Source organism: Leuciscus leuciscus, assembly GCF_965113295.1.
Source record: "Leuciscus leuciscus genome assembly, contig: HAP1_SCAFFOLD_448, whole genome shotgun sequence".
In the NCBI taxonomy this organism is placed as follows: Eukaryota; Metazoa; Chordata; class Actinopteri; order Cypriniformes; family Leuciscidae; genus Leuciscus; species Leuciscus leuciscus.
Genome location: NW_028118291.1, coordinates 1 through 53,003, shown reverse-complemented (window position 1 = coordinate 53,003; position 53,003 = coordinate 1). Strand labels below are relative to the sequence as shown.

Sequence of the window (53,003 nt, the reverse complement as noted above, 5' to 3'; positions counted from 1 at the left end):
AGTAGTACTGCAATAGTTCAGCAAAATGTGGTAGCTGTGTGACATTTCTAAGCATCACCTTTCTTTTCATCTGTTAGACGCAATATCTGTAAGTTTACAGTGTTAAATTTATTGTGTGATACATTTGAGAAGGTTATTTGATATTAAGATGTATATTTTCTTAGTTTAATTATCCTTGCGTTATTGTCAATCTGTAATTTTCCAATTTCATATTTAATGATTGTATCTTTTGTATATTTTTTACAGATTCACAGTTGAATCATAAACTTCAGAAACGACTTGAGGTGTCCAGCGAGGTTTTTGAGTCACTGTTTAACTTACTGGATTGTTAGATGCCAGAGAAATCTAATAAGGCCAGTACAGTGAAAATACATCAATACAACAGACTGAGAAAGACGCTCAAGAACTGTATGGAATCAAGATTTAAACATTCCAAAGTCTCTATCACATCAATCAGATTTTTCTGCATATGATTAAGTCTCATATAAGCATGGCAGAAGGTCAGACAGACTCAGCAGATCTTAAAGGCACAGTTGAAGATGTGCACTCTGTCAGCGCACATTCCTCAAAAGCATCCAGTCGTTCTTCAAGGGCATCCAGTCGCCACTCAAGCGCCAGCATAGCGATTTTCAAAGCAAGAGCAAAAGCGGAAGCCGCGCAAGCCAGAGCAGCATATGCTAAAAGAGAAATAGAATTGAAAGTTGAACAGACACGACTTCAAGCAACTTCAGGCTTTGCAAGAGGAAAAAGAAAAGGGTGCTGCTTTGGTAGAAGCTCAGGTACTGGAGTAAACATTGTTAGAAACAGAACGTAGCGCAGCCAGCAGAGTATCAGTTCCTGTTCCCATCGAGGACAGTCGAATCAGAACAGTAGATTAGGTGAAAACACAATCTAAAGTCAGTAGTGGTATACTGCCATCTAGTGGAGGACAAGAAACTCAACCACCACTTCAAGCTTCTCACTTTGTAAGCCCAATTAAAAGTGAGTCAGATTTAAAAAATGTACCAATTAGTTCACAAACCTTGGACTTTGGAGCAGACATGAATCAAAATGCCACTAAAATGCAGTACCCTCCTTATCACTACCAAATGCAGAGTAGAGTAGAGTAGACTTCCTGATAATGGAGACATTACATATGACCTCGCAAAGTATCTAGCTCGTACGCAACTTGTGACAGCAGGGCTTACTTACTTTGATGACAAGCCCATTAATTACTGGGCATGGAAATCATCTTTCCAAGGTGCTATTTCTGGTCTGGGTCTTTCCCCAGCAGAAGAGCTTGATCTCTTAATCAAATACCTGGGTAGAGAATCTTCTGTACATGCACAGAGACTGAAAGCGGTTCACATCAGGAATCCGTCAGGTGCGCTGATAATGACATGGCAGAGGCTTGAAGAAGATATATGGTTCTCCAGAAGCAATTGAACATGCTCTTTTTGCCAAACTAGAAGACTTCCCCAGAGTGACAAACAAAGATCCACAAAAGCTTCAAGATTTAGGAGACATCCTCTCAGAACTAGAAGCTGCTAAGCTTGAAGGATACTTACCAGGTCTGGCATACTTGGACACTTCTAAGGGGGTGAATCCTATTCACCCCCTTAGAAAAAAAAAATTCATTATAACATTCAAGAAAAGTGGATGTCATTTGGATCCAAATATAAGCAAGAACATCATGTTGCTTTTCCACCTTTCTCAGTGTTTGCAAAGTTTGTTCGTTCAGAAGCAAAAGCACGTACAGATCCTAGTTTCAGTACGTTTCCTCATGTGAAATACGAGAAAGGAGAAAGGTTTGAGAGACAAAGACAAATGCCAATATCTGTTCACAAGACTCAAATTAATCCTTCAACTAAAATACAATCTGAACAGGAAAAGTGATCAGTTAGCCCGAACAAAAGCTGTCCAATACATGGGAAACCTCATCCTTTGAGAAGATGCAGAGGGTTCAGAGAGAAATCTCTACAAGATAGAATGCAGTTCCTGATAGAGCGGTCTGTCTGTTACCATTGCTGTTCTTCTACAGACCATCTTGCCAAAAACTGCACTGTAGAAGTTCAGTGCAAAGAGTGCGGTAGTGATCGCCATCCTTCGGCCCTTCATCCAGGTCCTGCCCCCTGGAAATCTCAGTCATCTACCCCTACCTCAGAGCATGGCGGGGAGAAACACAAATCAGATAGTCATGAGGTTACATCTGAGTGCACGGAAGTCTGCGGAGAAGGTCTGAGTGCACAGTCTTGTTCGAAAATGTGTCTAGTTTCTGTCTATCCAGTTGGACACAAAGAGAAAGCAAAGAGGATGTATGCTATCTTAGATGAGCAAAGCAACCGCTCTTTGGTGAGAAAAGATTTCTTTGACATCTTTAACATCAAAACAACTCCATTGCCCTACACACTGAAAACATGTGCAGGCCTTTTAGAGACAGCGGGGAGAAGAATTTCTGATTTCATTGTGGAGTCCATTGATGGAAAGATAAGTCTACCTCTCCCTACTCTTCTAGAATGTAATCAGATTCCAAACATTCGTACAGAAATTCCAACTCCTGGTGCAGCGTTCCATCACAGCCACTTGAGACACATAGCACAAGAAATACCACCTCTCGACTCTGATGCTGAGATTCTTCTTTTACTGGGCAGAGACATCCTGCAAGTACACAAAGTACGCAAACAAATTAATGGTCCAAATAATGCCCCTTTTGCTCAAAAACTGGATTTGGGCTGGGTTGTCGTTGGGGATGTGTGTCTCAGAAGAGCTCATAGGCCATCTTCAGTTCATACTTTCAAGACTTTCATCTTAGATAATGGCCGTCACAGCTTTCTGAGTCCATGCTATAGTCAAATCAAGGTAAAAGAGAAGTTGGATGTTAATCCACAATGGCAACAACCTCTAGAAACCATATCTAAGGACTCCATTCTGTTAGTGCCGGATGGTGAAAGTGTTGGTTATTCAGTTTTCACCTACACTGCAAATGATCATAAGATTGCTCCATCTTTGGAAGACACTAGGTTTCTTCAGATCATGGACAAAGAGTTTTTTCAAGACAGCTGCAACAGTTGGGTTGCTCCGCTTCCCTTTCGTGAGCCCAGACAAAGTCTACCCAACAACAGAGACTATTAGGGTTGGGTATCGAGAACCGGTTCCATTTTAGAACCGGTAACAAATTTCCAAAAAACTGGGTATTCGATAAGACACACGCATTACGATTCCTCTTATCGATTCCTGACTATCCGTTATTTCAAATGTAGGCGCGCGGCAAGCACGTTCATAATAGAAGCGCCGTGGGCGCGACCATAGGACCATGAAAACATCTCAACTTTTCAGAATGGTGCAAGCGGTGCGCAGGTCAAGTGACAAAAAACAACCGACCTTTTTGTAACATCAAAAGCTCGGCTGAACAGCTGATCATAGCTGAATAGGGCGGGTTTTTATTTCTCATCTCCATAAATATATCTAGTAGTAGCCTAGTAAATGGTTGGTTGCATAGCAACGACAGACGCCACGGGAGCGCAAGTGCTTGTGGAAAGAAGGAGAAAACGGCGCGGCCGTGCTTTTCCATGCATTTTTAGATGCGATATGTGAACGGTCCCTAATTCAGGAATCTATGTGGCATAAAATCATTTTTGTTTTGTTTAAAATGGAGATCACGATTACATACATCAGACAACTACTCAGAATAACATGTTTAGTATAATAGTCTTTTTTTTTTAACTAGTTTGAATAATTAATTCAAACACTAATTAATTCAGTGTCTCATAAATACTTGTTTAATGAATGAATGATTCACCGTTTTTGAACGAATCTCTCGAGTCTTCTTCAATAAATAATTCAATAAAAAAAAAAAACAGTCGATTTTTGCCACCTACTGCTGGAGTAATAATGTAATCAACACCTTTATATGAAGAGACTCCTTTCACTTTAGCCATTTTATTGGTTATTACTTAAAATTGGCAAGAATAAAAGGTAGAAATATTTATTCTTCAATTATTCGCCCTTTTTTCTCCCTCCAAAAAATATTGGAATCGGAAACAAGAATCGTTAATAACCGGATTCGATAAGCAGAATCGGAATCGGAATCGCTAAAAATGAAACGATACCCAACCCTAGAGACTATGCATTCAAACGTCTTCTCGTGCTGCGACACACTCTGAACAAACGATCACAGATGAAAGCACACTTCCTGGATTTTATGGATAACTTGCTCAAAAATGAGCATGCAGAAATTGCACCACCTCTTCAGCAAGGTCAGGAAGTGTGGTACTTGCCGCTGTTTGGGGTGTACCACCCTAAGAAACCTGGCAAAATTCGAGTTGTCTTTGATTCAAGTGCGCCATATGAGGGAGTTTCACAGAACAATGTACTTCTCACAGGCCCTGATTTGAATAACAGCCTGCTAGGGGTCCTTATGAGATTCCATAAAGAGCCTGTGGCTATTACTGCTGACATACAGCACATGTTCCATTACTGTTTTCTGGTTAGGGAGTATCATAGGGATTATCTTAGGTTCCTGTGGTACAGAAACAATGACCTTGACAATGAAATTGTGGATCACAGAATGCATGTGCATGTTTTTGGGAATAGCCCATCACCAGCAGTGGCTATTTATGGCCTACGGAGAGCAGCCAAAGAACATGAAGAGAGGTTCGGCAGTGACACCAGAAAGCTGGTGGAGAAGGAGTTCTATGTTGATGACATGCTGAAATCATGTGCTACACAGGCAGAGGCGATCGACCTTCTCAAACGTACAAAAGAAATGCTTGCAGTGTCTAACCTTAGACTGCACAAGATTATCTCTAACTGTCCAAATGTGATTGAAGCCTTTCCTTTGGAAGATCGTGCTGAGGGCATTAAAGATCTGCAACTTTTCTCAAATGGCCTTCCCATCTTACGTAGTCTTGGTGTGTCCTGGAATGTTGCAACAGACTCTTTCATGTTTCATGTTTCAGACGATGACAAGCCTTTCACTCGGAGAGGCGTCCTATCTACCGTGAATGGCTTGTATGACCCTCTTGGATTCCTTGATCCTGTCACTATACAAGGAAGGTTACTGTTGAGGGAATTTACCAAACAAGGTGAGGGCTGGGATTCCCCTTTGCCTGAGGACATGGAGGCAGAGTGGAAAAAATTGAAAAAATCTCTTCAAGAATTGAAAGAGCTGCAAATACCACGTGTTTGTATACCCATTCCTCTGTACGATGTTCAGAGTAAAGAGCTTTGTGTTTTCGCTGATGCGTCAGTCAAAGCCATTGCTGCTGTAGGATACCTGAAGGTGACAGATCATCATGGTCACACAAATGTTAACTTCTTATTTGGGAAATCCAAATTAGCACCACAGCCAGACATTACTGTCCCAAGACTGGAGTTATGTGCTGCTGTATTAGCAGTGGAGATTGCAGAGTTGATTGTGGGAGAGATGGACATGACTTTTGATCATATCTGGTACTATACTGACAGCAAGGTAGTACTAGGCTACATTTATAATCAAACACGGAGGTTCTATGTCTACGTGAACAACAGGATTCAACGTATACATAAATCCAGTTCGCCTGCACAATGGCGATATGTTCCCACAGAGCTTAACCCAGCAGACCACGGATCCAGATCTGTACCTGCAGCATCGCTAGTTTCCAGTTCATGGCTCACAGGCCCACACTTCTTGCATAATTCTCAGCTTCGGTCTGAATCACAAAAGTCATTTGTGCTTGTGGATCCAACCTCAGATTCTGAAATACGCCCACATGTGGTTTCAAACCTTACTGAAGTTCCCAAGGTCACATCGAATTTTGAGAGATTTAGCAGATTCTCTAACTTTAACACTCTCATCAGAGCAATAGCACGTCTGATTCACATTGCCAGATCTTTCTCCAAATGCTCGCAAGATGATAGTTGCAGAGGATGGCATATCTGCTGCAAAGGTCCTTCTGAAGAAGAGCTGGAGAAGGCAAAAATCCTTGTGTTGGAGAATGCTCAATACGAGAGTTATCCAACAGAGATTAAAAGCATCACTGCAACTCACAACCTTCCTCATAAGATTGTGTTGAGGAAACTATCTCCTGTCCTTGACAGTGATGGCTTACTTCGAGTAGGGGGTCGTATTGTGAGGTCTGGGGCTCGTTCTTCGTACGTTGCTTATTACATCCGAGATCAAATGACACATCCAAGATGATATCATCGTGCTAATCATGATCTGGCTAACTCGGTTCTTCGAACACACCTGCCGGATATGATTAGTATCGCTGGATTGAGTTATCTGAGATAATTGCGCGTTCATGCGCTGGTTTAAAAGGGGATATGTATCGATAGTAGAAACATTGATCAGCAACGCTGCTATTGGCTGTTCAGCGTGGCCAAAGAGCGGGCTCAGTTTTTCTCCTCAGCAGAGCAAGAACTAATAGTCGAAGTTTATTCGGAATTTTAATGTTTAATCAAAATGCAAGGGAACACCTCAAAGTCTGCAAAAGCCAGGAGAAAGGGCTGGCAAAAAGTAGCAGACAATTTAAATCCGTTAGAAGTGGCCATGTTAGATATTTTTTATCACTTATTAGCCTATATTTTTGTATTTTAATAATTGCATAATTACTTTGTTCATTGTAATGTCAGAGTCACCACACTAGAACATGGGAACAAACAAAAGTAAAGTACAAAAATATTCTACATAATGGTAATTTTTAATTATATTATAGTCTCTTTTATAAAAGACACTGTTAAATAAATGGTTGTCTGTTTATAAAAGCAACCAAGAAAAGGCTGAGAAAAAAAAGAAGAAAAGATCTTAGTAGCCTACACTGTAAAATAATTTTTGCTGCATTAAATTAAGGCTGTAACTGTTAAATCTTGAGTAATGATGAATTGCTTTGACTTGTGAAAGTGAAAACTGATAAACTTATATTAATGTAAAAATATTTTTCCCGAGTGTAGTTCATTGTAATGACATTGTGTTTTCCTCTATTGTGCACTTGTACATAATACACCAACACTTGTATCTGTTCCCAAGAAAGCGGTGGCTGAAATATGTGCAGTAAGTGGACATTTTCTAACTTTCCAAAGGAAAGAAAGTATAAGACTTTGTAATGTCCATTTGTTTCCATTGCACCGGACAGTGAATAAACCCTCTCAGATAACTGTCATATGGAGGAACTAGCCTACCTGCAAGTGCATAAAGAACTTTACTTAATTTATACTTGTATGCTTTATGGCTGCAATATAAGTTGCAGGATTCCACATCTACAGAAAGGCCTACAGAAGAGTCTGCACAGACAGAGGAGACATAGGCCTACATGTGGGCAGTGTATAGCCAACTTTTCCTTTTTATTTGTTGCATGAGGCATGTGTCTAATATCTGTTGTTGCAGGCACTTGACCACTGGCTTTTCTTTACAAAGAACAATTGAAATAAAACTCAAGGAATTAAGCATATTTGTCTTTTATTAAACATATAATGAAAAGTGTTTTGTTTTTTTGGCAATGTTGTGTAATATGGCACATGCAACAATGTCACAGGCCCTGTCAGGTGTGCAACCCTCAGACTTTTCAGACACTGAAATCTTCCCTTTAGTTAGCCAAAGTTCATTTCATTGTGTGCCCTTGTCCTGGCTAGAGCTGCATAACTGGTTTGGGTCAGGGAATGGGGTCATAAAACACCTGTCTGCAGGCAGGAACATGTCAGTTCTGTTAGGATCAGCATAAGTGTATGTAATACAGTGAGCTTGATATTTAATTGTGGAACTTTCCTTACCACTTTCAAATAATGTGCATAAATGTGAATCTCTGAAAATTCTTAAGTCATGCACAGATCCTGGCCATTTTGCTTTCACATTTGTGATATGGAAGATTTTAGTCAACTGCCTTTTTTTATTTGATATAATATTACTAATCTGGAATAGGCCTATTAAGAATCACAATAGTAACTTGGCTGCACATTTACATTGTGAACCCCCTTTCTGTTCACATAATCCCCTTCAATGAGGCCTATGGTCTAGCATAGTCTATGGTACCAATCACGTTAGTGAAGCCTGAGTGACATATACTGTAATCGGCATGGTCATGATTGTATGATCTTCATAAAAAATTATGATAGCAAAAAAAAAAAAAAAAAAAAAAAACCTGCTTTACAACATTGGGTCTTAAAAACCTAAAACTGTTTTTTAAACCTAAAAGCGCCAGGTAAACTCCGAATGACACGACAGACAGCACTTTCCATCAAGTTCTCCACATCTCCAATAGTGTAAAGGAAAGAGCCACTCGCAAATAATCTTAGGGCAATGCAAACAGTTTGTGCTGTAGTTAAAGCCTGACTCCGACAAGTCGAAAATAAATGTGCGTTTCCAACAAATTATTAATGTAAACGACAATCTCACGAGTCACGAGAAAAAATATATATCTCAGAAAGTGCACTATCGCGCTGCTCTGGACTTCCCGTATCAGCTCCGCTTATGAAGCCGCTGTCTAATCCTGTTAACATGAAATAAGCCTGCTCCCGAGCAGGTTCAAGTTTGCGCACCTGTTGCTATGACAGCAAGTCCAGGATGAGCGTCGAAGAACCAAACAATCCAAGATCATGCCAAATCGCCAACAATCAAATCCAGCTAACTGAGTTAGCGACGTACGAAGAACGAGCCCCAGGTCTGGAAACTTGTGAAGTTAACCCTATTATCATCCCGGGTAAACATCATGTGGCAAAACTGATTGTGCGACATTATCATGAGTCTGTGGAACATCAGGGCAGACACTTTACAGAAGGTGCTGTCAGAGCTGTCGGATTTTGGCTTGTAGGAGGTAAGAAGTGCATACGCAGTTTGCTTTTCAAGTGTGTAATCTGCAAGAAACTGCGAGGGAAGACAGAGCATCAGCAGATGTCTGATTTGCCAGTGGAACGGTTGACAGTAGCTCCACCCTTTACCTATGTGGGTGTTGATGTTTTCGGACCATGGGAAGTGACTGCCCGTAAGACCAGAGGAGGTCAAGCTAATTCCAAGAGGTGGGCAGTTATGTTTTCATGTATGTGCTCAAGAGCTGTCCACATTGAAGTAATCAAGGCAATGAGCTCTAGTAGTTTCATCAATGCCATAAGGAGATTTTTTGCAATCAGAGGGCCAGTTAAACAACTGCATTCAGATTGAGGTACAAATTTCGTTGGAGCTTCCCGTGAACTCAAAATGGATGAATCTTGTGTCAGCTCAGATAATGTGCAGAAATATCTGAAAGAACACAATTACAGCTGGATATTCAATCCACCTCATGCCTCTCATATGGTTGGTCACTGGGAGAGAATGATCGGGATTGCACGTCGCATTCTTGATTGCATGCTACTTAAAGAGAAGTCTTCCCGTCTCACACATGAGGTCTTGACGACGTTCATGGCGGAAGTTACTGCAGTGATGAATTCACGGCCTTTAATCCCAGTGTCCTCTGACCCAGAATTTCCCTTTATTCTCACCCCTGCAACTCTTTTGACACAAAAGACAGGTGCAACACTTCCCCCACCTGGAGACTTCAGGAATAATGAGTTGCTTAAGGAAGAATGGAAACAAGTGCAAAGGTTAGCAGATGTCTTCTGGACAAGATGGAAAAAAGAATACCTTAGTACCAACACCGATGAAAGAATTTGAAAAAAGGGGATATTGTCTTGGTAAAGAACATTCAAGTCAACAGGAATGAGTGGCCAATGGCAATCAATGTGAAAACATCACCAAGCAAAGATGGATTGGTGAGGAAAGCTGATGTTAAAGTGACTAAGGATGGCATTCAGAAGATCCTGTCACATCCTGTCTCTGAACTTGTCCTTCTTCTGTCACCCAATGATAAGCTATAAGTTGATTTGGGATTCTAAAAATCCCAGGCGGGGAGTGTTCAGGACTGAATTTATTTAGATTTTTCAGTGGATTTATCATTTTGTAAATGTGTATTCTAGTGAGGACTTTAATTTTGAAAGCACAGACAACCTCTTAGTTCAGGAAGCAGGAAGTACTAGTAGTACTGCAATAGTTCAGCAAAATGTGGTAGCTGTGTGACATCTCTAAGCATCACCTTTCTTCTCATCTGTTAGACGCAATGTCTGTAAGTATACAGTGTTAAATTTATTGTGTGATACATTTGAGAAGGTTATTTGATATTAAGATGTATATTTTCTTAGTTTAATTATCCTTGCGTTATTGTCAATCTGTAATTTTCCAATTTCATATTTAGTGATTGTATCTTTTGTATATTTTTACAGTTTCACAGTTGAATCATAAACTTCAGAAACGACTTGAGGTGTCCAGTGAGGTTTTTGAGTCACTGTTTAACTTACTGGATAGTTAGATGCCAGAGAAATCTAGTAAGGCCAGTACACACCATATTTTGTAGAATTAAAACACTTTAAACACAAATGTCAAAAAAAATTACTTGAATCAATGAACAGCATTAATAAAGCCCCAGTCTTACAGATCATTAACTAAAAAAAGTTGTTTTAGGGTTTAGTTACCCTTTAAATAAAGCAACAGGCAGCATAACATCAGTATTTCTCTGCTCATCATTGACTGAAGCACAGGCTCTACTCTCCAGCACAATGGTGACCCCCAAAACTAATTAATTAAACTAACAGATCTCTCCTATATCATCTTGTGCAAAAACATATAAAACACTTTAGTTCAATGGTTACTCTCCTTTTTAGTTATTTCAACATTGTGACGGCCCAGATCCGGCCCACATCTGGCACATGAGGAATGATAATCTGGCCCACATGGAGCGTGGAATGACTGTTTGCCAGATCTGGGGTCTCATTTATAAAACTGTGCGTAGGATCCTTACTAAAAGTGTACGTGCGCCCGAAAGCCAAAAATGGTGTACGCCAAAACAAATTCAGACTTATAAAACCGTGTATACGCCAGAACCTGCACAAAATTCCCTTAATAAATCCCAGTCAGCGGAAGATTTTGCGCACATGCGTCTCTCCACCCCAAAATAACCATTTATGGAGCTTACAATGCCTAGTTTTACAATGCATATCCTCATCTGCATATCATTTGCATAATTATGCATATTCATCCACGTTATACCATGTTTAATGGTACAAGACATTAGGAAAATATGAGATACGGATGTGGCGTCACATTACATTGCTAAAAATCATTATCAATATCAAAATCATAGTAGCATATGACCTTGCCTTGTTTTTGAATAAATAAATCAAATAGTATAAAATACATTTCAAAGAAAGTTTCTCAGTCTTTTCCACTGGCCAAATAGTATTTAATTGCTTTATATTTTTGGGCCATTTGGGACAGGTCTGTCATTACCGTTAATTACTACAGTTTGCTAGCTATGTGTCACACTACTGCAAGGATGAGGACACAGAGAATGACGTTAACAAGATTTATTTAGACACGGTATGCAACTCCTGAATACAGGAAAGGCTTTGAGATCCACACAGGGGAACACAGGGCGAACACTTGAACTTGATGCAGCCTCGTAGATACTGGAATGGATATTGATGCAGCCTCATAGATACTGGAATGGATTCTGACTCGGTGATACAGACTCGGAGATACTGGGAATAGATGACCACGGGAGATACTGGAATGGATATCCGTGAAATCACTGGAGAACACGAATAGGCGGTCTGGAGAATCCTGGAGAACCGCCGCACACCGATGCTGCTTGGAATACACACATACAGAGAGGTTAGCGTAAAACTTTGATATACTTGCTGAGAGCGTACAGGGTATCCTGGAACCAGACAGAAGTGTTAGGAACCGGGGAGTCACAGGCGTCGAAAGACGAGACCGGACAGTGAGCTCTGGACTGACTGGGGTATATATGCAGAACTGGCGTGGTGAGTGAAGTGATGAGGTGCAGGTGTTGTGAATCAGAACTCCGGTGATTGTGATCGGGACCAGGTGTGCTGAGTTGATGCTGGCTGGGGTGTGTCGTTGAGTGAATCCGTGACAGTACCCCCCCCTCCACGGCCAGCTCCTTAGGACTGCGTACCCCGACGACGAGGGCGACCCCGTGGTCCTGGAGGAGAGTGGGGTCCAAGATGTAGTCCCGGTGGACCCATCAACGCTCCTCCGGTCCGAACCCCTCCCAGTCCACGAGGTACTGCAACTGACCCCCCCGTCGTCGGGAATCCAAGATGGTGTGGACCTGGTACACGGCTTCTTCTGCGGGGTCCACCGGAGGAGGAGGGGGCACTTCACCAGCATCAGCTTCTGTGGAAGGGGAAGAGAGAGGTGCAGTGTAAGGTTTTAACAAGGAAACATGGAAGGTGGGTGCAATCCGGTAGTGACGGGGTAGTGCGAGACGATACGTGACTTCATTGACCTCCCTCAGCACCGCGAATGGACCTATAAACCTGGGACTTAGCTTACGGGAGGGCAGCTGGAGGCGGATATCCCTAGTGGAGAGCCACACCAGCTGGCCAGGAGTGTAGTGGGGTGTGGCTCTTCAACGTGCGTCGGCCTGTTGTTGGAACCTCCATACTGCCCCTTGCAGATGGACATGGGCTGAGTCCCAGACCCTCTCACTTTCGGTGAACCAGTGCTGGACCACTGGAACGTCCGATGGTTCACCTGTCCATGGAAACAGGTGGTTGGTATCCCAGAACGCATTGGAACGGCGTCAGGCCTGTGGATGTTTGGCGTAGAGAGTTCTGGGCATACTCTGCCCATGGGAGGTACTGGTTCCAGCGGTCCTGCGCTTCATGGCAGTAGGTCCTCAGGTACCTCCCGATCTCCTGGATCTTACGCTCCGCTTGGCCGTTAGATTGAGGGTGGTACCCCGACGTCAGGCTGACTGATACTCCCAGAAGCTTGAAGGTTCCAGACTCTTGATATGAACTACGGTCCTCGATCCGATACGATATCCTCTGGGATTCCGAAGTGGCGAAAAATCTCGGTGAATAACATCTCTGCTGTCTTGAAGGCTGTGGGAAGGCCGGGGAGGGATATCAATTTACAGGACTTGGAAAATCTATCAACGACCACTAGAATGCAGGTCTTGGAATCGGATGATGGTAGATCAGTAACGAAATCCACGGCGAGATGAGACCAGGGTCTGTTCGGGATTGGTAGGGGCATCAGCTTCCCTTCTGGGAGACGTCGGGGTACCTTGGCCATAGCACAAGCTGCGCATCCCTGCACGTATCGGGAGGTATCCTGGGCAATGCCGGGCCACCAGTAGCGCTGTTGGAGAAGTGAGAGGGTTTGTTGGCTGCCTGGCTGTCCAGAGCCTGGAGAGGTGTGTACAGAGTCCATGAGGGGAAGACGGAGGTTGGTAGGTACGAAAATCTTCCCCTCAGGACCCCCCGGCGGAGCAGGTTTGGCAAGGGTGGTGTCGGCTATGAGCTCGTCGATGTTCCACTGGATGGGACTGACAATCATGGCTGGAGGGAGGATAGTTTTGTTGATCTCAGTGAAGGTCTCAGATTGATAGAGGCGTGATAGGGCGTCTGCTTTGAGATTCTTGGAGCCAGGGCGGTAGGTAACTGTGAAGTTAAAGCGTGTGAAGAAGAGAGCCCATCGAGACTGGCGAGGATTCAATCTCTTGGCTTTCACGGAAATACTCAAGGTTGCGGTGGTCTGTAATCACTTGAAATGGATGGTTGGCTTCCTCCAACCAGTGTCTCCACTCCTCTAAAGCTAACTTAATGGCCAGGAGTTCTCGATTACTGACATCATAATTCTGCTCCGCCGGGGACATCTTGCGTGGGAAGAAGGCGCATGAATGGAGTCGTGGAGGGGTCCCCTGCCGCTGAGATAGAACAGCTCCTACTCCGTTGGTGGATGCGTCTACTTCCACTATGAACGGTAGATCAGGATCGGGATGACTCAGCATAGGAGCAGAACAGAAGGCTTTCTTCAGACTCTCAAAGGCTTTGGAAGCTTCAGTAGACCAGGTTAACTGTTTGGTACCCTTCTTCACCATGGATGTCACTGGAGCACAGATCTTATTGTAGTTGCGGATGAACCGGCGATAAAAATTGGCAAAGCCAAGAAAGCGTTGCAGCTCTTTCAGGGTTTGAGGTTTAGGCCAGTTGATCACAGCTTCCACTTTATTTTGATCCATAGAGATGCCGTCTGGACGAATCACGTACCCTAGGAAGTGCATGGATTCTTGATGGAATTCGCATTTCTCTAACTTCAGGTACAGCTGGTACTCACGGAGGCGTTTAAGGACTTGCTTCACCTGCAGGACATGTTCATTGAGGTTGGAGGAGTAGATCAAGATGTCATCAATGTAGATGATCACAAACCGGTGGAGCATATCTCGGAAGATCTCCTTCATGAAGCCCTGGAAGACAGCAGGACTGTTTGAAAGGCCGAAAGGCATGATCCGATATTCGTAGTGCCCAGCAGGAGTGATAAAGGCAGTCTTCCACTCATCTCCCTCACGGATACGAACCAGGTTGTAAGCACTTCACAAATCGAGTTTGGTGAAGATCCGAGCTGAACGTAGTTGTTCAAGAGCTGAAGGCACCAATGGCAACGGATATCTGTACTTGACAGTAGAAGCATTAAGGATGCGGTAATCAATACATGGGCGGAGTCCACCATCCTTTTTCCCGATGAAGAAGAAGCTTGAGGCGGCAGGGGACGTAGATGACTGAATGTATCCTTGGCGTAAGGCTTCCTCCACGTACTCCTCCATGGCCTTCTGTTCCGGGATGGACAATGGGTAAACTTTTCCATGTGGTAGAGTGGCCCCAGGCAGCAGGTCTATTGCGCAGTCCCATGGCCGATGAGGTGGAAGAGTGGTGGCGAGTTGCTTACTAAACACGTCCTGGAACGCCCGGTATTCAGGAGGAATCTGGTGAGAAGAATCAGTGGCTGGACTCTCGACGGAAGTTGAACCCAGGATTGCAGGGACAGTTGATATGGAAGCAGAGGGGTTCCTCTTGACAGGACGTAGACAATGCGTTTTACAGTGATCACTCCAGTGACGTACTTCTCCAGATGTCCAGCAGATGTCAGGCGAGTGTTGATTAAGCCACGGGCGTCCCAGGACGATATCTGCTGTAGAGCCCTCCAGTACCAGTAAAGAGCATTTTTCTTGATGTAAACAACCAATGGAAAGTTGTAACCCGGGACTGCAGTGATGAATACTTCTCTGACTGAGGGGTTTTCCTAGAATGGAATGTATACTCAGTGGTTGACTTAATTGTCGGCGGGCTTGCAAACGGTTGAGTAGTGAAGCTGAGATGAAGTTCCCCACCGTGCCAGAGTCAATCAGAGCTTTCGCTGGAATAGAGTGTTTCAGATAGGTAATTAATACCGGAGTTTGCTTCAGGTTAGAAACTGGAAATGGTAGATCCACTGTACTCACTGCCGAACAGCTGGGACGGACGGGACATTCAACACGGTAATGTCCAGAAGCTCCTCAATAGAGACATAAGTTATTGGTATGACGTCGGTTACGTTCAGATGTAGTTAGGTGTCCCGTATCGATTTCCATAGGCTCAGGTACTGGAGGGCTTACGGGCGAGGAGAAGGTGCAGTGGAAATTATATAAGCATGCAGTGCGGTGTTGGGCTATGAGTATCGAGCGTTGGATGAGTTTTTCAATCCCGATGGAGTCGTCGTAGATGACCAGTTGTAAACAGATATCTGGGTTGAGCCCTTGACGATAAGCTGTCATCAAAGCGATTTCGCTGCTTGCAGCGATCGTCCGAAACTTCAAAGCGTAATCTGAAACAGAGGAGGTGCCTTGTTGTAGGTGAAATAACTGGTCATGAACAGATATGGCATTAGATGATTGAGCGCATACTGTGTGAAAATGTTCAATGAATCCGTTTAAAGACTGTAATGCGGGTGCATTGGAATCCCAGAGAGCTTGAGCCCAGTTCAACGCTCGACCTGTGAGCAGAGAAATTATGAAAGCAATTTTGGCTTTTTCGGAAATGAACTGAACAGCGTTTACCTCCATGTAGAGTTTACATTGTAGAAGAAATCCATTGCACTCTTCCTCGGCAGAATAAGAAGCAGGTTTGGCCATGGGACTTAATGAGGCAGGTCGGTAGTTCTGAAGAAAATGACGGAATTCCGTGAGGGTTTCTTGAAGTGATTGATGTTGTGCGATGGCTGCATTAGCAGTGGCGTGTGCTTTGGTATCCATAAGTGGCTGGGGTGCAGCAGCAGCGTGTGCGGCGGCGCCCCGAGAGACTTCAGTGGATACAGCGGAGATCTCAGAAGCCGAGGGAGCTTGCATGGTGTGTGGTCCTGTCTTCTGTCACACTACTGCAAGGATGAGGACACAGAGAATGACGTTAACAAGATTTATTTAGACAAATATTATTTATTTATGCAACTCCTGAATACAGGAAAGGCTTTGAGATCCACACAGGGGAACACAGGGCGAACACGTGAACTTGATGTAGCTTTGTACATACTGGAAGGGATTCTGACTCAGTGATACAGACTCAGAGATACTGGGAATAGATGACCACGGGAGATACTGGAATGGATATCCGTGAAATCACTGGAGAACACGAATAGGCGGTCTGGAGAATCCTGGAGAACCGCCCGCCACACACCGATGCTGCTTGGAATACACACATACAGAGAGGTTAGCGTAGAACTTCAATATACTTGCTGAGAGCATACAGGGTATCCTGGAACCAGACAGAAGTGTTAGGAACCGGGGAGTCACAGGCGTCGAAAGACAAGACCGGACAGTGAGCTGTGGACTGACTGGGGTATATATGCAGAACTGGCGTGGTGAGTGAAGTGACGAGGTGCAGGTGTTGTGAATCAGAACTCCGGTGATTGTGATCGGGACCAGGTGTGCTGAGTTGATGCTGGCTGGGGTGTGTCGTTGAGTGAATCCGTGACACTATGTCTTTGTCACGTAAATGCATATTACCTGGTTGCGATAATTTACAGAACAGCTCGGTCTCTTTTGAATTCCCTAAAACAATGATATCAAGAAGAGGTGGATTCATTTTGAGAAGAACCACCTTGATGGAGAGCTGAGGATCACCACCAACAGTGCAGTGAACGTTTTACAAACTTTCATCGGAGACAACTGGGATTCACTGATAATCCACTGCTACTAGGCTGCGTTCCAGTCCACTTTTAGACACGCACTTGCGAACTTCCCTAAGCACTTCCCCTCAGGGGAATCCCTGCCGCCATTTTGAAGTGTGTTCCACTTCGTGAAGTGGATGAGGGAAGTTTATATGAAAAGACCCTCATTCCCTCGATTTTGAGAGAGGGAGCGAGTCTACTTCATATACACTTCAGGCACCTATATGTCCCACAATGCAGTATGATTGACGTGACCACATATCTCGTCTAATCACCACCACAACAAACAACTATATGATATATTGGTCATGTTTGTAAATGAGAAGTGGTTCTCAAACAGTTTACCTGGATAAATAAAGGTTAAATAAAAAAAATATATATATATATTAATTGTAAAATTTTTTATTTAAAACAACCCAAACACACCTATATACACTCACCTAAAGGATTATTAGGAACACCTGTTCAATTTCTCATTAACCCTCTGGGGACCAAGCTGTTTTTGGGGCCCTTGAGATGTTCTGACATGCTCTGACATTTGTGCTTTTTTCAGTTATTTATAAACATGTTAATGGCAAAGGTGTAAATTCACTCTATATAGCACAAACAGGCCTACCATAATATGCGAGCAACATGTATGTAGATGTTTGTATTTTTAAGAGAATAATGTTTATGCGTGGTTATTTAAAAAAATAAAAATGAAAGTTGCTGAAATAAGACCACAAAACTCATACAAAATATGTGCCCACAAGACTTTTGACTAATGGATGTTGTCCCTTTCAGTTCTAGCTTCAAAATTATGTGAAAATAGTCTTGCTTTATCGTTCACAAAAAAAAAATACATTGATTTAAATGGTGTAAAACAGGTTTTGCTTGGAAAGCCAATATGCGAGGGGGAGGAGTAGTTTACACCTTAGTCCCACCCACTCTGCATAATGACTCTGCATAATTAGCCATTCATTCAGGTGTGACACTGACTGAGCCACAATGCAAGGACAACATTTTGAAGAAGACTTATATTGACCATTTAAGATTTTGCTTACATCTATCTTGTAAATATGTTTTGCTATTTTATTAAAAAGGTTACAATTACAACAATAATTACAATTTCAGCAATATTTCTGCAAAAAAGTACTCTTTCTTTGTAAAAAAAAAAAAAAAAAGATTATAGGCCTACATTTTATCATAGCCTATGTATTCATTAGTTTGAATATAGCCAACATTGGAACATCTTAGTCTATGACTTTATTTTTGACAAAATAGTATTTTATATATATGACCAGAAAAGCTTATTTCAATTTCAATTTATTAATGGATAGCCCCTTGAGATGCAACATCTCATTTTCAAGAGAGTCCAAGTACACACAGACATAAAACAACAACAAAAACAAAAAACAAACAAAAAACAAAACAAAAAAACACACAAACAAGCAAAAAACAAATGCTCAAAACCATTGAGTTACTAGGCAGCCTACACCATTACCCTAAACCTAAGACACATCATAGCTCTGACATGTTATAACTGTCTCAAAAAACACATCACATTTACCTCATTATACAATTGGAACAATAATGCAAGAAATTCAATAAACAAAAGGATGTCACATAAGAAGGACCAAGGTTGAATCCACAGGAGGTAGATCAATTCAACAATTACATGAAACAAAAGACAATACCAAGCATTACTATTCAGTCCAACATCAGTAGCATGCACACACATTGTTCAAATATTGGAATAAAGTTAACTTGAATCTATGAAAAGATAAGATGGACCTCAAAGAAAGAGGAAGATTATTCCAATCACTAGTAGCTTTGTAGTGAAAAGTTTTACGACCAATGGCTGAAAAGATTCCTGGTACAGTAAAGGCGAGAGATTGCATATCTCTAAGGGGATACAAAGAACTACGTGGGACCAAGAGTTCTCTCAGATATGAAGGACATTCGAAGTAGGCACATTTAAAAATAAAAATAAACCAATGAAAGTCTCTTCTTGAATTCAGCTGAAGCCAATTCAATGATGCATACATTACGCAATGATGTGTTTTAAAAGGACACCTCAGAACAAATCTACATAGAGAGTTAGCTTATTTGATGTGACAGTATATTCTACAGTAAAAACTGTACCCAAATCTAGTCAACAAAATGTTGTCTTTCATACTTCGCCTGACTGTAACGCAGTAACTGTAACTGTAAAAGCAGTTTATTCTTTCACACACAGACGCGCGATTCATATTTAGGCTAAACACTCTTTACAAATAGACGCGCGATTCATAGAAACGCGATTCATCTTTTTGTTTACATAAGCCTACAACGTTATTCCATAACGTTATTCCACATTAACACTTGAGAAAGGATAACTTAGCCTACCTCACTCCTCAGCGGGATCTGCTCCTCATATCAGCACGGAAAATTTTCTCCATAAGGTAGGCTATATTATGCCTCTTTGTTTACAGCTGATGTGAGGGCGTTTCACAGACTGAAATGGTTCTCAGAATTTGCGTTTGAATAGCACGCGCTCTCCGGGGCGTGGTCAAATTACTTTTGAATGGCTCGTAATGAGCTCGACTGGAGTCGCTCTCTTTTTATACAGATTACAGAAGCTGATAATATTTGTTTTTTATATAAATTACTTCATTTAAAAGCTGCGATCTCAAGCTTTATGCCCGTGGGTCTGTTTGCCTGTTTGACTGAATTTTCGCGGAGTTATAGATCATTTTCGAACGCGTTTCAAATGGGAGTTTACTGACAGAGAGAAGGCAGAAATAGCATCATGTTAGTTTTTCTTTATTTGTCAAAAAGCAAAACACTTTATTTGTATTGTGAGTATACAGAAAAAAAATAGAAACTGAACAGGATCGATTGATGTATTACACGAAAATGAAAGATCAAAATTAACAGAGCATTTTGTGTTTATTTTTCATTGCTAAAAAAAAAAACGAGCAAAACGCGCGGGCGCGTTTTTGGTCCCCAGAGGGTTAATACAATTATCTAATCAACCAATCACATGGCAGTTGTTTCAATGCATTTAGGGGTGTGGTCCTGGTCAAGACAATCTCCTGAACTCCAAACTGAATGTCAGAATGGGAAAGAAAGGTGATTTAAGCAATTTTGAGCGTGGCATGGTTGTTGGTGCCAGACGGGCCGGTCTGAGTATTTCACAATCTGCTCAGTTACTGGGATTTTCACGCACAGCCATTTCTAGGGTTTACAAAGAATGGTGTGAAAAGGGAAAAACATCCAGTATGCGGCAGTCCTGTGGGCGAAAATGCCTTGTTGATGCTAGAGGTCAGAGGAGAATGGGCCGACTGATTCAAGCTGATAGAAGAGCAACTTTGACTGAAATAACCACTCGTTACAACCGAGGTATGCAGCAAAGCATTTGTGAAGCCACAACACGCACAACCTTGAGGCGGATGGGCTACAACAGCAGAAGACCCCACCGGGTACCACTCATCTCCACTACAAATAGGAAAAAGAGGCTACAATTTGCACAAGCTCACCAAAATTGGACAGTTGAAGACTGGAAAAATGTTGCCTGGTCTGATGAGTCTCGATTTCTGTTGAGACATTCAGATGGTAGAGTCAGAATTTGGCGTAAAAAGAATGAGAACATGGATCCATCATGCCTTGTTACCACTGTGCAGGCTGGTGGTGGTGGTGCAATGGTGTGGGGGATGTTTTCTTGGCACACTTTAGGCCCCTTAGTGCCAATTGGGCATTGTTTAAATGCCACGGCCTACCTGAGCATTGTTTCTGACCATGTCCATCCCTTTATGACCACCATGTACCCATCCTCTGATGGCTACTTCCAGCAGGATAATGCACCATGTCACAAAGCTCGAATCATTTCAAATTGGTTTCTTGAACATGACAATGAGTTCACTGTACTAAAATGGCCCCCACAGTCACCAGATCTCAACCCAATAGAGCATCTTTGGGATGTGGTGGAACGGGAGCTTCGTGACCTGGATGTGCATCCCACAAATCTCCATCAACTGCAAGATGCTATCCTATCAATATGAGCCAACATTTCTAAAGAATGCTTTCAGCACCTGTTCCTAATAATCCTTTAGCTGAGTGTACATATACATGCAAAATCAAATGCTGATTCTTTAAAAAAAGCTAATTCTTATGCTGCATTAACCTCCTGAGACCCGAGAGTTTGCCTGGTGTACATTTTATAATTTTTCTTGCTATTTGGGATAAGTAGGACCTAATAAGTATAATAACTAAAATTTGTTTTTGTACAGGAAGTAGTTTTTGCAGAAAATGTGAGGACAGTGGGTCTATGATTTACCATATGATGTCCTCATGTGAGGACAGTGGGTCTATGATTTACCATAGTACTAGCAATTATGTGAAGTGTCAGTACAAATGAAGTGATAAACTGACAAAATCTGATTGTTTTATAATAGTAATGGTAATGGCCAGCAGAGAGCAGTAGAAGACCACTTATTGGCTCACTTTCATTTTAAACTTCTTGATTTTTACCAGTTTTCTGCACTAAAGCAAACCAGTTTTTCCATGTTAACTCAATAATGCATGCTCTCTCTCTCTCTCTCACACACACACACACACACACACACATACACACAGACAAATGTTGTTGTTTTTTCAATGGGAAATCATTTTTTTCTAAATATTCCCAAGTTTAGCTAACCACATGGTAGAATAAATAACGTTATATAGTCTCAATGTCCTCAAACGAGTGCTTCACATTTACTGATGTCCTAGAGTGCTACTATTACTAAAATATGTCACATTTTAATCCCCATATGATGATAGAGACAGTATTGTACATAAATACATTTTGTAACGTAAACGACTCTGGGTCAATGCGAATTAGCTCAAGAATATAGGGAATTTGGAAAATATTACAAATCATAACTCATGGTCATAATTCATAAATCGCATATACATTACTTTATCAATTTTCGGAAATACCTCGTTCTGTAACTGGTCTCGTCATCAGTCATTCGTCCAGCGAATAAATGTAAGGTTATCAGTTAAGAAGGAGTATTTCTGTTTACAAACTCCAAGAAAGTTTATCTTCTGGCTAGTTTATGAATTAAAACTACTCAAGGTGGTCAATATAGAGCTTGTAGCTTAGATCTTTTAGTTTCATTGACTTTATAAGGTGGGTTTTCAAACACAGAGACAATTAAAAGTATAAATGGGTTTATTAATAAAATGGCACACACTAGAGATTATATAAACTACAGATATAAACGTATGTAAAAATGCAGACAATAAACAAACAAACATTTAACCAAACAAAACATAAAACATCGCGTGGTCAGAATAAATGAAATGAAATGAAATGAAATGAAAGAAAGAAAGAAAGAAAGAAAGAAAGAAAGAAAGAAAGAAAGAAAGAAAGAAAGAAAGACAGAGAGAAGAGATAGAGGGTAACTTAATTCACAGACCTAAGAACTGGACACCTGAAATCAGCGTTTAGAGAGAGTTACGTTACTTGCAAGATTCTGTGCTCTTTCAGTGTGGTGCTGAAGAGGGGGCGCGCGTGCGCGTGTCCGGCTGGTTTGCGTCTAGCTTCGTCTTTTGGGTCGTTTCGCAAGACGATGTAAAGGCTCACTTGAATTTAACGTTACCGAGAAAGTTCAGATTCATCTCCCGGGCAGGGAGAGGTTGCAAATCTTGGTTGCAAAGGACGCAGCGACGACTCGAACATGGGTTCGTTCGATAGAGAAGGCCAGGGCCTCCCTCAGATGTTCCTTGGAGAAGCGCTGCGCCGGGGAGAAGAGGAGGAAGGGTTGAGAGAGTTGAGAGAGTTGAGAGAGAGTGTCTAAACTGAAGGTTCGGACTTTTAACAGTGTCTCGTGTACGCCTTCTTTTGCGTGGAGGACGAATCGGATCTTCTGATCTGAAGCGGGAAGAGGTTTCTTTGTTTGTGAAGAAACCCCCCCCCCCCCCCCCCCCACTTTGACTGTCATGTGAGAAATCGAAAACAACATTCATATTTAGAAATATGGTATTTCCTGGAATAAATGCATATTATTGTACTTTGCAGTCAAGATTCGACTCCGACGTGTTTTTCCCATTACATTGACACCTCGAATGACGTTTTTGCATGAAAGAAATACAGGGTTACATAATTTCCTCATAATCACTTAGCATAGTGATTTTGATTAACATAATAACGTTGCATAGATACCTCAGACATTATCCGGCCAATTATACACACATAAAAATACATATCAAAAACATTGCTATTGGATCATATGTGTGGAAATGTCTGGAATGTTGGCTTGCAGAAGAACTGGCTGAGCTGCAGCTTTGCAGTCATAAAGTTTATGACCAGGTCGAGGTCGGGTTACAAGACACTATTGAGGAACCTTCTTTCAGTGAACCTTTAGAATTCAAAATTATACTCTAGCAAACCACACCTCTATTATAAGGCAAACTAACCACACATGCATAATGGAATTGTACATATATTTAAAAGAAATATTGCTTATCCTGAGTTACACACAAATGTTGGTCTCTTGGTGTGTGTGTGTGTGTGTGTGTGTGTGTGTGTGTGTGTGTGTGTGTGTGTGTGTGTGTGTGTGTGTGTGTGTGTGTGTGTGTGTGTGTGTGTGTGTGTGCGTGCGTTGGAATGTCATGAGGCTGTAAAGTCACAGGGAGTCCACGCTGAACTGAGGGGGCTTCAGACACCCCGGCGCTGGTGAATTACCCCTTCGGGAGTAATATTTAACCAAAGCTCGTCTTCCTAAGGACAAAGAAGATGTGTTCGACACCCTCATGATTCACTTAATGTGAAAAGCAGCTGTCCGGATGTCATTGTTGCTACAATTTGTTGCATTCATATAATTTGAATAGATTTTTTACCTGGGTCATTTTTCTTTCGGGAACTGGTGTAGAAGTGTTTTGCTGATATTCCAGCCATTCTCTTCTCACTGACATTGGTGTAATGTTGTGATATCACCACAGGATGGTGTGGGCAGTGTCCCTAAATGTGGCCAACTGTCTATAGCCCTATTCGCACGGGATTAGTATTACCCCTGGACCTCTGTAATTAAGAAATTACCCCCTGACGTCTGTGTTTTTGGTGGCTCATTCACACGGGCAAATAAATGTTCGTAATTCCCTAGAGTTTACGGACTTTACAGCGTGCGCCCACCCATTCACACTTCACTAGCTGAACGTGCTGAAACGAAGATCGCGCTGCAGTATTGCAATTCAAAAAAAAATATGAATATGATATTATTGTATAAATATATCTTCTTTTTCTTTTATTCTTTGTCCATATTTACAACAAGCCTGCCTGAAGAAGGTATTATAAATACCGAAACGTCGCGATAGGCTTGTTTTTTTTATTAATTTTATTTGGTTTATTTCATTTTATATAATTTTTACTCTTTCACACTTTGATTTCTTGAGATACTCACAGGATGGACGTCTTTAGAGGCCGTGTGAGACAAAGAAATGCTCCACGATACAGATTACTAAATTAAACTACCACAAAAAGCGTCCAAACTGTCCAAAAGAGCTTCCATGTTGCGCCAAAATACTTAATTTTACGTTTCCATGACAACGGTCCGAGTGGAGCTTCCGGATCACGTCTTTACTGTAGTTTGTTTTCTCTTTAGCAGCACTTCATAGTTTTTATTGGAGAAAAACTATACTCGGATTGGTAGAGCATATCGAGAGATTTTATTGTTAATATAGTTTTAATACAGACGTATTAAACGGCCCATAATGGTTATTACGTTCTTTAGGAAATGATAGGCTCACAGAAAAACAGCCCAAATCACAGACATGGGGATTCGCACGGGACTGGTATTATCAGAGGACCCCTGTGTTTGCCGAAATACGGTAGGTAATTTTCGGGGGAATTTTTACAGACATTTTTACAGACATGGCAGATTCGCACGGGATAAAAATCACAGACGACCTCTGCGATTATTACAAATTACCGGAGGTCCCTAGGTAATACTAATCCCGTGCGAATAGGGCTTAAGATTTACAAATTTGACTATCATTGTCTCAAGAGGCAAAAATGTAATGTCCTCATATGAGGACGCAGGGTCTCAGGATTCTTAAAGGGAAAAAAAAAATTCCATAATAAATCAACTCCATAGCTGATTCCAAGTGATCAAGGGCTAAGGACGTTCCAATTCAGCCCATTGCAGTTTCCGCCAGTAGTGGGCACTCGTGCAACGTAAGCTATGACGTACATCCGAGTGAACGAGACGGAGGGAAGTTATCGAGTGAAGTGCATGACAATTTTGGACTGGAACGCAGCCCTAGTCTTTCCCATGTGAAGGCCCCCTTCTCCTTCCCTTTATCTCTGTACACATAAAACTTCAAAGTAGTTCCGGTTTACATGGCAACGCGGAAGTGATAAATAATTCTGTATTATACATTTTTAAAGGGATACTCCACTTTAAAATGAAAATTATGTCATCATATACTCACCCTCATGTTGTTTCAAACCTGTATGAATTTCTTTCTTCTGCTGAACAGAAAGTAAGATATTTAGAAGAATGTCAGTAACCAGACAGTTTCTGGTCTCACTGACTTCCATAGTAGGAAAAAAATATACTATGGAAGTCAATGAGACCAGAAACTGTCTGGTTACTGATATTCTATTGAAATTCATACAGGTTTGAAACAACATGAGGGTGAGTATATGATAACGTTGTATCATTTTAAAGTGGAGTATCCCTTTAAGGCCAGACAAGGTTGAGGTCAAGTTGTAAAGAAAGGCTTACACGCCTGCACACATATATATTCAAACGCGCATATCTATAGACTAAACACGTAATACGCATGTGCACTCCATCGGCATTCTCACAGAGATTCACGTTTTTTTAAAGCTTGCGTAGAGATACAAATTATTATTATTATTTATTTATTTTCAGGGCTTGCACCTTGGAACCTATTTCGGGGTTTTCGTTCTCGAGCTACCAGGCACTGTTGTTGTGCGGGTGAGCGGGCCAGAGCGCATTAAGGGTTTTCTGTTGGAACGGGGTTGTGTTAGCGGCCCCTAAGTTAATAACTAATGATCTTTGCAACGGAAGTGAATCAATCAAAACTAACTTTGGACAATAACTTTATTCTAGAGCTGCTGTAAAGCCAAAACAAGTTATGTTACTTTAATTTTCTATTATCACTGTAAAGCTGCTTTGAAACAATCTATGTTAAATGCACTATATAAATGAAGGTGACTTGACTTGGTGAATGGGGTCGAACCGACTATCTTTACAATCATGTAAACTGCAGTTTTGATATTAATGCACTGTTTATACTGTTTTAAAATAATTTAAACTACTTAGATTACACAATGTTTTGAATAAAATATAAAATTAAAAGGGATATTAATCTGTGTTGTGGTGTGAGGTCAAGTGGTAAACAAGTGTCATTTAGGAATCATCAATGGAGCATGAATGCCACCTAGTGGCCTTTGTTGGTATAGCGGGTCACAAAAAGCATTATTTTTTTATTTTTTTTTTATAACAGTCTCAAATTTGGAACACAACTTTTTTAGACTTATGGCATTCATTTCATTTAAATTTTAGGGTGAACCATTTTTTATATATATATATATATATATATATATATATATAATTTTAATTTTCTTTTCTTTTTTTTCAGACATCTGTGCAATTTTGATGTTAATGCACTGTTTATACGGTTTTAAAATAATTTAAACTACTTAGATTACACAATGTTTTGAATAAAATATAAAATTAAAAGGGATATTAATCTGTTGTGGTGTGAGGTCAAGTGGTAAACAAGTGTCATTTAGGAATCATCAATGGAGCATGAATGCCACCTAGTGGCCTTTGTTGGTATAGCGGGTCACAAAAAGCATTATTTTTTATTTTTTTATTTTTTTTATAACAGTCTCAAATTTGGAACACAACTTCTTTAGACTTATGGCATTCATTTCATTTAAATTTTAGGGTGAACCATTATATATATATATATATATATATATATATATATATATATATATATATATATATATATATATATATATATATCATTTTAATAAAAAAAATTTTTTTTTTTTTTTTGCAGACATCTGTGCAAGAAACTTCAAGTCTTCTTTAAAACAAGACCAGAATGAGGTTAAAACTCCACTATGGAAGTAAAATAATGCCAAATGTTTTTGAAACAAAAAAGCCTGTTGAATTGCACTACTTGAAAAAAATAGGCATTGCATAACCATGCCTGCATTTTAATGCATTGTATTTTTAGGGCTTGCATTTTTATGGGCTGAAATTCAGCATGGTTGAATATTTAAGCTGTGAATATTAATAAAAACATTTGAATAATTCAAAACATTTCAAACATTGTAAAATGCAAGCATGGTTAATGCAATGCATATTTTTACAAGTAGTGCAATTCAACAGGCTTTTTTGTTTCAAGAACATTTGGCATTATTTTACTTCCATAGTCCAGAATAACATTCATTTGAATCTCGACATTACCTTTGCAGGTCTACACTCAAAAATGGACGTGACAGTTAACAGGTTAAATTTGTATTTATTATTGTTATTATTATTATTTTTATTTTCTTTCCACTGTCCGTCAACGCTTCAAACTCCACCCCAGTAGGTGGCGGAAATGCACCAAAGCTGGTTTGCCAACTGCCATTAAATTCAGAAGAAGAAAAAGAGGCAGGAACTTGAATAGGACAATGTCAACATTCTGGTCCAGTCAGTCAGTGAGGGAGGGTTTATATAGTGAGCAGCATCTGGAAGGGCCTCTGCTCTTCACTTTTTAGTGACATCGTGTCTAGAGTCACAACAGACTGAAGTAACTGCAGGCTTGTGCTGACAGCTCATACATACTCACGATGAACTGATGGAGGAGCTCAGGTAAGAGAAATAAAGCGACAGAAATGTCATTGCAGTCAGTCATTGAAGACTCGCTGTATTACAGAATTAATGTATGTATGTATGTGAACCATAGTGAACAGACATGCAGAAATAACGTTACCAAGTTTAAGCGTTTGAAGATGTTCGGATGTGTTTCTGTTTGCTTCCCGGTGCTGGTTTGTCAGTGTTTGACGCTGTTTAACACACATCCATGTGTGTTTGTTTGACTGTAACTTTACTTTCTGTTCTGCCGGTCAGTGAAGGTGACACGGGTGAGCAATGACAGAATGACAGCTCAACCTCATTTGCGTCTCTGACTGCATGGTGCAAAATACAACATTTGCATTTACCATGGTAACAATAGCTTTCCTTATATCGTTTTCTTAGTTTCCATGTAATGCTAAAGTAATTATTTAAATTACTGTAAAAGTGTAATAAATTAACATGGGGGACTCCCTAAGAATCTTTCATTATCTTTGTTGTTTTTTACTATGACAATGCACTCAAATTTGTATAGTGTATGGTTATGTGGTGGAATCTACGGTTACCATGGTATATTTTAAATTGACTGTGTAAATTTGCTTTTTATGTAATAACCATAATTGTTTCATCTTAAAGTATACACATTTAAAATACTAAGGAATTACAAATGCCAATAAAAGACTAAAATGTACTCACTGCCCTGCTGAAAAATCCAGCTTAAACCAGCCTAAGATGGTCAGGCTGGTTTTGGCTGGTCTCCCAGCCTGGTCATAGCTGGTTTATCAGGCTGGTTTTAGAGGGGTTTTGAACACTTTTTTTAGCTGGTCTTAGCTGGTCAGCCTGGCTGGTCTTAGCTGGTCTTAGGTGGTCATTGTTGGGCTTAGCTGGTTTTAGCTGGTCAGGCTGGTCTTAGCTGGTCATTGTTGGGCTTAGCTAGTTTTAGCTGGTCAGGATGGTCTTAGCTGGTCAGCGTAGCTGGTTTTAGCTGGTCAGGCTGGTCTTAGCTGGTCATTGCTGGGCTTAGCTGGTTTTAGCTGGTCAGGCTGGTCTTAGCTGGTCATTGTTGGGCTTAGCTGGTTTTAGCTGGTCAGGATGGTCTTAGCTGGTCAGCCTGGCTGGTTTTAGCTGGTCAGGCTGGTCTCAGCTGGTCATTGCTGGGCTTAGCTGGTTTTAGCTGGTCAGGCTGGTCTTAGCTGGTCTTAGCTGGTCAGGCTGGTTTCAGCTGGTCAGGCTGGTTTCAGCTGGTCAGGCTGGCTGACTCTATGTCTTCTCTATTTTTCCTGCCACTGGGTGTTGTGACAAATAATGTAAACAATTCCAAGTATACTTAAAAATAATCTTCAGGAGCACAGGCAACCATTCAAACAAATTCCTTTTATTTGATATTGCTGCCCCTTAAAACAACCCATTGATATGCTAACAGTAATGTACAAAATTATTAATTGAAATGATTAAAATGCTAAAAACTATAGTAGTAACTAAAGGAGAACAATAACAGAATTATAGAGATACATTTTACATTACATTTTTCTTTTCTTTTTTTATGACATCTTGTATTTTTTGGGAAATGTAATACCCCACTTGCTTCTCCCGCTTCTCTCTCTCCTTTTTCGGGTTCTTTTTGTTTGAGCCAGTCACTGAAGCAGACTTGAAAGATAAATAATTTAGATTATTAATTTGTCACTTTTCAACTAGTAAAACTTAGAAAGGTAATCAACTAATGTAAAACCCTTTTACTAAATTGGCTATGGCTACATAAAGTATGTGAATGAATGAATGAATGAATAGATTACCTCTCAAAACTTGCAGCTTGGAGGGTGTCAGGGGAGGCTTTGCAGAATGTTTATTCATGGGACACTCCTTTCCTGACACACTTCTGCTCTTTAAAGTGTTTGTCCCCCACAGTGCCACAGCCATCTCTTTAACATAGAGACGAGAGAATCTTTTGTAGATAAATTAATCTTCTTCCATGCCTCTTCTCTGATCCAAACATTGTTTCCTATGTGGATCTTCAAGACAAAACATAAATGAGCTTCAATTGTATAAAAAAAATAAAAAAAAACACACTCTACAAAATATCTTCTTTTATGTTCTACAGAAAAAATAAACTTGTACAGAATATATTCCAGTTGGTAGATATAAATGTTGTGACGTTATTTTAAGTACTTTGGCTACCACATAAGAGCTGCATTTTTTTTTTTTAAGATCTCAATATGACAAATAAGAAGCTGTATTTTTTTCCTACAAAGATATCTAGTCAATTCAGTGAGATCTTAATTTGTGTGGAACCTTTCAGCATGTGTCAAGCAACCTTAGTCTGGGTAGATACCATATTTAATTCCAAGTGAATCAAAAATGAGGCTGTGTGGGATATGCATACAGTCAGTTCAAAAGGTTACCATCTAAATGTGCTGGATCTTTTTACTTCATCACCACCCATGTTTTCTAAAGTAGATTTTTTTTCAATATTTCATCAACAGTACATTTAACCGATTGTAAGTCTGTCTTTTACAGACAGTGTTAGCCGTAGCTTTGATTTCGAATTAAAAGTCACAATATGTGATGATCATTAGCTTCAATGCAGAACATTAATAACTATGATTGGGACTGCCATGTATACATACATTATAATGAGCAAACTATTGCATTAAAAACATTGTGAATTCTTTGGGTTTAGTTGCTGTGTTTCAGCGTGTTGTCCTGTAGGCTGGGAGACCAGCTACACCAGGCTGGGAGACCAGCTAAAACCAGCTAAGCCAGGCTGGGAGACCAGCTTGACAAGCTAGGCCAGGCTGGGAGACCAGCTAAAACCAGCTACGCCAGGCTGGGAGACCAGCTAAGCCAGGCTGGGAGACCAGCTTGACCAGCTAGGCCAGGCTGGGAGACCAGCTAAAACCAGCTACGCCAGGCTGGGAGACCAGCTAAAACCAGCTACTTCCAGCTTAAACCAGCTAAGACCAGCCAACCAGCTTAGGCTGGTTTTAGCTGGATATTTCAGCAGGGATATACATATATACTTGTATATTGTTTCATTACATATTACTTGATATTATATTATGTTTTAATATGATTTTTCCCTTCTCTCTATTAAGGTAGGATTAGCTGTAAAAGCAGGACATTTCAGAAAAAAAGAAAGAAATCAAAACTGTTGCAGCCATTTGCTTTGAAGGCTTAAAAATGGATGCTTCTCTTCTTGAATCTCCTCTGTCGTCCCCAGCATCACCTGTCCCCACAGCGTTCTCTGCGTCTGGGCACACCATCCATCCAGTGTCCTCTTCTTCAAAGCCTAGCTCCTCCCCTTCAGCAATGACTCCACCCCCACACCTTGCCTCACAGACAGGTCGATCCCAGTTGAATGCAGCCAGCACTGCCTTTCCAGGACAATCATCTTTTCCTCCACAGGGTACAGATTCACTCTGTTTACCAGCACACAATTTCATGCTCGTAATCAACCCGATCTTATGGGAAAATATAACTATCTTATGGGAAAATATAACTATTTAATGAGGTGGCGATTTTGTATAAATTTGTACAATGTGAATCATACAAAAACATATGGTTATTAGAAAAAAGTAAGCATGAAAGTCCACCCCTAAACATACCCAAGCACCACTACAAATTCTAATGACTAAAAATGTAGTATATTCCCATTCATATACAAGTTTTTTTTTTTTTTTTTTTTTTTCACTTCAGTGATCAGGAACAAACTATCGGTTTCACTGGGCTCTATATGAAGTGACACACCAGCCAAATTCTAATAGTCATCCATCACTATGGGAAAGACCTGAGAATACTTTAATGATTTGTCAAAAGGTTGTTGAGCTATATATATATGTGTGTTTGTGTGTGTGTGTGTGTGTGTGTGTGTGTGTGTGTGTGTGCGCCAGGCATCACAGCTGAGAACAGAGAGGAGGTGTGTTCCCTTGCATGTGAATCCCGTTTTCAGCGCAGTGTAAGGAAAGCAGCTCTGCTCATGTACTGGAAACTCAATCCAGAGAGGAAGAAAAACATCACTGCCTCTGAACTTCTGGAAAATGTCAGCAAGATCAACACTGAGACAGGTGAAACTTATGTTGTTGTGATCAACCAATTTGGATAATGCTGAAGGAATAGTTCATCCAAACGTGAAAATTCTGTCATTACTCTTATTGTTCTCAACATGTACGCTGTTATTATTTTTCTGAGGAACGGCAATAAAAAAATTAAGAATCTTCATGCAGTTATCCATTAATCAACAGGGTCGACTGTAACTATCTTTTGAACATATGTTGTGTTTCCTGCTCCTCCTCTAGATGGTGCTCCCAGCAGCCCTCTCTCAAGCCCAGCACAGAAACAAAGAAAAGTTTTGGAGAGTTTGGTCGCAAGAGATGGTGAATTCATTGTGTTATCTTTGCAGAGTCAAAAATGTTTTAGACTTATATTACATATGTGGTAATATGAATATAATAACCTGAATCTGTGTATTTTTGCTGTGGCAGGGGCTGAATATGTTGGTGTAGAAGAGTTTGTTGAGTATACTAAACAATATGCTGAGGGTATTTCACCAACACCTGCCATGGAAGCAGCAGGGGATGATGATGATGATGATGATGATGATGAAGGGCCAGTAAAGAACCCTGATGAATTGCCTTTGCATCAGAAGGTGCCATTGTTATTTCTGCTTGAATCTATGCATGGTAAAACCCAAACTAAAGTGGAATCTCATAAGTAATTGTTATGAGATGCTTTTCATGGACAGCTACACACAGGATGTTGGCTAATGTGCCGATACAGTATAAAACACCCATGTACTGGATGAAATGATATACCTTTAACTAGAAAAAAAGGTTTGTTGAGACAAACTTTAAGTTGGCTTGAGAAAGCCGGACCAGAGAGTTTGAAGAAGTTTAAAGTAGTTTGAAGTTTAAAGTAGTTTAAAGTTTGATAGATAGATTAGTTAGAAAGAAGGAATAGTTAGAAAGAAAGAAAGAAGGAATAGTTAGAAAGAAAGAAAGAAAGAAAGAAAGAAAGAAAGATTGATTAGTTAAAAAGAAAGATGGATTAGTTAGAAAGAGAGAGAGAAAGAAAGATGGATTAGTTAGAAAGAAAGATAGATTAGTTAGAAAGAAAGAATGATTAGTTAGACAAAGAAAGAAAGAAAGAAAGAAAGAAAGAAAGAAAGAAAGAAAGAAAGATAGATTAGTTAGAAAGAAAGAATGATTAGTTAGACAAAGAAAGAAAGAAAGATAGATTAGTAATAGAGAAAAAAGAAAGATTGATTAGTTATAAAGAAAGATAGATTAGTTAGAAAGAGAGAGAGATCGATGGGTTGGTTAGAAAGAAAGAAAGATTGATTAGTTAGAAAGAAAGAAAGAAAGAAAGAAAAAGAAAGAATGGTGGATTAGTTAGTTAGAAAGAAAGAAAGATGGATTAGTTAAAAAGAAAGGAAGATAGATTACTTAGCAAGAAAGATAGATGGATTAGTTAAAAAGAAAGACTGATTAGTTAGAATGAAAGAAAGACTGATTAGTTAGAAAGAAAGAAAGAAAGAAAGAAAGATAGATTAGTTAGAAAGAAAGATATATTAGATAGAAGGATAAATAGATAGATTAGTTAGAAAGATAGATTAGTTAGAAAGAAAGAAAGATTAGTTAGAAAGAAAGAAAGAAAGAAAGATAGATTAGTTAGAAAGAAAGATGGATTAGTTAGAAAGAAAGATGGATTGGTTAGTTAGAAAGAATGAAAGATGGATTAGTTAGAAAGAAAGAAAGAAAGAAAGAAAGAAAGAAAGAAAGAAAGAAAGAAAGAAAGAAAGAAAAAGAAAGAAAGAAAGATGGCTTAGATAGAAAGAAAGATAGATTAGTTAGAAAGAAAGAAAGATTGATTAGAAAGAAAGAAAGATTGATTGATTAGAAAGAAAGATTGATTGATTAGAAAGAAAGAAAGAAGGATTAGTTATAGTTAAAGATTTCTCAAGCCAACTTAATTAGATAGAAAATGTCTCCGGTTACATCTGTAACCCTGGTTCCCTGAAAAGGGAACGAGACGCTGCGTTGAGATGCTGTGGGAACGCCTTTGCGTAATTGCGTCAGGAAGCAAGTGAGAAATCGGTCCAATGGTGTGACGGAATGTCATTGGCAGGTGTTGTCATGATCAGGAAACTATAAATCACACCCCAAACCAAACAGCGTTACCTTCTGATAGGCTGAAGCAAGTCGATCACAGGCAATGCAGGTATGGCAGGGCAGCGCGTCGTCTCGTTCCCTTTTCAGGTAACCATGGTTACAGACGTAACCGGAGACATTCCCTTTCAAGGGAACTAGCGCGGTGTCAAGACGCTCTGGGAACATCATACCCACGCCGCCATAATTGAACGTTCCTGTCAGTGTGAAATCGAGCGCACAATAGGACGAGAGAGCGTCTTAGGGACATAACCCAGTCTAGGGTGGAGAAAGGTTTTCGCCATGCCAGGTGCAAATTCCAGGCACGAAGGAGCTACCGACAGGGCTTGTAAGTCTCAGGGCCAAATTCAATTCTCTCTCTGTTGTCTGCTCATCATTAGTCTTGTGAAGTAGCGTTCATACTGCCGTTACCTCTCGGGTTGATGCTTAGACATATTAACATCCACTATATAATTTATTTAGCTAATAAGCATCTAAATAATTAAGTTCTGTGGAAATGAATTATCTCAGAGAGAAGTTCTGTGCAAATGCACCGATAAAGCAGCACTGTCAGCAGGTATTTCATAATCTAGAGATCTAGACAAAAACATTATTAATAATTCTAAAAACATGCCAGATGAGATGGATGATAAAGTACCGGCTGTAAAATCCATATTCCCTGCTGGGTGGAGGAACATGCTCTATGGCCCCCTTGTCCAGCAGAGCCTTTACCTCTTGCTCCATAACCAGAGCCTGCTTGAGCCTACCACTGTCTGTAGAACCTTGTTGAACCTGGGCGGGCAAGACCCAAACTGAATCCTGTAACCCTTTATATCTCAATGGGTACTGCTGATGATAGAACAGTATTTAGCAATAGTTTCCACGCTTCCAGAAAATCTGCTTAGGGAACCAGTCTCTGATAAACTTCTAACAGAGAGAAAATGCTGTTCTGATAGAGACAAACACCAATGGGACAAACTATTTCACATAGAGGGCTTGCTGATGACAGAAGCTAACACTGTTTGGTCTGGGTGTGCTTCATAGTTTCCTGGTCGGGATGTCACCCGCCTATGACGTTCCGTCACACCATTGGACTGATTTCACACGTTCCTACAGCATCTCAACACAGCGAGTTTTTGAAAGTGCATATTTTCTGTGCATGTTCTTACCTTAAAAGTCGGCCACATGTACATAATATTTGGAGTTCTCCTCTGTTCTGCGGAATTAATGTAATGATTAATTGATTGTCAGATAGTTAATCCAAAAATGAAAATTCTGCAATCATTTACTCACACTCTTTTTTTTTTTTACAGACTCAGAAGGCTTCCGTCTTCCATCTTCAAAACACAAATTAAGATATTTTTAATAGGGATACTCCGGTCGATCGACATCGGCTGATAATCACATTCTATGACTCGATCGGTAGTTACTAAATTTGGCTGATTTTACGAAGCGATCGCAATTTGATGAGGTAAACCCGTAAAATATTGCAGACGACGTGCATGTAAACAGTATACAGATGAGGCTTTTGCGCCATGTTCTGCTTTGTAACTTCGTGAAACATTAGCAAACCATAATAAATCACACATTTTGATTTACCGTACAGCATAGAATAAGGAGTGCACAGCTGAAACAGCGCTGGAAGATCATCAAAAACTACACCAAACTTGGTTTTCTAACTTCCTATATATGACAGGTCAAGCATGAATAATAGCAAATTAAATCAAATTGCATCACTTTTTCTTGGGTTTTCTCAGCAATGTTGGAAACATAAAAACCTCCAAACATGACCAAAATTCTATCAAATGAAGCTTGATGATAGCTTTTTTTTTCTTTTTTTTTTTGAGTTATTAAAAGTAAACCATTACTTTAAGTATGCAACTTGAAATCACGTGAAATCATAAAAAATTCCTTCAGGGTGTAAGGTGGCATCCAATTGAACGGGTGAAGGTCTCTGCGTGTTACTGGCAAAGTAATTTAATTCCATTTAAGCTTTTATCCGACCTCGGATTTAAGTTAGATTGACAATTGGTTATTGGTCAATTATATAATAGTTTAGCAATACATTTGATTGTTCTATTTAACTCTTTACTTCTATTTTACCCGTTCATATTAGGAAGCCATGTCGTTCAGAGGTCCTCATGCCTTGTTTAACGTGGGTCTCACGATCACAATTCGCCAGCTTCGGTCACCAAACAGAGGTAATTGCTATATACCTGAGATCGGTCGCATTCACGCTTACACAATCAAAGATAATTTGGTATAGCCCCCATGGAATTGCATACACTTAAATTTAACGTAACATTTACTTCAGTAGGTGATGGCCACTACTACAGATATAAGTCAACCAGCTTTACTTCTCTTATAATAGCTTTGGATTGGCCATGCTGTGGTTTCCCACGTACACTTATCTAAAGTAACATTAAATTAAAACGGAGGTAAGACACACCCAGATTTAGGTTGGTCAAGCAACACTTTTGCTGCCCTAAATGGAAATTCACTTCTTGTCTTTGCAAAACCAAGTACACTTGAATTAGTGCCACTAATAGTCTAATAGTCGTCACTAATCTGACACACAACTTGCGGTAACATACAAATCTGTTTAATCTACTTGAGAAAACAATTTTAGGGTCAGTCGGAATAAAATCAAATGTAACAATTTATAATGTCAGGTAAATGTATCATGCCAATTTCATAATCAGTTCAAAGATAATCAATACAAAACATCAGCTCTGGAATAAAGAGAAGATGCGAACCTAACATTATAAAATACATGATGCAGAGTGCCTGCATACACTCCACATCACGGGCTAATTTGAGTTACAAATCGCCCTGAGCCTTCTTCAGCATCTCCTTAAATACTCAGACCAAGGCAGAAACCTCTTTTCAAATGTAAACATGAGTTCACAGTGGGAATATGCATTAATCACCGTCCCAGACTTACTGGGGACAGAGGTTGATTTACATGGGGGCACACCCACAGCAGTTAACAAGATATCTCTAAACTCTCCACACCTTATTACCTTTTTGGTTTATTTATGTGGGAATGAGACCTTTTGTACCAGTCGCACTGAGACATTTCAAATTATACCAAACATGTATAATACTGTATGATAATTGTTCATATTAATCCATATAGATTTTTGTGTGAATTCAGGTAGGGATGGGCAAAGGGAATGATGTGTAAATTGGGAGGTGATCAACTCAAGTGTGATCGTGTCTCAAATGGGGATGGTAATATAGCAAGAGAGTTCAAATGTTAATTTCCTTTGTTTTCTCAGAGAGTAGCCCTCTCTTCCAGTTTCTCCAGTCTTACAAGGGTGTAAGGGGTTAAAAGTGACAGCCAACAGAGAGCTTACATTTCACTTATATAAAGATTGAATGATCGGGATCAGGATCTGTATCGGTCGATCATGATGACAAGAAATCGGTAGTCTGTATCGGCTACAGAAATCCTGATCGGAGCATCCCTAATTTTTAAAAAATATTCTCTCATAATTTAGTCCACTCATTGAAAGTCAATGTAACACAAAATTTTCAAGCTTCAAAAAGTGCACTAAGACATTGTAAAAGTACAGATTTGAAAAATGTAAAAAAAAATATGATTTGAATGTTTTAATCAGGTCTACTGAAGAGACACGTTGCTTTATATCATGAGCAGATTTCATTTAGGGGTTTATTTACGTGCTCTGTATACGTGTTATCAGTGTTTACATCAAATATGGTCAACGATAGCTCAAAGGGGCTTGCCTGGTGAAAACAAGGATATTCATTGGCTTGGCAAAAATTATGAGAGAATAATAAAATATCATTGTTTTCTGAAGATGAACAAAAGCCTTATGGGATTAGAAAAACTGAAATTTTTTGGTTAACTATCCCTTTAAGACAACAAATACTGAGTATTCTTGAAAATGTACATCCCTACTATTTAGTTTAGCAGCTCGCCATGTTATGAGACACAGCTAATATTATACTGTACTAAATATTATTTTTGACTAACTAATTAATTTTCTTGATACTTACAGGTATTGAAGTTTCCCCTTCATGCAGTGTTGGAGGTGAAAGAGGTGTTGATTGACTGGGCGTCCCGTGCGGGCATGCAGTGGATTAGCGCCCTCATACCTACTCATCATGTCAATACCCTCATCTTTTTCTTCATCATCTCCAACCTAACCCTGGAGTTCTTTGGCCTTGTCATTCCCCTCATTATATTCTACCTCTCTTTTCTGTCAATGGTAACTTGTACTCTCCGAGTCTTTCAGAACAGCAAGGCCTGGGAGAACTTTCGAGCATTGACGGCCATGTTGTCTCATTTTGAGCCGGGCATAGACCTCGAGCAGGCAGAGTCAAACTTCACATGGAACCATCTTGAACCATACCTCTACTTCCTCCTTTCTTCGCTTTTCCTCATCCTTTCGATTCCCATGGCAGACAAGTCCTGGTTGCCATGTTCGGAACTGGCTACAGTTGCAGTCTTCTTCACTGTAAGCAGCTACTTAAGCCTGCGACCAGCAGCGCAGCAGCATGCCAAACTTGCTCTGCTCTCCCAGGTTGCCTCCGCCATTTCTGTGTTCTTGAATAAGTTGCTGGGAGGCTGGGTGGGTCGTATGGTTGGTGGCGCTTGGTTCAACATGCACCTTGGTGACTGGTTGGTACTGCATGTGGGTGTGCCTTGTTTTCTGTATCTCTACCTCCTGTATCAGTGTACCCGTATGGCCACAGCAGGTGGTGCACGTGGCACCTACTGTGTGCTGCTGCCCTACTTAGTGTGCTTCATCTGGTGTGAACTGTCCGTCACGTTGTTGCAAGAGTCTACTCCATTGGGGCTAATGCGCACAGTTGTGGGCTACCTCCTTTTCTTCTTCGCTTTGCCCGTGCTTTCGCTGGCTCTAGCAGCCGTAATGCTGGTGCAGCTGGTGCAGTGGTTCCTCGCCCTGGAACTGACCAAAATGATTGTAACCGCGTGTGTTTGCGTGCTGCCTGTCTTGCTGCGCTGGTGGACACGTTTTAGCGTGTCACCCTTGGCAGTGCTGCACTTTTTGCGGCGTAGCAGCGTGGTCAAGTTGATCCTTGTGTGGATTTCAGCTCTGGTGCTCTTCAGCTGGTTCTACGTGTACCGTTCTGAGGGGAGGAAGGTATACAACTCCACCCTGACTTGGCAGGAGTACAGCAACCTGTGTGGCCCTCGTGCCTGGAAGGAGCGTAACATGGCACACGCCCAGATCCTCTGCAGCCACTTGGAGGGACACCGGGTGACGTGGGAGGGTCGGTTTAAGTACGTTCGTGTCACTGAGATCGAGAATGGAGTGCAAGCTGTCATCAACCTTCTACCGGTCTTTATAGCAGACTGGGTCAGATGTCTATACGGCGAGGAGTACCCTGTCTGTGACAAGACCCAGCCGGGACCCGCTGAATCGTTGTGTCAGCTCAAGGCGCTTGCAAAGCATAAGTGCCATGTCAAACATTTTGACCACTACAAGTTTGAAGTGACCATGGGGATGCCGCAGAAGGGGCGCAATGGGGCACAAGATTTCGATGATGGCACCAAAGACATTGTGCTTCGGGCTAGTAGCGAATTCAGACACGTCCTACTGGCACTCAGCTCAGGCAGTGTGGTAGAATTCAGCACAGTACTTGAAGGTAGACTGGGCAGCAAATGGCCAGTGTTTGAACTCAAAGCCTTGCACTGCAAGACATGTGCTTCACCGCTTGTACCAATACGACGACAGGTCAAGATCGAGCAGGACTGGAGGGTTAACGTCCGAAATGCCGTTGCTTTCGCCTTCAATTTCCTGTTCCACCCCCTGCTTTCGGCTGAGGTAGACGTTACTGTAGCTACTACAGAAGTATCTGTGTGAAGCCAGTGGTTGACCACTGGCATTCTCTTTAGTATTAGATAAGGAAACTGTTGAGATTTGATAAAAGCATTATTAAAACGCCAAAGGCGTTGTCATCTTGTTTTGTCTGTTTCATGAATGAAGGTGAACAAAGAAGCGAGAAGAGCCTTCTGTAGCTCAGTGGTTTAATCTTGGTTCTGGGAACCCACCGCTCTGTACATTTTGTATATTATTCTTGTCTGACAGAGTCAGTTCAGTTAATGGAGCATATGGTCTGAAAGATGGGCATTAAATAGGGGAAATATACAAAATGTGCAGTGCTATGGTTCCCCAGGACCAGGACTGAAAACCACTGTTGTATGTGCTACACTGTATGTGTATGTGTATATCATGTGGAAATTCAAACCATGCCTAAATTTCTAAAAAGTCTTTGCATCTGGACAAACAAATGTATCTGCAGTGAGAGGTTACATCCACTGGTTTTCCCCTGTTTTATTGATTTTAGTAGGGCTTTTGAATATTTGAAATATCTAATTTAGTTTGTTTTGGAAGATAATGCATTAGTACTTGGGTGTGTGCATGTGTCTGTGTTTTATTATCATTGATGCCTTAGATTGGTTCAAAAGTGTCTTTTGAAGATTTAGGTTACTTGCATTTTAAGGCATATAGAAGAAATTTGAAAACAATTAATGACTTTTCTGTGAAAATACTGTACAGTACAATAGAGTTTTTCAGTAGATTTTTCTTGGACAGGTCTAAAGATCTCTTTATTTTAAATAAATGTTGGGTTATTATTGTCATATCTATCAATAATAAGATCTGTTTGATATTTTAGTTGACATTTCAAACATTAAACATTGCTGAACAGATGTTTGATGGCTTGTGACTGCATTGGAGGTACAATTTGAACACTACATTGCACAATATTAAAACACTGTATATAGTAATTGAATTTGTCCTGTGTGAAAATCAGTACTTTTATAAATGTCATTGGTGGTGTGTGACTGTTCCACCACTACATTAGATAACAGTCAATAATGAAGTGGCACTCATTGTTTATCATTCCTATACAGCCAAAGAGAAACCACCCACACATGCCTGTGTATATTGACTGTGTTATCTTCATTTACACAAATAAACTGCCCGGTTTTGCCTTTTCTGTCTTTGATATTTCAGGATTACATTTCTGGGGCTATATTCACAGAACATTTTATCTTACCACTAAGAGTTCTCCTAAATAGCAGTAAAAGTTCTTAGTTAAGAGTTTTCTCTTAAAACCTATTCACAAAGCTGATGAGACCAACCTTTACTAAGGAACAGAGAGGGTGGGGTTGACCTCGTTGCTATGGATGATGTCAACACGCATACTAACTATGCCCTCTGTGATTGGTTGATGGGGGAGGGGTCTCTTTCAGTAATTTAATCATAGAAATATTGAGCTTTCATGTTGACATATTCAAATAAAGATGTAGGCTAGTAGTGTCACTATTAAAAGTATATGTTTAGCTAATTGTCAGCCAACATGTCTGCATCTCAAAAGATTGCAGAATTCAAGCGACAAATTATGTTTTATATACAAAGTTCGGGAGGAGCACGTTCAAAATCAGTTGGTTTGTCTAATCGGCTCGAGAGGAGGCATATATATACACAACCGACTCTAGTTACCACTAGTTAGTTTTCTGCATCCCTCCACCACCTATTCCCACCGGTTCCTATTCCCAGCCATGGTTATGGGGAAGAGTTCTCTGGGTTTGGGCTAAATTCCAAGCTCGGAGGCTCACCTCCCCACAAGGCAATCAGCACAGAAGATCACACATTATTTTCAACTTGGCTGCAATGTTTTATTCTCCATCATTCAATGCATTTTGCCTGTACATAAATTAACCTTTATGTTATGTCATCGCAGATTAAAGGTGGAGCAGTGCGTTCCACATTGTGGATATATGTGTGCTATAAGGTTGCCACTTCACTTCTATGTATTTGTGTTCTTATTTTTATATAAAAATGAATTAAACACACACACACACACACACATATATATATATATATATATGAAGGAAAAACAAAGCATTAAACTTAGTGAAGGTTATGTGACCAAATTATTTGGCAAAAAAGGCAAACTACAGCTACAGGTTTTAGAAAAACAAAAAAGCTCACAGGAAAAATAATGTATTGACAACAGCATAATCAGTTATTAAAATTTCACTGTTGCTCTCTGGTTTTTGCATAAGCTCATAATTTCTTAGCATGATTTTGCATGTTTCATTGCATTATCACAAATAAAACAATTGACTAAAAGCATAACTACACAATATGCTTACAAAATCTTTAACACATTTGTAATAATATTTGGTTAAAGGGATAGTTCACTTTGAAATTAAATTTTGGTATGTTTTAGCTTACCTCAAGGGCATCCAAGATGTGTGTCTTTTTTTCCGCAGTAGTTTCAATTTTGATATTTTTAGGTCAAACCGTTCTTGTCTGTCAGTCATATAATGCAGGTCTATGGTCACTGTCTCAAAGAGACACAGAGTCCAAATTAAAACAATTCCCCATCGTCCAAATTAAACAATTCCCCATCGTAAGTACACATTGATGGCCCAAGACACGAAACGAGCGGTTTGTGTGAGAAAACGAACAGTATTTATATCGTTGTTACCTCTTGTACACAGCCACGTCCAAGTGATCTGAGAGCGCGGGGGGGGGGGTATAGATAGGACCTCCCCGTACGTCTCAGGGCGGCACCGCAAGACGCAGAGGGGGAGTAAGAAGCGCAAGAGGACAGAGTTAAAGGACAACGTCATCAACATCTCATCTAAACAGCTAAGTCAAGATCAACTTTCTGTTTTATCCAAAGGTCTTTCATTCGTTCCTGTGAAGGCAAATGATCCTTTTGTGACTAAAATAGAAATGTTTAAGTTTTTTAGATCTATTCGTCTTAAGGCTTTCTATTCAAAAGGAACTGTAAGACAATTTATACCATGGGCTGGGTGAATACTCGATTCTGATTGGCTGCAGGGTGTCCGTTAAAAAGTGATAATGTACACCTAGGAAAGGCGTCCTTATAGTATGTAAGTTACGTCTGGCATAGGCCTGCTGCCATTGCCTGTCTTTCTGTCTTGCTTGCTTTCCTTTCAACACGTGAGTGAATGGTTGACAATATTTGCTGTAGGCCTAATAAAAACGATTTAGGAAACTAACTGTGAGTTTTGACTCTTTGAAACAAAGTTTCGCATCGCTGCGGTCGGGTCGCTGTGGCCACGTTGCTTGGCAACGCCTGTATACGGGAGATATTAAATAGTGTGCTCGACTTAAAAATAAAAACCCTCACGATTTTTACTCTAAAACACATTAAAGTATTATTAATTGATTAAATATTTCTTTCTTTCGTAAGTGACCATGGTATAAGCGGGTTAATGCCCTTCGAGGTGTCCACTGTCAGGTATTAATGGACTTCGGCGGAGGCAACCTCGCCGTCGTCCATTAATACCTGATAATGGACACCTCGTCGGGCATTAACCCTTACATAACCAACATGTGACTACCACATCTGAGGAACCCTCTCCTGTCTCTAAAAAGACGCTGTTTAAACCTAAGAGCACTTTTCTTCCTCCCATGAACAATTCCTCGGTAGAAACGTTCTGCCGGCTGGTAGAACAGGATGTTTTCTCCTGTTTTAAGCCCGGTAATTATTCGATCAGACAAAATCTTATGACCTCTGAGAAAGAGGCATTGCATGCATTAATGACTGATGATGACATCGTGATTAAATCTGCAGACAAGGGGGGCTCTATTGTCATCCAGGACAGGACTGCGTATGTACAAGAAATTGAGAGACAGCTTGGTGATGTTAACTTTTATGCTCGTCTACACGGAGACCCCATTATGAGGTTTAGTGAAGAGATAAAATCTATAATGAAAAGAGCTCTATCTGATGTAATCATTGATGAAAAAGAATACAAATATTTGCTACAGTCCAACCCCTTAAGACCAGTGTTTTATACTTTACCAAAAATTCACAAAAGGTTGGATAATCCACCTGGTCGCCCAATTGTTTCTGGAAATCAATCCGTGACTGAGCCGCTGTCTAAATTTGTTGATCACCATATTAAGAATTTAGTGCATAACCTGCCCTCGTTTCTAAAAGATACCACCGACTTTTTGGTGAAATTGTCAGGCATTGGAGAGTTGAATCCAACCGATGTGTTGTGTTCCATGGATGTGACCAGCTTGTACACTAATATCCCTCACGATGCAGGCTTAGCAGCCTTGGAATATTATCTACAGATAAATGAAGTACCACATACAGAGTTTATTTTATCATTAGCTAATGAAGTTTTAACGAAAAATTATTTCATGTTTCAAAATAAATTTTTCTTACAAACCCAGGGTACCGCCATGGGTTCTCCCATGGCTCCCAATTATGCAAACTTATTTATGGGCAAATTTGAACAGGATTTTATCCATAACAATAATCCTTTTAAACAACAATTAAAAGTGTGGTACAGATACATAGATGATATTTTTTTTGTGTGGTCAGGTTCAAAAGAGGAATTGTCCGCCTTTCACGGTTTTGCTAATACGAGATTGCCCTCTATCAAATTTACATTGACCCATGTCGATACGCTCTTGCCCTTTTTGGATGTTTTAGTGAGGAAAGTAAAGAATGTGTTACACACTGAAATTTATCGTAAAGAAACGGATCGTAACTCTTTTCTGCATTTCCAGAGTTTCCATCCACCTGCTCTCAAACGCAGTTTGCCCTATAGTCAACTATTAAGAGTACGCCGTATTTGTGATGATGATGAGGTGTTTGAGCGACAAGCGAATGAATTATGTCAAAGATTTATTGACAGGGGATACACATATAATTTAGTACGTGACTGTTTGGAGCGCGTACGCAGCATCCAACGTACTGATCTGTTGACCAAACGGACCGATCAGAATAACGCTAACACTACAGTGACATGTGTATCCACTTATGGTCAGATTTCAAAGAGCTTAAAGAATATTGTGCATCGCCATTGGCACATTCTAAGCAGTGACCCGAACTTGGGCGACACGTTCCAAGATCCGCCGCGCAGCTGCTATAAACGTGCACCCAACCTCAGAGATCAGCTAGTGCGCTCGCATCTTTCTGCGCCAACTCACTCGCCTTTTCCCTTTAGAATACCACACGGGAATTTCAAATGTTTGAATTGTGCTGCTTGTAATTTTATGATCACAGAAAATACCTTCACACATCCAAAAACAGGCAGGGTGTATAAAATAAAGGGCAGAATCACATGTCTATCAACTTTTATTGTGTATCTACTAACGTGTCCTTGTGGTTTATTTTATGTGGGCAAAACAAAGCGACAATTGAAAACCCGAATTTTCGAACACAAATGTGCCATCAGAAAGAATGACGATAAATCATCAGTTGCAAGACATTTTAATTCTGTGGGACATAATGCCAACATGCTCAAATTTATGGGCTTGGAGCTGGTTAATCGGCCTCCAAGAGGTGGAGACCGTGAGAACCTCCTCTTGCAGCGAGAGGCTTGGCATATTTTTAATTTGAACACTTGCATCCCGCATGGGATGAATGAAGATCTGACACTAAGCTGCTTCTTATAAATGCAGGTTAATACCACATGTGTATTGAATGTGCTAAAACTCTTTATGTATTATGAGTATTATATTGCAGTATATAGTGACACCATTGGTCCCGGTATCACTTTAATATTATTATTTGATGATGATGACGATGATGGGTGTGTCAATGATAATGGGTGTGGGTATTTAAGATTGGTCACAAGCTTCCCTGATTGCACACTGAAGAAGGCACACGCCGAAACGCGTTTGTGCAAAATAAACGTTTTATATGCATAGTGCGGCCTCTTTACTTTGTTTCATATGTGTTATATAAGGCCAGCACTCTGAAAATCTAAAAAAACATAGAGTGAAGCCTGCTCCCAACCCTATCACTTATCAATAACAATGCCCAATTAAAGCTGCAAGCAGCGATGAAAGGGCCCTCGCACTCGTGCCATCGTCACTCGGTGGCTTTAGAAAGACAGAGCATGGTTGGGCAATGTGCATTTAAGGAGGTATATATAGTAGTTGCTAGCATGTTTAGTATGTTTCTAGCATGCTTAGTACACAATAGTTATGTGGTTAGTACTGCATTACTGTTTTAACCATGTCAGTTTCTGTTGCCAGTAGGTGGGGCTATGTCTACATCTGAATATCGCTATGTAGATGTGTTCAGTGCAGGACTTTTATCAAACGTGCAGTTTGGGGCAGATTGGACATTGTATGCTTGAGTTACAACAACTTCCTTTAGCATTTCTTGCATGTTTTATGATGTTTCTAGCATATTACATATTCATTTTGGGGTAGATTGGACATCGCATGCCTGAGTTACAGCAAATTCATATTTAATTGCAGTAATAGCATGCTTTAACACTTAGCTAAGTATTTGATAGCATGTTTCTAGTATGTTGCTAACATGTTTAACAGTTGGTGGCACTTTTTTATATGTTATTAGGAGTCCAGAACAACGTTAAACACCACTTCCTGTTGCCAGCAAGCGGCGATATGACTATATCTGAATATGAGCATGGACTTGTGTTCAGGAGATAATTCTTATCAAACGTGTGAAGTTTGGGGTAGATTGGACATTGTATGCTTAAGTTACAACAACTTTCTTTAGCATTTCTAGCATGATTTAGAACTTAGCTATGTGTTGCTAGCATGTTTCTTGCATGTTACATATTAAGTTTGGGGCAGATTCGACATTGCATGCCTGTGTTACAGCAAATTCCTATTTAATTGCAGCAATAGCATGCTTTAGCACTTAGCTAAGTGTTTGCTAGCATGTTTTAGCATGTTTCTAGTATGTTGTTAGCATGTTTAGCACTTGCTGGCACTTTTTAATGTTTTTATATGTCCACAACAGTGTTTAACATGTCACTTCCTGTTGACAGCAGGTGGCGCTATGACTGTAACTGAATATGAGCATGGTCATGTGTTCAGGACAGAACGTTTATCAAAAGTGTGAAGTTTGGCGCAGATTGGACATTGCCTTCTTGAGAAACAACAACATCCTGTTTCATTGAATTAGCATACTTTAGCACTTAGCTAAGTATTGCAAGCATGTTTTAACATGTTTCTAGCATGTTTAGAAGTCAATGGCATTTTTAACATGTTGCTAGAACGGCATCAACGTGTTAAACATGACACTTCCTGTTACCAGTAGGTGGCGCTATTACTATAACTGAATATTCTCATGTAGATGTGTTCAGGCCATGACTCTTATCAAACGTGTGAAGTTTGGGGCAGACTGGACATTCCGTGCCTGTGTTACAGCAAATTCCTATTTAATTGCAGTATTAGCATGCTTTGGCACTAAGCTAAGTGTTTGCTAGCATGTTTTAACATGTTTCTAGTATGTTGTTAGCATGTTTAGCACATGCTGGAACTTTTTTATATGTTATTAGGAGTCCACAACAGTGTTTAACATGTCACTTCCTGTTGCCAGCAGGTGGCGCTATGACTGTAACTGAATATGAGCATGGTCATGTGTTCAGGACAGAACGCTTATCAAAAGTGTGAAGTTTGGTGCAGATTGGACATTGCCTTCTTGAGTAACAACAACATCCTGTTTCATTGAATTAACATTCTTTAGCACTTAGCTAAGTTTTGCTAGCATGTTTTAACATGTTTCTAGCATGTTTAGAAGTCAATGGCATTTTTAACATGTTGCTAGAACGGCATCAACGTGTTAAACATGACACTTCCTGTTACCAGTAGGTGGCGCTATTACTATAACTGAATATTCTCATGTAGATGTGTTCAGACCATGACTCTTATCAAACGTGTGACGTTTGGGGCAGATTGGACATTCCGTGCCTGAGTTACAGCAAATTCCTATTTAATTGCAGTAATAGCATGCTTTAGCAATTAGCTAAGTGTTTGCTAGCATGTTTTAGCATGTGTCTAGTATGTTGTTAGCATGCTTAGCACTTGCTGGCACTTTTTTATATGTTATCAGGAGTTCACAACAGTGTTAACCCTCTGAGGTCTGAGCTGTTTTCTGGGCCCTGGAGGTGTTCTGACATGCTCTGACATTTGTGTTTTTTTCTGTTACTAGTGACATTTTCATGGCTAAAGTCTAATTACACTGTATTTAGCACAAACTCTGCTACAATAATATATCAGCAGCATGTATGTAAAAGTTTGTAGTTTTGAGATAATGACATTTATGCGTGGTTTGTGAAAATACAAAAAAAAATTCTCACTGAAATAAGGCCATGAAACCCATACTGATTATTTCTTCACAAGACTTTTGAAAATTGTATGACATAGCCTAGAATATTTGCTCCAAAACTATGTGAAAATCACCCTGACTGCTCATTCAGATAAGAAAATATATTGATTTAAAATTTCTAAGACGTGTTTTGTGTGACAAAGCCATATGCGAAGGGGCCTGATCATCTCATGAATATGTAAGCTTTTAACACCTGAGAAAGACAAAGACACTCCCCTAACTGCCCTATTAGGAGCGATCAGGCCCTGTCATTCAGAGCAACCTTGCACAAAGAATGAGGAGATTTAAAAAAGAATGGCTTTTAGATTGTTTGGATTTATTTACAACACAATCCAAAAATACAAATGACAAAAGAGCACATTGAAAACAATGATCCAAAGACAGAGACCTTTGTGCCATTCCTAAAAACATACCTTTCATTTCCAAGGTGTTTGATTTTCACTTTACCATGTTCATGTACAGAGACTCATGTGAATGTTGAAGTCAGCAGGACTCAGTTGCATCTGGTCCCTGAAAGAAAAAAGAAAAAAAAGAAAAAACTGTGAACATACTGATATCAAGAGAAACTATAGGGCTGCACGATTTTGGGAATAGATTTTAGATTTTTCTGGTTAAAATTTCTTTTTAAAATTCACAGAATACACACACACACACACGTTTCCAACAATATATAATGAACATGAATATAGGCCTTGTAGGCATAGGCTACGCAGTGCTGCATAAAATAATAATAACAATAAATTAAATCTTCCAAAAGATTTCAAGAACAACTACGCTAGAGAAAAATATATTGATTATCATATGTTACTTCAAATGTTTCCATTCGTTATGATGATATGAAATGAGATAATAGTAAAAACATAAAGCCTAATGTTTGGTGCATTTTTCCTTTCAAACGCAATCGCGCTCCAAAATATGATACATTAAAACCCACAGCGCGCTCCAAAATATGATACTCAAACCCACAGCGCGCTCCAAAATATGATAGCCTACATTCAAACGCGATCGCGCTCCAAAATATTAAACATTATGGTTATACATATCTATGTTTGAGCAGATATCCACAAACAGTATTTAACAGTAGTGGTGGTGGCGCAGTGGATAAGACACATGCCTTTGGTGTGAGAGACCCGGGTTCGAATCCACTGTGAGACACCAATGTGTCCCTGAGCAAGACACTTAACCCCTAGTTGCTCCAGAGGCGTGCGACCTCTGACATATATAGCAATTGTAAGTCGCTCTGGATAAAAGCGTCAGCTAAATGAATAAATGTAAATGTAAATGTAAATGTAACAGTAAACACGGGTCTAAATAGTAGCCTATAATATTCACCATATATCTAGCAACAGTTCAACTGCAATGTGAAGTTTATGCAACAATACCATAAACTAATTAAAGCTGCAAGCAGCGATGAAAGGGCCCTCGCACCCGTGCCATCGTCACTCGTTGGCTTTAGGAAGACAGAGCATGGTTGGGCAATGTGCATTTAAGGAGGTATACAGTATATAGTAGTTGCTAGCATGTTTAGTATGTTTTTAGCATGCTTAGTACACAATAGGTATGTGGTTAGTACTGCATTACTGTGTTAACCAGTTCAGTTTCTGTTGGCAGTAGGTGGGGTTATATATCTGAATATTGCTTTGTAGATGTGTTCAGTGCAGGACTTTTATCAAGTATGTGAAGTTTGGGGCAGATTGGATATTGTATGTTTGAGTTACAACAACTTCCTTTAGCATTTCTATTATGTTTTATGATGTTTCTAGCATATTACATATTAATTTTGGGGTAGATTGGACATTGCATGCCTGAGTTACAGCAAATTCCTATTTAATTGCAGTAATAGCATGCTTTAGCACTTAGCTAAGTGTTTGCTAGCATGTTTTAGCATGTTTCTAGTATGTTGTTAGCATGTTTAGCACTTGCTGGCACTTTTTTATATGTTATCAGGAGTTCACAACAGTGTTAAACATGTCACTTCCTGTTGCCAGTAGGCGGCGCTATGACTGTAACTGAATATGAGCATGGTCATGTGTTCAGGACAGAACGCTTATCAAACGTGTGAAGTTTGGGGTAGATTGGACATTGTATGCTTAAGTTACAACAACTTCCTTTAGCATTTCTAACATGCTTTAGAACTTAGCTATGTGTTGCTAGCATGTTTCTTGCATGTTACATATTAAGTTTGGGGCAGATTGGACATTCCATGCCTGTGTTACAGCAAATTCCTATTTAATTGCAGCAATAGCATGCTTTAGCACTTAGCTAAGTGTTTGCAAGCATGTTTTAGCATGTTTCTAGAATGTTGTTAGCATGTTTAACACTTGCTGGCACTTTTTTATATGTTATCAGGAGTCCACAACAGTGTTTAACATGTCACTTCCTGTTGCCAGCAGGTGGCGCTTTGATTGTAACTGAATATGAGCATTGTCATGTGTTCAAGACAGAACGCTTATCAAAAGTGTGAAGTTTGGCGCAGATTGGACATTGCCTTCTTGAGTAACAACAACATCCTGTTTCATTATATTAGCATGCTTTAGCACTTAGCTTAGTATTGCTAGCATGTTTTAACATGTTTCTAGCATGTTTAGAAGTCAATGGCATTTTTAACATGTTGCTAGAACGGCATCAACGTGTTAAACATGACACTTCCTGTCACCAGTAGGTGGCGCTATTACTATAACTGAATATTCTCATGTAGATGTGTTCAGGCCATGACTCTTATCAAATGTGTGAAGTTTGGGGCAGACTGGACATTCCGTGCCTGTGTTACAGCAAATTCCTATTTAATTGCAGTATTAGCATGCTTTAGCACTAAGCTAAGTGTTTGCTAGCATGTTTTAACATGTTTCTAGTATGTTGTTAGCATGTTTAGCACATGCTGGAACTTTTTTATATGTTATCAGGAGTCCACAACAGTGTTTAACATGTCACTTCCTGTTGCCAGCAGGTGGCGCTATGACTGTAACTGAATATGAGCATGGTCATGTGTTCAGGACAGAACGCTTATCAAAAGTGTGAAGTTTGGCGCAGATTGGACATTGCCTTCTTGAGTAACAACAACATCCTGTTTCATTGAATTAACATGCTTTAGCACTTAGCTAAGTTTTGCTAGCATGTTTTAACATGTTTCTAGCATGTTTAGAAGTCAATGGCATTTTTAACATGTTGCTAGAACGGCATCAACGTGTTAAACATGACACTTCCTGTCACCAGTAGGTGGCGCTATTACTATAACTCAATATTCTCATGTAGATGTGTTCAGGCCATGACTCTTATCAAACGTATGACGTTTGGGGCAGACTGGACATTCCGTGCCTGTGTTACAGCAAATTCCTATTTAATTGCAGTATTAGCATGCTTTAGCACTAAGCTAAGTGTTTGCTAGCATGTTTTAACATGTTTCTAGTATGTTGTTAGCATGTTTAGCACATGCTGGAACTTTTTAATATGTTATTAGGAGTCCACAACAGTGTTTAACATGTCACTTCCTGTTGCCAGCAGGTGGCGCTATGACTGTAACTGAATATGAGCATGGTCATGTGTTCAGGACAGAACGCTTATCAAACGTGTGAAGTTCGGGGCAGATTGGACATTCCATGCCTGAGTTTCAGCATCTTCCTGTTTCATGGCGAAACATCGAAATTTGTCAGGCCGCCGAGGACCCGCCCTTCGACGAAAACTCAAGATCTTCGCAATTTAACGTCGCAAAGGCCTTAAGATTACACTCACCAAATTTGAAGATGATCAGATTAAAACTGTAGGAGGAGTTCGTTAAAGTACGAGGCATGAAAATGGCAAAAACTGCACAAAAATCTGAGAGGAAGTTGAAAATGGCTGACTTCCTGTTGTGTTTAGGGCTACGCTCCAAGATACTTTTTTGTAGGTATTAGGTCCTTACATTTATGTACCGAATTTCATAAACGTACGTGGAACATAGCGGGAGGCGCACTCCGTTGAACTTTTATAGGTGGCGCTATCGAGCCATTTTGCCCCGCCCAATTCTGAAACCTATATCAGATGTAAATTTTCGCCAGTTCTGACGCGTGTGCAAAGTTTCGTGAGTTTTCGAGCATGTTTAGGCCCTCAAAAATGCGATTAAATGCGGAGAAGAATAATAATAATAATAATAATAATAATAATAATAAATATAGCTGCGAGCAGCGATTGCGGGCCCAAGCCGGTGGCACCGCAACCCCGGTGCCTTTAGTTACCTAAAGGCACCGGGGTGGCGGTGCCGCCGGCTTTGGCCCTCCATCGCTTCTTGATTAAACTTCAGCAGTGTGTTCGTTGTAAGAGGCCGATCACATGGATGTGACTATTGTGAGTCAAAGTTATAGCGCCACCAACTGGCAGCAGGAAGTGTGTCCCTTTCAAAATGCTTTGAAATCACCCTCTTATTTTTACCCGATTTGCTTCAAAGTTTATGTGTATAATGTAAACACACGGCAGATGTAGACCTGTGAAAGGATTTTTGATATATATATATACACACACACACACACACACACACACACATATATATATATATATATATATATATACATACACACACACACACACATATATATATATATATATATATATATATATATAAGACAGAAAATATTACTTGTCTCTGATTTTATGATACACTCAAAATATTCCACAACAAATCCTTTAAATTTAATGTAAAAATAAAAACGAAAGTAAGCCGTGTTGGTCTCACGTAACCCTCTCAGTAGAATCAAAATGTTTCAATATTTGCGATGTATTTGGATGCTAAACTATTCTTTATTATAGGCTTTGTACTTCACTCGTGTTCCAATATCGATGGAAAAAATCATCCTCTTCACACGCGCAAAAATGTGCTTGGAAACATCACAGCGGAGCTCTGCTTACTGTGAATGGTAC

At 40.1% G+C, this 53,003-nt stretch overlaps 1 protein-coding gene across 3 annotated transcripts; it reads left to right on the top strand.

The window, feature by feature from the left end:
- The first annotated feature begins 31,685 nt into the window (after positions 1-31,685).
- Positions 31,686-40,958, top strand: LOC309491703 (wolframin-like). 3 transcript variants are annotated; one of them, XM_082190741.1, is made up of 4 exons: positions 31,686-31,883; positions 32,115-32,192; positions 32,301-32,464; positions 37,988-40,958. In XM_082190741.1, exons 1-4 carry the CDS (start codon positions 31,796-31,798, stop codon positions 39,818-39,820), a joined length of 2,163 nt encoding a protein of 720 aa, XP_082046867.1. In that variant the 5' UTR covers positions 31,686-31,795; the 3' UTR covers positions 39,821-40,958. The 3 variants fall into 3 exon arrangements, with proteins under 3 accessions (XP_082046867.1, XP_082046868.1, XP_082046869.1); XM_082190742.1 differs by lacking the exons at positions 31,686-31,883; positions 32,115-32,192 and adding an exon at positions 36,079-36,163 and having other exon boundaries at positions 32,303-32,464; XM_082190743.1 differs by lacking the exons at positions 31,686-31,883; positions 32,115-32,192 and adding an exon at positions 33,652-36,163 and having other exon boundaries at positions 32,316-33,484.
- The last annotated feature ends 12,045 nt before the right edge of the window (positions 40,959-53,003 follow it).

What these genes read in the sequence shown, in the direction of transcription:
- LOC309491703 (XM_082190741.1), top strand. Translation starts at nt 31,796, where the DNA reads ATGTACTGGAAACTCAATCCAGAGAGGAAGAAAAACATCACTGCCTCT. An exon ending in CAAGATCAACACTGAGACAG is followed by an intron (nt 31,884 to 32,114) that starts GTGAAACTTATG and finishes CTCCTCCTCTAG; the next exon opens with ATGGTGCTCCCAGCAGCCCT. An exon ending in GAGTTTGGTCGCAAGAGATG is followed by an intron (nt 32,193 to 32,300) that starts GTGAATTCATTG and finishes TTGCTGTGGCAG; the next exon opens with GGGCTGAATATGTTGGTGTA.